This window comes from Phoxinus phoxinus (genome assembly GCF_949152265.1).
Source record: "Phoxinus phoxinus genome assembly, chromosome: 9".
NCBI classification, from domain to species: Eukaryota; Metazoa; Chordata; class Actinopteri; order Cypriniformes; family Leuciscidae; genus Phoxinus; species Phoxinus phoxinus.
The window spans coordinates 38,425,380-38,488,379 of NC_136884.1; the positions used below are offsets into that span (position 1 = coordinate 38,425,380).

Below are 63,000 nucleotides of genomic sequence, written 5' to 3' on the forward strand. Positions count from 1 at the left end.
TGGTATGAAGACTGTAGAACAGACACGAGCACTAAGGAGAAGCCAGGACATAGAATACCTTGAGGCCCTCAACAGAGACAGGCAAAGGGACCAGGAGAGGGCAAGTTCAAAATGATGCAAAACCATTTGTTTTACTAAGAGATTTACTTTTGGTTTTACTACCTTTTGGTTAAACTTGTCTTTTAGGTGAGGGAGATAATGAAGAGGTTATGTTTGCTGGATTGACACCATTACATCTTAGATTTATAATTGGGCTGTACATTTGTGTTTAACTGTAATACAGTGTATTTTAATCAAACTCTGGCTGTAATACACTTCTTTGTTATTAGGAAGCACAGAGACTGGCTTTGGAGCGTAGAGAGCAAGCTGTGCAGATGATGGAGGAGAGGAGATTGAATGTAAGTAAATTTGATCCTTTAGTGGGATTTATGTGAGCTGGACAAGAGGCAAGGAAAGTTCACTGAACGGTCTTTAGTTTCGCTCAGCATTATTGATTTTTCGATTAATCGTTGTGGTCGATTCAAAATCGATTCTCAAAGGCCACAAAAAGATTTTTTCCATATTTATTTATCTATAATTTATCATTAGTTTTCCTCCACTGTTCATAGGCGTGCAGCCTCCATGTTACCGCTAATGCTGTGAGATTTTATGTTTGTTTTTATTTTAAATATAAAATAACCTGATCCTGTTTGATCAAGGCAGGTGTTCTGACTTGTCCAATTTTCAACATAATTTTTTTATCTTGCATCAAAATCCTGTCTATTCAATTTATGCATTTGAAAAATAAAGTTGGGTTCTGTTTTAATGTACCCAAGTGTACCTAAAATAAAAAGAGCTCAAGTATTCGTGGCTCTTAATTTCTTTTTATTAATTAACCACTTGTAATCTTATGTTAACTGTTCTTTTTTAGTAATATAGGATTTGTATTGAATTCATTGAGTCGAATTGAATCGAATTAAAATTAAAATCTGAATAGATACCCAGCCCTACCACCCACTGACAGCTTTTTGGGACTGCATATAAATCTCATCAGTACTTCTTTGATGATTACCAAAACTGTGTTGTTCTATTTCCATAAGGCCTTAATGGAAAGACGTGGACGTCTGTACCCTGAACCTTTAAATGGCTTCATAATCCAACTCAAATATCACGATGGTTCCATGGAGTCAAGGAGGTTCCTACCTACACAGTCATTGCAGGTCTTTACTACTAAACTCTCAGATCTAAAGATTAACAAGCATGTTATTTCTCAATTTGGGAGAAATGGGAAAGTGTGTCCAAACTTTTGACTGACACTGTACGTGAACCTCTGTATAGGCTAAATTTGTCTATGTTTTTCCTGTTTTTTTTTTTTTTTTTTTTTTAAACAGAATCTTATGGATTACGCTGGCAATGACGATTCAGCCAGTGAAATTTTCTGGTTGAGCATGCCAAGTGTAGGCACAAGGCTATCCAGCTCTATGACTGGAACCCTTGAAGAACATAACTTGACTACACCTTGCACGTTATTTGTTCAGTGGTTGGAAGGAGAGGAGGTGGAAGTAAGTAATTCATTGTGTTGTTAACAATCATATTATGGTTGTGTGCAGTGCTTATAAACAATTATGTATTACTGTAGCTCTACAAAAGTCTTACCTTAAAGCTACACTGTGTAACTTTTTAAGTTCATTCTTAGCAAAAAAACACTTTGTTCTATCAAAAGTATCTGTGCTTATTCATGTGTAATTACTTCCAGCAACTAATAAAGTATTCTTGTAAGCGTAGAATCTGCCATTTATAATACATACGAGTGAGACGCTCGAATGGCGGCGGCCATGTTGCGCCTCCATCTTGAAAATACATTTGCCAAAGAGGGACAAACCTGGAAATGGCTTTCGCGTTTTACACTCAGTGACACTCATGGACGAAGTGGAACTGGAAGCTGTTAATCTTGGACTAATACGCCCACCGTAGGAGTTAAAAGGAAGTCGGAATTGAGAGGAAAAGAAACTAATATTCACTGGATGGCCATATACCTTTTCACCGCTAGATGGAGGAAAATATCACACAGTGTAGCTTTAAAAGATAATAATGGACCTTTATGATTTCGAAGTCACAGCTTACCTCCACTTTATACAAGCTCTGTTATTTGAAGATTACTGAAATAATTCACTGTCTGAAATACAGGAAATCCGTTTGAACGCCCCAAATCCTGAACCCAACATGGTTGAATGGCCCGAGGAGGACCTCATTGAGCAAATAGACTCATCAGTTAACACAAAGTAAGCCACCTACCCTAGTCATTTAATCATCTTCCTTGCAACCGTACAATCTTCTCACAAATGTTATCTGAATAATGTTGATTCACTTCTAAATATTTATAATACTTGCTCCCCTTCAGGCAACATGCCATAGAGCTACTCACAGAGCTCACCAACCAAATTAATTATGAGGATCGATACTCATCAAATATGGTTAATGCATGCAGAGATGACATTTATGGCTCTGCACGACGTGCATTCACTAGACGCCTGTTTGAGCCATTTAAGCCACTGGGAGTCGTGTTTATGGATCTTGGTGATAACCCAGAAGGGGCAGTGGATGAAGGTGGGCCGACACGAGAGTTTTGTCGTCTCCTAATGAATGACCTTAAAAGCAGGAGCCTGTTTGAAGGGCCAGACCATTTTAAATTACTGGCCCTGGACAGCCATGGTAAGCATTTAGTTATGTTCACATTTATTCAAGGGTCCAACCCATGTTGGAAATATGTCAACAATGAAATTTTAACAAAATGTGAATACAAATGTCTATTTGAAACTTTTCTTTTCAGCCATCTCAAGAGGGGAATATAAAATCATGGGTAAAATGATAAGCATATGTCTTATCCATGGTGGTGTAGCACCCCACTTTTTTGCCCCACGACTATTTAGTCTCGTTGTGGGTGAGGCTACAGAAGACGTAGACCTAAATGAAATTGTCGACGAGGGTTTCAGGAGTCAGCTGCAGAAGGCAGGTGTTTTTGTTAATGCTGATGCCAAGTCCTGGATAATTTATTGTTTTTGCTAAAGTACAAGTTGATATGTTACTAAGAACTGTTAATTTTTAGATCCAAGATGCCACAACTATTGAGAAGACCAGGGAGGCTTTAGAGGAGGCTTCAAATAGCCTTTCTCTCCTTGGATCGTTAAATATACAGTGTAGGACTCTTACAGACAGGGAGACAGTCGTCCAATGTGCAGCAAAATTCTACCTCGAGGGACGACTTAAAGCTGCAATGGAACAGTTGAGTAAAGAATTTCTTATTAATGAGCATTGCATCTTTACAGCATTGCTGTCTTGAATGTAGGAGTTTGTAGATGAATAAAGGTGAACTTAAATTGTGAAATTGTGTAATACTTTTAATTTAGTAATACTAAATGAAAACAATTATCTCATTGTTATACACTGTAGGTTTGTCGATGGTCTGGGATGCTTGGGATTGCATGCCACAATGAAGGCAAATTCTAAACATCTTCGGTATCTCTTCCTGACCAAAGAGGACCCCCTAACTGCCAAGGACCTCATTGATCTCTTCAGCCCTCACTTCGCAGAGGAGGGAAGCAACCGCAGGCACAATGAAATTAGAACCTACGCCTGGTTCCGTGATTTCTTGCTAGATGTGGAAGGTATGATGATGTCAATAGTAAGCAAAGCTAATATCTAGTTTCGGGTATTTTTATTTAAGATATTTACATTATTTTCCACAGGTGGAGAAATGCAAGTGGATGAAAGTAAAAACCTTACTCTGCAAGAGGTCTTGTCCTTCTCTTCTGGGCTGGAGGAGTTGCCCCCTCTGGGATTCAAGAACCAGCCAATCCTTGACTTTATACACACAGACCGCAAATTCCCAGAAGCTAACACGTGTGACGTAGTCCTCCGCCTACCGATACATAGGAGCTACGAGGAGTTCTGCAACCACATGTGCAGTGGGATATTACAGGCTACAGAGTTTGGGATGACATAAACCGATTCACATTGTTGTTGTATTTACAGTCTTGACATTCGTTTTTATTAGATAGATCTCTCTCTCTCGCTCTCTCCTCTCTCCTCTCTCTCTCTCCTCTCTATTTCTCTCTCGCTCTCTCTCTCCTCTCTCTCTCTCTCTCTCTCTCTCCTCTATCTCTCTCGCTCCCTCTCTCTTTCTCTCTCGCTCTCTCTCTCCTCTCTCTCTCTCCTCTCTATTTCTCTCTCGCTCTCTCTCTCCTCTCTCTCTTTCTCTCTCGCTCTCTCTCCCTCTCTCTCTCTCCTCTATCTCTCTCGCTCCCTCTCTCTCCTCTCTCTTTCTCTCTCGCTCTCTCTCTCGCTCTCTCTCCCTCTCTCTCTCTCCTCTATCTCTCTCGCTCCCTCTCTCTCCTCTCTCTTTCTCTCTCGCTCTCTCTCTCTCTCTCTCCTCTATCTCTCTCGCTCCCTCTCTCTCCTCTCTCTTTCTCTCTCGCTCTCTCTCTCCTCTCTCTTTCTCTCTCTCTCTCTCCTCTCTCTCTCCTCTATCTATCTCTCTCACTCCCTCTCTCTCCTCTCTCTTTCTCTCTCTCTCTCTCTCCTCTCTCTCTCTCTCGCTCTCTCTCTCTCCTCTCCCTCTTTCTCTCTCTCCCTCTTTCTCTCTCCCTCCCTCTCTCGCTCTCTCTCTTTACCCTACTGAACAGGGTCTTACTTAGGTGTTCCACAGCAAAGCCCTCCTGCTCTTGTTCTATATTATATACAGTTGTTTTTCACTTCTATGCTGCAAGACTGAGCTCCACAGAGAAGGTTTGTTTCTGTTCCTCTGCCTACTAATGCAAACAAGACAAAAATGTTTGATGAGTCACAAAATAAAACAACTAAATTGTGTTAAACAAAGCATCCCTTATGTACAGTTTATAATTGATGTGTGTGTGTGTGTGTGTGTGTGTGTGTGTGTGTGTGTGTGATATTTGAGATCGAAAAACTCTACTTTTGAAAAACTAGAGTTTTGCTGCATCTAATGGGGAAAATGCGTCCAAACTAATTCTTACTGAAAGCTTGTTTTTGGAGATATCAACCTCAAATTTGGAACTTATTTAGTTTTATGGTTTTGATTTTCAGTTTTTTTTTTACTTCAACATATTTCATAAAATATATGATTTATATACAATATTGTTCATAAATAATTGTCATAAACTTAAACCTATATTGCTTTTTTTATTTCACTTGCCAATCGTCTTCTTTAAAATAAGACCAAAATTAAGTCTGCACTCCCATGCTTCAAATTTTTTGAGTGTCTGTCTGCACATGGACATTTTTGTTCACTATGGACCTATGTGTCCCTTATATGTATGTGTATATATATATATATATGTATGTATGTGTGTGTGTGTGTGTGTCACAGGTCGAGGTGGGCCAAGCCAGACTGCACCCACCCCTAGACCAGGATCACCCCGAGGAGCGTGTCAAAGGAGGAGGCAGGAGACAGGAATAAAAAGAATGACAGGCTTTATTAAATATAAAAACAATTTGAAAATCCTAATCTAAAATTCCTCTTCCTTCCTCTTCCCAGGAATCCAAGGCAAGTGGGGGGTCAGGCTCACTTCCTTCTGGCGCTGGTGCCAACTCGCAGTGGTAGGTACTGAACAGGTGGGTATCGCAGGTGAGTAAATGAGTCAGGCTTATTTCCTTCTGGCGCTGGTGCCGACTCACAGTGGTAGATACTGAACAGGTGGGTATCACAGGTGAGTAAACGAGTCGGGCTTACTTCCTTCTGGCGCTGGTGCCAACTCACAGTGGTAGGTACTGCACGGGTGGGTATCGCAGGTAAGTAAATGAGTCAGGCTTACTTCCTTCTGGCGCTGGTGCCAACTCACTGAACAGGTGAGTATCACAGGTGAGTAGGTGGATCAGGGCTCACAGGAGTTGTAAAAGGCGGGCACTTCGCACCATACAGGTGGGTTTCAGGGCTACAGCAGACTCAAGTCGCAAGCGGAGCGGGGCTTTGGCTGGCCCAGACAGAATCAACGCTTCAAATAGAGGTGAATAGCTCTCACATGGGTGGCAGGAGACAGAGTCAATAGCTGAACAGGGCTTTCACTGGGACAGACAGCATTCAAACTTCAAGCAGAGGTAAACAGTTCTCACGTGTGTTGCAGGGGACAAAGTCACAAGCTGAGCGGGCGTTCACTGGAACAGACGGAGTCAACACTTCGAATAGAGGTGAACAGCTCTCACGTTGGTGGCAGGAGACAGAGTCATAAGCTGAGCAGGGCTTTCACTGGGACAGACAGCACACAGACTTCAAGCAGAGGTAAACAGTTCTCACGTGTGTTGCAGGGGACAAAGTCACAAGCTGAGCGGGCGTTCACTGGAACAGACGGAGTCAACACTTCGAATAGAGGTGAACAGCTCTCACGTTGGTGGCAGGAGACAGAGTCATAAGCTGAGCAGGGCTTTCACTGGGGCAGACAGCACACAAACTTCAAGCAGAGGTAAACAGTTCTCACGTGTGTGGCAGGGGACAAAGTCACAAGCTGAGCGACATTCGCTGGAACAGACGGAATCAACACTTCAAATAGAGGTGAACAGCTCTCACAGGGGTGGCAGGAGACGCAGTCATAAGCTGAGCCGGGCTCTCACTGGGACAGGCAGCATAAACTTCAAACAGAGGAAAACAGTTCTCACGTGTAGTGGGCGCACGGGGGGCTTTTCCTTCTGACATCCAACAGGTGACTGCAATCGATCTTGCTAGACTCTTATGATGGACGGTAGACCAGCATAACACATGGGGAGTGCACGGCGATAAAAGGTAAATCTTCCACACACACACGACAGTCCAATTCCAAACATGCAACGTGATGGGAAACGTCAATTTCAGCACTACAAATCCACTCTTCAAGTGCAAAGTAAGGCCAACACTCACCCAGAGGTCTCGATCTGAAGAGCCGATGATAGTCAGAGTTGGGACAGATGCAGTGAATAATTTCCTCACCACTACAAGCGGCTTCACTTCGCTGGTTTCAATGGCCGAGGGGGAGGCTAGAGATCGACAAGGAATCAGTATATTTCACTCAGTGCGATGTATACAACGTGATCCAAGCACTTCAAACCAGTATCCAATTTAGTGTAGAAAACATGCGTTTATGAGATTCAATTTGTCAATCACTCATCTCACTCTTTCCCAGTCCAGACGACGAATTCCACTCTTCACAACTGCCCTCGGATCCCACAAGCGACAATCCTCTTCTTTCACGATGATCCTTCAGCTGCAATACTCTACAAACTTTTCCCCACGGGAGAGAACCACACCAGATCGACGGGGGAAGACAAAGAAACAACAAGCCCACACGGAGAGAGAACACTCCAGATCAACGGAGAAGAAACAACAACGCCCAGCCTTCTCTTTCCCTTGTGTTTTATCCTCTCAAAATGCTGGCGTGGCCTCAATCAGGCACTCAAAGTGAAGTCCCCGCACCTGTTGCCAATCTGCCGTTTTGTTGTCATGACGACAGACACACACACAAGCCCGGGGACAGTGTTACACTAAAAGTGTCCCGGCGGGAACACTTTTCTGATGGGATTAGTTCCGGGGATTATTTGTCACCCCGTGACATACCCCCCTGCCAAACCGTTCTAGTCCCGAGAACGGTCTCCAGACACCCAGTCTCCGTACCTGGCTGGAGGCTGACCCCGATTCTCTCGCTGAGAACGTCGTGGTGGGGAGATGGGTGCTTCAGGTCGTGGTGGGGAGATGGGTGGTTCAGGTCGTGGTCCTAGGCCTAGGCCCCTCGGGATCACTGCCCATCCTACCAGCGGGGGCGTCCAAGTCGTCTCGGCCGGTGGGTTCTCTACCACTGGCTCTGGGTAATTCGGGCAAGGGCGGATCAGGTTACGGTGTAACACCCGTTCGGGGCCCGTCTTCCCTTCGGGCCGTAAGGCATACACAGGTTGGTCCGGATGGGGTTGTCGCTGAACGACGTATGGCTGGGCCTCCCATCGGTTGCTCAATTTTCCCTTCCCTTGTCGACGATTATCCCGTAGCAGCACCCTCTCCCCGGGCAGTAGCGGGGCTTCTCGGGCCGTCCTATCATACAGTCTCTTGTTCTTTAACGCCGCCTGATTAATCCGGCCAGCGACCTGTTCGTATGCGGACTGGAGGCGTCGATGGTGGTTCGCTACCCAGTCGGACAGACTACTTCCCTCTTCTCCCCCAGTAGTTCCCATAAGCATATCCATGGGGAGCCTCACATGTCGGCCGAACATCAGGTAGGTAGGGGCATAACCGGTGGTACTGTGTATACTATTATTGTACGCCTGCATCACTGCTGGGAGCCGATCAGCCCAGTGGCCCTGCTGCTCTTCCTCCAAGGTTCCCAACAAGCCCAGCAAGGTTTGATTGAATCGTTCACACCCCCCGTTCCCTTGAGGATGATAAGGGGTCGTATGGGTCTTCTTACATCCGTACAGTTGGCATAATTCATGAATCACCTTTGACTCGAAGTTGGCCCCTTGGTCCGAATGGAGGATTTCAGGGCATCCGAATGGCTGGATCACGTACTTCCAGAGGGCGTTAGCAGTGGTCAGGGCAGTTTGGTCCATAGTGGGGATGGCCCAAGCATGTTTGGTGAACAGATCGGTGACAACGAGAATATTCTGGATCTGGTCCACCGGCCGTCCCAGGGTGAGGAAGTCCATTGCCACCATATGCAGAGGTGCCCTGGCCTGAATCGGGACCAGCGGTGCCCGTTTCTCCCTCCTAGACTTGAACAAGGTGCAACGTGGGCATCTCTGAAGGTAAGTCCTGGTGGTACCCTCCATCCCAGGCCAGTAGAAATGTCGTCTCAACAAAGCCAATGTCCTCTCCTGCCCTTGATGTCCCATCCTAGCATGGTACGCCTCCAGTAACGCCTGCCTACGACCTTCGGGGACCACGATCTGACAAACCTCCTCTCCTCGGCCGGGGTCCTGGAGCGTCCTACAGAGCACCCCATCCCTCAAGTAGAGCCTTTCCCTCTGTCCCAGCAGGCCTCGTACACTTCGGGTCTGAGTTCGACGTTCCGCCCCCTCAGGCCAGATCTTCTGCTCCAACCAGGTCCGTACCCGCAGCACATCTCCATCTTCGCCCTGCCACAGTCTCCAGCGTTGTGGGTCCCACCCCCAACATGGAGGAGGGTCCTCAGGTGTCTGCCCTGGTGCCTCTACAACTCCCACCATTAATCCCTTGTCGGACCCCAGTTCTGGGGTCGGTATATGGCCTGCTGATCCTTCACCTGGTAACCTGGATAACACGTCAGCGTTGGTGTGCTCTCTTCCTGGCCGGTACTGGATCTGGTAATCGAAGTTGGCCAGTTGCGCCACCCAGCGTTGCTCCACTGCCCCTAGTTTGGCCGTTTGTAGGTGCACCAGCGGGTTATTGTCCGTGACAACTCGTACCTTGGCTCCCCACAAGTAATCTTTAAATTTTTCACCCAGCGCCCACTTCATGGCCAGTAGCTCGAGTTTAAAGGAGCTGTAGTTCGAGTCATTCTTCTCTGCGGGGTGTAAGCTTCGGCTTGCATAGGCGATGACTTTCTCCTCTCCTTGTTGTTTCTGCGCCAACACGGCTCCCAACCCCAGTTGACTAGCATCGGTGTACAGGATGAATGGTTGAGTAAAGTCGGCATAGGCCAGTATCGGGGCCTGCAAGAGTTCCTGCTTGAGCTGCTGGAAAGCGGCTTCGCAGGCGGGGTCCCATTGAATGGAAGGGGACCCTCGACCCCGTGCTCGACCCGTGCCTCCCAACAGCTGGTTAATGGGTTTGGCAATTTTGGAGAAGCCCTTAATGAATCGCCTATAGTAGCCCACGAAGCCCAGGAATGACCGAACTTGGCGCACTGTCTGGGGAGCTGTCCACTCTTGCACCGCCCTCACTTTTTCTGGGTCGACGGAGATCCCCGCCGCACTGACCACGTGCCCCAGAAACTTAACCTCCTTTCGGAAGAGCTGACACTTGTCCGGCTGTAACTTCAGCCCATAGCGCTCTAGGGAGCTGAAGACTTGCCCAAGATGTTCCAGATGGGACTTGAAATCGGGAGAGTAAGTGATGATGTCATCCAGATAGACGAGGGTGGTATCCATCACTTGGCTGCCCAAACAACGCTGCATCAGCCGCTGGAATGTGGCTGGAGCGTTGCAGAGGCCGAACGGCATACGGTCCCACTCATAGAGACCGAAAGGGGTGGTAAAGGCCGTCTTCTCCCGGTCACGCTCGTCCATTTGTACCTGCCAATAACCGCTGGCCAAATCGAGGGTGGAGTACCAGGCAGCTTGAGTGAGGCTCGTAAGCGAATCTTCAACCCGCGGCAACGGGAAAGCATCCTTCTTGGTTACCTGGTTCAACCGGCGGTAATCTACACAAAACCTCCAGGAACCCGTCTTCTTACGGACCAACACTATTGGTGCGGCCCAAGGGCTGCTGCTCTCACGGATAATCCCTCTGTCAAGCATTCCTCGCAACAGGGTACGGACCTCCGTGTACAAGGTCGGGGGTACAGGTCGGTAGCGCTCTCGGCTCGGTGCAGCGTCCCCAGTGGGAATCTGGTGTTTTACCACATCCGTGCGGCCATAGTCCTCTTCGTGAGTAGAGAACAGGTGTTGCCATCCCCTCAAGAATTCTTGCAGTTGTCCCACTTGTTCTTCCTCCAGCCCGTCACCCCGTAAAGACTCTCCCTTCAAGTGAGCAGGCAATCCTCCTTCTATCTCCTCCACTCCTGGACCGGCCTGCGCTAAAGCCACTTCGACCACTGTAGGACTCACCCGCTTAAAGTTGACTTCGCCCTGCTCACGAACCTGCTGCGGTCTTACTGAGGTCACTCGGGCCAAACATTGGTGATGATACAGGTGGACAAGGAAGGGGTTCGTGTTCCTCACCCTTACTGAGACTCGGCCTCCCTGAACAGTTGCCAGTCCTCGAGCTATCTCCACCTTGGGACCCTCTTCGTGGGGCTCCACCATCACCCACTCTTGCGGATGGAAACGTCGAGGGGGCAGCCTGGCCCAGACTACAGCCTCACTTCGAGCTGGGATGGACAGGGCGTAGCGACAGGCCACTCTCCCCGTGCTTTCCCGGTCATGCTGTTGTTCGGCCAGACATATCCGGCGGCAATCGGCCCTGATACGGTCCCACTCCTGTCCGGCTGGGGTTACAGCTGCTCGTGCCGGTCTACTTCGGAATAGCTCTTCCCAGCAATCCGAGATGACATTCATCCCAATCAGGGCACGATGGGACCCTAGACACGGGTCTCGGACAACTACCACCCCCTTCTGAGGCACTACAACTCCATGGATCTTCAAATCGGTCACAAGGTATCCTACGTACGGTATGTCCAGTCCATTTGCCCCACGCAGCGTCAACCAGGGGGCATCCACATGCGATCTACCGTTGGTGCCAAACAGCTCATGGGCCAAACTCTCAGAGAATAAGGTCACTTGGGAGCCTGTATCCAAGAGACAATGTATCTCCTGACCATTAACTTGGGCCACCACCACCGGGCAGCGGCCTATCAGGCGACTCTGGGGGGATGTGGAAGAAGAGGGGTCTAATACGGGGGTCCCGACCACTTGACCCACAGTGGCCGGAGACTCTAAAAACCCCCTTGTGATGCCCGTCGGGCAGAGCATTGGCGGAAGTAATGCCCCGGCTCTCCACAGCCATTACAAATGGGCCGCCCATGTTCGTCCCACTGGAATCGGGAGCCCACTGGCCGGGGAGGACGGCGTTCGGAAGGGCGATTCCCGTCGGAGTAAGCCCATTCCCGAGAGTGAAAAGGTGGCTGCAGGCGCTCCCGACGAAGCTCTTCCATGACAGACTTGGACAACTCGGACATTTGTTCCTGAACATCTCGCCTCAGTTCTTCCCGGAGGGCCTGCTTCCAGTCGGGTGCCGCAATGGCCAAGGGGGATTTGACAACATTGGTAGCCAAACAGCTGGGGGTTTCCACATGCTCCACCTGGTCGCGCTCAAGAGCCAGGGCTTCTTGCCTCAGCTCTTCGAAAGTCATGTCTGGCCCTCTCCGAAGCTGCACCCGCAGGCTCTGTCGTACGGGACCCTCTCGCAGCCCCAACAGGAATTGATCTCGCAACAACACCTCTCCTTCCCCCAAGCCATGGTCCGGTCTTCCCGTGAGCCTGGAAAACTGCTCCCGCAGTTGCAAGGCGAATGCCCGAACGGATTGTCGGGGACCCTGGCGAGAATTGAAAAACTTCGTCCTCAGAGCCGCTACCGGAGTGGTATCTCCATACTGCCCCGTAAGAAACTCAAAGATAGCCTGGACCGTCGCACGGTTGGCTTCTGGTGCGGCCTGAACTTCTCTTCTCGCCTCCCCCTCCAGAGAGTTCAAAACGAACTGGACCTTCTGCAGAGCGCTCAGACCTTGAAGCCCCGCCAGGTATTCCACCTGGGTCTTCCACAGGGACAGACTTACTTCGGACCCCGGGCCTCCGTACCTCGAGGCCCATGGGGCACCCATGAAAATCGGCATGACAGGTTGCCGAGCTCCAGGCTCTTCTTCCTCCGCCATCTCAACCTCTGATCGCTCAACTCAAGGTGAATCCTGCCGACTACGCCAAAATATGTCACAGGTCGAGGTGGGCCAAGCCAGACTGCACCCACCCCTAGACCAGGATCACCCCGAGGAGCGTGTCAAAGGAGGAGGCAGGAGACAGGAATAAAAAGAATGACAGGCTTTATTAAATATAAAAACAATTTGAAAATCCTAATCTAAAATTCCTCTTCCTTCCTCTTCCCAGGAATCCAAGGCAAGTGGGGGGTCAGGCTCACTTCCTTCTGGCGCTGGTGCCAACTCGCAGTGGTAGGTACTGAACAGGTGGGTATCGCAGGTGAGTAAATGAGTCAGGCTTATTTCCTTCTGGCGCTGGTGCCGACTCACAGTGGTAGATACTGAACAGGTGGGTATCACAGGTGAGTAAACGAGTCGGGCTTACTTCCTTCTGGCGCTGGTGCCAACTCACAGTGGTAGGTACTGCACGGGTGGGTATCGCAGGTAAGTAAATGAGTCAGGCTTACTTCCTTCTGGCGCTGGTGCCAACTCACTGAACAGGTGAGTATCACAGGTGAGTAGGTGGATCAGGGCTCACAGGAGTTGTAAAAGGCGGGCACTTCGCACCATACAGGTGGGTTTCAGGGCTACAGCAGACTCAAGTCGCAAGCGGAGCGGGGCTTTGGCTGGCCCAGACAGAATCAACGCTTCAAATAGAGGTGAATAGCTCTCACATGGGTGGCAGGAGACAGAGTCAATAGCTGAACAGGGCTTTCACTGGGACAGACAGCATTCAAACTTCAAGCAGAGGTAAACAGTTCTCACGTGTGTTGCAGGGGACAAAGTCACAAGCTGAGCGGGCGTTCACTGGAACAGACGGAGTCAACACTTCGAATAGAGGTGAACAGCTCTCACGTTGGTGGCAGGAGACAGAGTCATAAGCTGAGCAGGGCTTTCACTGGGACAGACAGCACACAGACTTCAAGCAGAGGTAAACAGTTCTCACGTGTGTTGCAGGGGACAAAGTCACAAGCTGAGCGGGCGTTCACTGGAACAGACGGAGTCAACACTTCGAATAGAGGTGAACAGCTCTCACGTTGGTGGCAGGAGACAGAGTCATAAGCTGAGCAGGGCTTTCACTGGGGCAGACAGCACACAAACTTCAAGCAGAGGTAAACAGTTCTCACGTGTGTGGCAGGGGACAAAGTCACAAGCTGAGCGACATTCGCTGGAACAGACGGAATCAACACTTCAAATAGAGGTGAACAGCTCTCACAGGGGTGGCAGGAGACGCAGTCATAAGCTGAGCCGGGCTCTCACTGGGACAGGCAGCATAAACTTCAAACAGAGGAAAACAGTTCTCACGTGTAGTGGGCGCACGGGGGGCTTTTCCTTCTGACATCCAACAGGTGACTGCAATCGATCTTGCTAGACTCTTATGATGGACGGTAGACCAGCATAACACATGGGGAGTGCACGGCGATAAAAGGTAAATCTTCCACACACACACGACAGTCCAATTCCAAACATGCAACGTGATGGGAAACGTCAATTTCAGCACTACAAATCCACTCTTCAAGTGCAAAGTAAGGCCAACACTCACCCAGAGGTCTCGATCTGAAGAGCCGATGATAGTCAGAGTTGGGACAGATGCAGTGAATAATTTCCTCACCACTACAAGCGGCTTCACTTCGCTGGTTTCAATGGCCGAGGGGGAGGCTAGAGATCGACAAGGAATCAGTATATTTCACTCAGTGCGATGTATACAACGTGATCCAAGCACTTCAAACCAGTATCCAATTTAGTGTAGAAAACATGCGTTTATGAGATTCAATTTGTCAATCACTCATCTCACTCTTTCCCAGTCCAGACGACGAATTCCACTCTTCACAACTGCCCTCGGATCCCACAAGCGACAATCCTCTTCTTTCACGATGATCCTTCAGCTGCAATACTCTACAAACTTTTCCCCACGGGAGAGAACCACACCAGATCGACGGGGGAAGACAAAGAAACAACAAGCCCACACGGAGAGAGAACACTCCAGATCAACGGAGAAGAAACAACAACGCCCAGCCTTCTCTTTCCCTTGTGTTTTATCCTCTCAAAATGCTGGCGTGGCCTCAATCAGGCACTCAAAGTGAAGTCCCCGCACCTGTTGCCAATCTGCCGTTTTGTTGTCATGACGACAGACACACACACAAGCCCGGGGACAGTGTTACACTAAAAGTGTCCCGGCGGGAACACTTTTCTGATGGGATTAGTTCCGGGGATTATTTGTCACCCCGTGACATGTGTGTACAATTTAGGATGGGTAGCCTAATTAGTTTGCTTCTGTTCATCTTAACTCAGAACTTCAAAATGAAGTTTTGTTGTTTCAGATTTCGTGAAACTCTACTTGTATATTTGGCCTTATACCTAAAGCATAATTGCACTGATTACTGGCAACGTTGTCCATTTGTATTGTATCAATTCTACAGCAAACCAGAAATTATAAAATAATAAAACAATTAGACAAAGTGGATAACATGTTATAATCTTACAGTGGATACAAATTATCAATACTTTTCACACAATTCAAAGAATAAATATCTGAATTTATGATTTATAAAAATGTCTTTAACCTCTATTTTTAAGACTGCCCCTCCCCGACACCCGTGGGACACTTGCCATTCTACATTAGAACATGACTATAACACGCGCTTTTACTCTTTCCGTACATTTTTGGGTTTTAGAGGTTTAATTGAAAGCAAATATTAACATTACTGCCCTAACTATTAGGATATCTACTTCATACATATTTGGAATAGTATGGAAATATAAGGTTCAGATCACTAAAAACCATACATGGAAGTCGAAGATCTCATCGGTGGAGTCTGGATGTCATCTAGTGGAAAAGATTGGTACTGCACACAAATATTTTTTCCTAAAGCTCATTTATTGAGACATCAGCCTACAATCTGGCCCAGAACTTGTTCTGATATTTAGCATGGGTTTTCTTGAAGTTTTAGGGTTGAAAATGTTTTGTAAAAAAAAAAATATATATATATAGTTATATATATATATAAACAACATTATGTATTGTATACATTTAAAATGTTCATAAACTTAAACTACTTTAACAACTTTGTTTTACTTTACTAATCTGAGAAGTGTACCCTTTTAGTACCCTGTTAGTTTGCAGTGTGCATTAAGTAAATGTTAACAACAACTTTTGATTTTAATAAATATTAGTAAAGGTTGAAATTAAATTGGAAATTAACATGTATAAGTGCAGTTCATTATTACAGTTTTTACCAACTGCTTACACACAAAATCTTTTCATGTCACACGATTTTTGAAACCTCTCACTCAAAATGCAAACCTACACACCAAATCTCCAAAACCATAAGCTATTTCTCAGCCTTTGACTCAGTTTTCAATTGCATAAAACACTTTTTTCAAAACACTACACACAATTCTCGACCTAAAACACAAAAATCTAATGGGAAGTGACTTGCTTTCCTTTTCCAAACACAACCAATCAAAATGCTACACTTATTCACCAGGTCACACAGACACACTCCTCACATGTGCAAACACTACAGTAATTGCTGATCACACAATCACTGCTTTACTGTAGTATACAGTAGGCCTATGAATACAGTAGGTCACAGGTCAGATTACCTGTTTTGAACAATGGATTCCTGGGACCCCCCCAGGACCACACACACACAACAATTGTGTTCTTTACTGTATTCTAGAATATTTTTTTGGTTTACATATGTTTATGGTTTTGTTGTATGCTACTGTAAACAACAGTAATGTTAAATATTTTCTGTTTCTACATAGCATTGGTGTTTCCAGTGTAGATAATTCATAAGGTTTACAGTGTACTTGTTCTCCTCTCAGCAGATTACTGTCACTGTAGAACATTACATTGAAATGTAGATATAAGCCTATGAAAGACTAAAGAGCTTTAGATTTAGAACAACAGTGTTTGCATGATATATCCAAAAATGTACTATTATGAAAGAAGTGTTTGCCATTTGATGCAAATGCTTCATTCTGACTTGTGTTTATGGCATTTTGAATGCAGTGTTACATTTTGAAGGAGATGTGAGGCAATTTGCATTTTGTGTGTGTAGTTTTGGGAATTGTGTGTAGAGTTTTGAAAAAAGGAGACATAGTTTTGAAAACGTGTGTAAGCAGTTGGAAAAAACTGTAATTCATGTGAACTAATGTACTTAAATAATGTATGAAACCTTTTTGTAAAATGTTACCCAAGTTACAATTGGAAAATAAAAAAAACAATTTTTTCTCGCTTTCTTTTTTTTTTTTAAACTTGAATGATAACTATTGTATTATAATAACTCACCAATTATAATCCCCTCCTCTGTAAAATTTGCCATAGACAATTCCATGCTGTTTTGCTTGGGTTTAATGATAATATAAGAGACCTAAACCACATATTAGGGACAAAGGCATGAGCGAAGAAAAACAAGGCAATTTTATTTTGATCTAAATGTTGATAAAACTGCAATTTAAATATATTATTTCTATAAGTTCTACAAAAAAGGACAAAATAGATCGGCTGAATAACCTGATCTATGGCATGTTAAATGGTGGTAGCCTAGTCTATGAACAGTAGCTAAACCCCCCTAAGCCCACAGAAATGGTTAGACCCAAGCCTTCAGCAGCCAGTATGTCACGCGTCCTTTTCGCCTGGTTGGAAACTACACACACGTTTTGTACCGCCTGTTTGGGTTAACTGTTTACACGTCAAAAGCGTGCGTTTTGTCCTAGTCAATACACACGTTTTCAACGCCCATTTTTGTTACGATAGACGCGCGTCAAAAGCGTGCGTTTTCGGTGACTCCAAAGCGCACGTCAAAAGCGTGCGTCTTGACAGCCAAACGCGCGTTCCTGACGCGCGCTTTGATGCGAAAAACGCACGCTTCTGACGCGCGTTTTTTGTGTGCACAAAGCGCACGTAAAGAACGCGCGCTTTTATGGCAAAAACACGCGCTTTTGACGCGCGTTTGGCTGTCGAACGCACGCTTCTGACGCGCGTTTTTTGTGTGCACAAAGCGCACGTCAAGAACGCGCGCTTTTATGGCAAAAACGCGCGCTTTTGACGCGCGTTTGGCTGTCGAACGCACGCTTTTGACGTGTCAATGTGCAATCGGACGCCTGGCCAGGCGTTTGTGAACACTTTGGCTTGCCATACGTGTGTGTCAAGAGGTGAGCGCGCGTGTGTGTCAAGAGGTGAGCGCGCGTGTGTGTCAAGAGGTGAGCGCGCGTGTGTGTCAAGAGGTGAGCGCGCGTGTGTGTCAAGAGGTGAGCGCGCGTGTGTGTCAAGAGGTAAGCGCGCGTGTGTCAAGAGGTGAGCGCGCGTGTGTGTCAAGAGGTGAGCGCGCGTGCAGTAGCGTGTGTAAATAAGGTCCAATCGGTTACCTGATTTGTGAGTAGCCGCAGTCGATACTAGTTTGAGGTTAAGCTGACCTGTGGAGGAGTGCGTGTTGTGTTCTGGGGCAGGTTGAGGTTGAGAAAGGTGACCTGTGGAGGAGTGTGTGTTGTGTTCTGGGGCAGGTTGAGGTTGAGAAAGGTGACCTGTGGAGGAGTGCGTGTTGTGTTCTGGGGCAGGTTGAGGTTGAGAAAGGTGACCTGTGGAGGAGTGCGTGTTGTGTTCTGGGGCAGGTTGAGGTTGAGAAAGGTGACCTGTGGAGGAGTGCGTGTTGTGTTCTGGGGCAGGTTGAGGTTGAGAAAGGTGACCTGTGGAGGAGTGCGTGTTGTGTTCTGGGGCAGGTTGAGGTTGAGAAAGGTGACCTGTGGAGGAGTGCGTGTTGTGTTCTGGGGCAGGTTGAGGTTGAGAAAGGTGACCTGTGGAGGAGTGCGTGTTGTGTTCTGGGGCAGGTTGAGGTTGAGAAAGGTGACCTGTGGAGGAGTGCGTGTTGTGTTCTGGGGCAGGTTGAGGTTGAGAAAGGTGACCTGTGGAGGAGTGCGTGTTGTGTTCTGGGGCAGGTTGAGGCTGAGAAAGGTGACCTGTGGAGGAGTGTGTGTTGTGTTCTGGGGCAGGTTGAGGTTGAGAAAGGTGACCTGTGGAGGAGTGTGTTGTGTTCTGGGGCAGGTTGAGGTTGAGAAAGGTGACCTGTGGAGGAGTGCGTGTTGTGTTCTGGGGCAGGTTGAGGTTGAGAAAGGTGACCTGTGGAGGAGTGCGTGTTGTGTTCTGGGGCAGGTTGAGGTTGAGAAAGCTGACCTGTGGAGGAGTGCGTGTTGTGTTCTGGGGCAGGTTGAGGTTGAGAAAGGTGACCTGTGGAGGAGTGCGTGTTGTGTTCTGGGGCAGGTTGAGGTTGAGAAAGGTGACCTGTGGAGGAGTGCGTGTTGTGTTCTGGGGCAGGTTGAGGTTGAGAAAGGTGACCTGTGGAGGAGTGCGTGTTGTGTTCTGGGGCAGGTTGAGGTTGAGAAAGGTGACCTGTGGAGGAGTGCGTGTTGTGTTCTGGGGCAGGTTGAGGTTGAGAAAGGTGACCTGTGGAGGAGTGCGTGTTGTGTTCTGGGGCAGGTTGAGGTTGAGAAAGTTGACCTGTGGAGGAGTGTGTGTTGTGTTCTGGGGCAGGTTGAGGTTGAGAAAGCTGACCTGTGGAGGAGTGCGTGTTGTGTTCTGGGGCAGGTTGAGGTTGAGAAAGGTGACCTGTGGAGGAGTGTGTGTTGTGTTCTGGGGCAGGTTGAGGTTGAGAAAGGTGACCTGTGGAGGAGTGCGTGTTGTGTTCTGGGGCAGGTTGAGGTTGAGAAAGGTGACCTGTGGAGGAGTGCGTGTTGTGTTCTGGGGCAGGTTGAGGTTGAGAAAGCTGACCTGTGGAGGAGTGTGTGTTGTGTTCTGGGGCAGGTTGAGGTTGAGAAAGGTGACCTGTGGAGGAGTGCGTGTTGTGTTCTGGGGCAGGTTGAGGTTGAGAAAGGTGACCTGTGGAGGAGTGCGTGTTGTGTTCTGGGGCAGGTTGAGGTTGAGAAAGGTGACCTGTGGAGGAGTGCGTGTTGTGTTCTGGGGCAGGTTGAGGTTGAGAAAGGTGACCTGTGGAGGAGTGCGTGTTGTGTTCTGGGGCAGGTTGAGGCTGAGAAAGGTGACCTGTGGAGGAGTGTGTGTTGTGTTCTGGGGCAGGTTGAGGTTGAGAAAGGTGACCTGTGGAGGAGTGCGTGTTGTGTTCTGGGGCAGGTTGAGGCTGAGAAAGGTGACATGTGGAGGAGTGCGTGTTGTGTTCTGGGGCAGGTTGAGGTTGAGAAAGGTGACCTGTGGAGGAGTGCGTGTTGTGTTCTGGGGCAGGTTGAGGTTGAGAAAGGTGACCTGTGGAGGAGTGCGTGTTGTGTTCTGGGGCAGGTTGAGGTTGAGAAAGCTGACCTGTTGAGGAGTGCGTGTTGTGTTCTGGGGCAGGTTGAGGTTGAGAAAGGTGACCTGTGGAGGAGTGCGTGTTGTGTTCTGGGGCAGGTTGAGGTTGAGAAAGGTGACCTGTGGAGGAGTGCGTGTTGTGTTCTGGGGCAGGTTGAGGCTGAGAAAGGTGACCTGTGGAGGAGTGCGTGTTGTGTTCTGGGGCAGGTTGAGGCTGAGAAAGGTGACCTGTGGAGGAGTGCTTGTTGTGTTCTGGGGCAGGTTGAAGCTGAGAGTGAGGAGGAAGTGATCTGAGGTGTGCAGTGGAGTGACAAGAGTATGGTCAGTGGAGCAGTAGCGTGTGTAAATAAGGTCCAGTTTGTTACCCGATTTGTGAGTAGCCGGAGTCGATACTCATTTGAAATGAAAGTGTAGAAAAAAATACACAAAATATGTGTAACACTCTAATTTACACAGTTTGTGTCAATATTTACTAAAAATGTGTTGAAAAAGAAAAACCTATTTTACACATATCCATGTATAGTTTAAAATTAACACAACTTGGGAATTTACTCAAAGCATTTAACACAATATGAGTAGACTGATGTGCTTACTGCTTACACACTTCATGTGTTATTTTTGTAACGCAACCGTTATTTAAATTAGCTTGTTGAACTGAACCAATAAGGTCTAGTGACTTTGAATGAACAGAATCTAGTTCCAGTCAGTAAAAGGTCAAATTCTGACAATATCAAACAGAAAACAAAAATAGACTACAGGAATATACTGTGAATTAACAGCACTCAGAGGCTGTTTCCCAATCACACCCTATATCCTCATTCACTTTTCCCTACATTAGGTCACTAATATAGTCCACTTGACAGAGTGAATGAAGAGAAGTGAGTGAATTGAGACACTGATGAACACCTGATAAGCAGAATCACTGAAGGACAGAGAAACAAGAACAGAAAAAAGAAACATAACTAAAATTTACTTCCAGCAACACCTGAGTATGAAAACAGTTTACAAACATAGTGGTTATGTAGTGGTGAACTACAGCATATATCTTTGCATTCCCATTTTCCTCCAATTTTTAAAAAATATTTTAATACAAATAACACAATTAATAGTGTTATAAATATAAAATGTAGAAAATTGTAAACATTTTGGTAGATTTGCAATGCGAATAACCATGGAAATGTGTCATTACAGTCTGTAAATATCTCTTAACAACACAAGAATGCAATCACTACCCCTAAGACTAGTGTAGTTTCTGGTAAGAATCTATTCTATATTAACAATGCATTAAATCACATTACACATTAATAAACAACAATAAATAAATAAAATAAAAACAAATTAAGTGATAACTCGCATGCATCTGCTCTGTTAATGAAGCCATGTCTTAAGTCAAGTGATTGTCTTCTTCTTCTTTGTTTTTAACGGTGGTTGACAACCAGCTTTTGGGTCGTGCCTTTGCCGCTCTTGATTGACAATCACAGGCGTCCAATCACAAGTGACTTCCGGGAAAAGGGATGTAACCAATGACATTTGAGGTTATTAAAACAGTAAGCCCCGCCCCTCGACTGCCAAAAATAAAAGTGTTCGAGCGAGCAAAATCAGCAGGCGAGAGCAGATCGAGCGCGAGAGCGTGGGGAATGATCGTGCGCGCGCGCGATTGCTTGTATTGCGTGCAGAGGAGATGTCTGCGCGCACGCGAGGGCTTGAATTGCGTGCAGAGGAGATGTCTACGCGCGCGCAGGGCTTGAATGAGCTCGCGAGTTCCCGTTTCCTCGCGTGTAGATCTGTTATTCGCTCGCGAAAGTCATTTACCGCGCGCGCCAGCATCAGCTGTGCGCTCGTTTATTATTGTCATTGATTTGCCGCCATACTGATATATCTTAAAATATGTCAGTGGCATTGTTTGTCTCAAGATGCAGACCAGTAGGCTAATGTTTATTTGTTCTAAGGCACGTATATTACAGCTAGCCTACTTAAATGACCTAACTGAACTAAGGCCTAATTGTAGAAAATCCTGCTGTGATCTGATTGGCTGATTGAGTCTTAATAAGATCACCTGTGGTCCCTCACTAATCATGCTTCAGTCTCCACTTGTTGCACCAAAGAAGCTGTCGTTCAGACATGATCTGTGTGGAATTGTTGTGTTGTTGACCATGTAAGTTCCCTTTTGATTGCTTGTTTGGTTTAAAGCATTATGTGTTTGATATATGTTGAATTCTAGTTATGTTTCTCTTTGACATTATATTCATTTGTTTGCTGAAGCTGATTTCAGATGTATGATTTAAGATTTGCAATTGTGTTTGTATTTTCCTAAATGGTTTTGTTTATGGGTTTTAGAAACCAACAATTACCATCACTGCCATGAGAAATGTCTACTCCTACATGTCAAATAAACTGGGACAAGTAACTGATGACTGAATGAGTTTTAATGGACCCACCATTCCAGTAGCAACAGCCAAATCAGCCTAGAATTCCTGCTAAATTTCTACATGGTCCTTCGAGCCGGAGAGGCTGCTGGAATGGAGACTGAGGATGACAGTGTGAAACCTAAACGTTCATCAAGGATTGTAAAACCTCCAAGATGGCACCAAGATTATATGATGACTCATTTAAATCCTTCAATCCATCCAACTGGACAATTGTCACACCAGCCAGAAGACTTGAGCCATTTGGTTGCATCACAAGGAGTTTCCATCACCGCAACTCAAAATGAGGTGAAGTCTTTGTCTGAGGAGATTAAACAAATGAAAGGAATGTTGTTGGATGTGGGAAACATGATGAAGGATATGCAAAGGAAAAAAAGTTCTTCATTTTCTACTAGCTCTGAATGCAGTTCTGTTCAAGCATCCCCTGTTCATGTCCCAATACAAGCAAACCAGCAAGATGAGATGAACGCCAGAGACTCTATTGTGGAGGAGTTAAGTGAATGTATGCGAAAACATCAAACCAAGCAAGACAATGTGCTTTCTACACCACCAAGGGTTCAGGGACAAAATACTTTGCCCCCATCTCAGCATGTGCCGCCTACCTCTTCAATGCCTATTTCCTCAGCAGCTACCACTAGAGGGCCATCAGAGAGACAACAGCAGCAGCTTTCTGATCCATGTCCACCTATTAGGCTCTCAGTTCCTCTCCCAGATAACCTCAGGTCACAACCTTTAATGTATCCCAATGTAATGGGTGAAGGCTTAACTCAGCAACAACGTAATGGTCTTTCATCTTCAGTCAGTCATCATCAAATGAATCCCAGTTTTTATCCCAGTGATCAACAAGTAGGAAGGGATCAAAGCCTTTTGCCATCTGATCAAATGCAGGGAAATGCATTTTGTATGCCCGGTCTTCCATGGATGCCTCCAAGTTGGCCAACCTTCTTTCCAAATGGAGGATTGTTAAGGCCTCCATATCTACCAGATTATCCTTATCCAGTATTATATCCATCTCATATCCAAGACCATCCGCTTAATTGTGTTCCTCCAAGAGTTGCAACGTTGCCTCCTAGAGATTTATCAGCTGGATTTACTTATGCTTCTCTTGGTCACTCACATCAAACTTCTTTAGAACAGCAGGCCACTAGAACAGCTGTGCAGCAGCAAGATAATCCTTCCATCATGTCTCATCGGAATCCTTTGACCCCCCGAGTTATGACCACTGCATCAGCACCTCAAGGGCAGCAAAGAGATGTGAATCAAATAACTGCACTTTCTCCAATTGGAATGCATATACCTGACCAGCATATGCCTATTCATTCAGCAGTGAATGTTCCCTACACAAGTATGCCAGCTCTACATCCTTCCAGGTCAGCCCGTATTGAAAGACTTTCATTTCCATATTTGAAGAGTGAGGACCCCCAAGAGTTTGCCATGCTGAATATGGCTTTAAAGAATTTGTTACCCTCAGAGGAAACTGAGCAATACAAGTATCATATTCTTCTGGATCATTTGAAGTTGGAGGCCGCTCGACTTCTGGCCTTGGCTTATGCCCATCATTCCCAGCCTTATACTTCTGCCTTAAAAGCTCTTCAGAAGAGATATGGTCAACCCCACCAGTTGGTGCTGCGAGAGATTGCTACAATTAAGAACTTACCCGTTGTACGCTCCGGAGATTCTGTTGGATTCGGCGACTTTGCTGTACGAGTTCAAGCTCTTGTGGGAATGCTTCAATCCTGGGATCATGAAGAAGGAGCAAAAGAATTATCTTGTGCATCACATGTCCATCAGTTACTCAGTAAACTTCCAGCACATCAGGTTGCTAGTTTTGCAAGATATGTCAAAACCACCCGACCAGACCAGTCCTATAACTTGGTGAATTTTTCAGTTTGGTTGGAAGAGGAATCAGATTGTCAGAATCTAGCTACCCAAGTGTTTGAACAATCTAAAAGTATGAAGAAGTACCAGGTAAGAGAAGCAAGGCCTACCAAGTCTCAATATCACACAGCTACTTTCCTTCATGGTGTGAGTCAAGAAGTTAATCCCACTCAAAGAAGGAACGCTGAAACTGCAAACCACGAAATTCAGCGACACGGCAAGAAGGAGGGCTTTAAACCATCATGTGCAAACTGTGGCAGTAATGATCATCATCTCAGTCATTGTCCTGAATTTCAGAGCTTGGATACGGTAGCCAAACGGAAATGGATTGTTGACAATAATCGTTGTTGGAGATGTGGCTGGGCCCATAGATCTTCTAAGTGTGACTTAAGAGGAAAATGTCCATTGTGTCAAGATCGTCACTTAGGAGTACTGCATGAAGTAAATGTTCGCAAACCAGATTCTAGGATATGTTATTTGAGCCGATCAAGTGGTCTTAACTCTGTTCTTCTGAAAATTGTGAAGGTAGTTCTGAGCCACAAAGGAAAGACTCTGGAGACGTATGCCATCCTAGATGACGGTTCCGAGAGAACCATGCTCATGTCTTCTGCAGCAGAGAGTTTAGGTCTTCATGGGGCGGCAGAATCATTGGTTCTTCGAACCATTCGGCAAGACACCGAGAAAATTGAAGGTGCAACAGTTTCATTCTCCATATCTCCAGCTTCTCATAAGCAGAGTAAATACCAGATACAAGGTGCCTTTACTGCTCAAATGATTGACTTACCTGAACAGACTTATCCTGTGCAAATCCTGCAGAGACGCTACCAACATCTAAGAGGCCTCCCTCTGGAGGAGTTCCAGAAAGTTAAACCTTTGTTGCTAGTGGGAGCTGATCATCCTCACCTTCTTAGCTCCAAAGAGCGAGTACGTTTCGGTCCTCCTGGAAGTCCAGCTGCTTTGCATACTCGACTGGGATGGGCATTACAGGGACCTACTTCTTTGGGTGAGAAGACTAGTTCCACGACTCAGTGTTTCTTCCAGGCCTCCCTCTCCATGGATCAGTTGCATAAAGATGTGGAGAAGTTATGGCAAGTTGATGTAATTCCTTTCTCTCAGACTCCAAAGCATGCTCTGCGTTCTAAACAAGATAAGGATGCTCTCGAGTGTCTAGACCAGAAAACAAAGCTTGAAGAAATGAATGGAGTCAAAAGATATGTGACTCCTTTACTTCGAGTCAAGAATGCACCAGTCCTTAAAGTATCTCCAGAGGCAGTAATGCCGGCTTTACGTCGAATGGAGAGACAGCTAGCTAAGGATCCAGATCAAGCAGCTATTTATGAGCAAGAGATTCAGAAACTCATTGAAGCTGGATGTGTTAAGAAACTGAAGTTGAATGAGATTGATCTCAGTGATGAATCCTGGTATATTCCTCACCATCTTGTGGAACATAATGGCAAGCATCGTGTGGTATTTAATTGTTCCTATCAGTATCAAGGTGAGAGTTTGAATGCCTATTTGTTACCTGGACCAGTCCTAGGCCCTTCCTTGATTGGAGTTTTACTTCGGTTTAGAGAACATCAAGTTGCGATAAGTGGAGACATTAGATCAATGTTCCATCAAGTTCGTCTCTTGTCTTCTGATTCTCCTTTACTACGCTTCCTGTGGCGAAATATGAGAAGAAATGAATCAGTCGATGTCTACGAATGGCAGGTTTTGCCTTTTGGTGCTACATGTAGCCCTTGTTGTGCCATATATGCTCTCCAGAAGTGTGTTCAGAGCCTTCCTGTTGAATGTCAAGATGTGCAATCTTCTGTCTTGCATTCATTTTATGTGGATAATTGCCTACAAAGTTTTCCAACTACTAAAGCGGCTAAAGAGATGCTTATGAAATTACGTTCGTCTTTGGCTGAAGGAGGTTTTGAGATTCGACAGTGGGCCAGTAACCATGTCTCTGTAACTGACCACTTACCAGCAGAAGCTCGTTCAGTAGACACTGACCTGTGGTTAAGTCATGACTGCACAGATCCATGCGAAGGAACTCTTGGACTTAGTTGGCATTGCTTGCAGGATACTTTGAGCTATAAGCATCGTCCAGTGGAGTATACTGTCCTAACTTTGCGGGTTGTATATCGGGTACTTGCTCGTCAGTATGACCCTCTGGGTTTTATTATTCCATTCACAACACGTGCTAAAGTTCTTCTGCAACAGTTATGGATGAAACCTACCAGAGGATGGGATAATCCAGATATCCCAGAGGGGATCAAGGCAGCTTGGATGGCATGGGAAGAGGAATTGCCAGATTTGGTCAAGCTCCAAATACCTCGATGGTATGGTCCAAGAAAGACCTGGGAAGATCCAGTCATCAGAGAGCTTCACATATTCTGCGACGCATCCGAAAAGGCCTATGGTTCAGTTGCCTATTTACGTCTGATGAATGGAAATGGTGAGATTTCTATATCTCTGGTCATGGCTCGGTCAAGGGTAGCACCGAAGAAGACCATTTCTATTCCTCGTTTGGAACTGTGTGCTGCTCTGACCGGGGCTCAGCTGGCGAACCTGTTGCAAAGGGAGCTCACCTTAGCTGTTGAAAAGGTGACACTTTGGTCTGATTCCACAACTGTGTTGACCTGGATCCAGTCCGAATCCTGCCGGTACAAGATCTTCGTGGCAAACCGCATTACGGAGATTCTTGAGTATACTAGACCGGATCAGTGGAGATATGTTGACACTGTAAATAATCCAGCAGATGACATCACTCGAGGCAAGAGACTTGCTCAATTGTCTGCCACTAGTTCTTGGTTTCAAGGACCTACCTTTCTACATTTGCCCCATCAGCAATGGCCAAAATGCCCAGCCTTAAGGACCGAGGAGGATGGAACAGAGCTGAGAAAACCTTTGTTTTGTGGGCTTAATCAAGCATCGGTAAACTCTCTAAAGTATGATGCGTCTCAATTCAATACCTGGTCAGAGTTGATTGCAGCAACGGTTGAAAACCTCTCTTTGGACTTAGGAGCTGAGACTAAACCTTCTCAAACACAAGCAGAATTATGTCTTCTGCGTCAAGCCCAGATGGAAGATTTCCCTGAGGAATATAAACTGCTTAAAGATGGTCATGGAGCTCCTTCACACAGCCGTTTAGTTGGTTTGGCGCCAGAGTATGATCCCGTTACAGAGCTGATAAGAGTGGGTGGACGACTCCGTCAAAGCGAGGATTTGGATCTTGAAGCTATTTATCCGATTGTTTTAGACCCTAAGAATCATGTTACCAAACTTTTGGTTGCTGACTATGACTCCATTCTGTGCCACCCAGGACCACAAAGAGTGTTTGCTCAGCTTCGTCGAAAATACTGGGTTCTGAGAGGGCGACAGTTGATAAAGAAGATCCAGAGATCATGTCTTGAATGTAGGAAGTGGAAAGGTGTGCCTTCAGTTCCAAGAATGGCTGATCTACCAATTTCCAGACTTCGCCTGTATAAGCCTCCCTTTTGGTCGACGGGTATGGATTGTTTTGGGCCTTTAACCATCAAAATAGGTCGCCGACATGAGAAGAGGTGGGGCATTATATTCAAATTCCAGACGACACGATGTCTTCATTTAGAACTACTCTCTGGAATGGATACTGACAGTTTCCTCTTGGCCCTTCGAAGATTTGTAGCCCGTAGAGGTAGGCCCCATGAAATATTATCTGATCAAGGAACTAATTTCAAGGGAGGAGAAAGAGAACTCCGGGAGGCCTTTTCGCAGCTTAGTCCCTCTTTTCAAGAGATACTTGCCCAACAGCAAATTAAATTCTCATTCAATCCGCCATATTCCCCCCATTTCGGAGGTACTTGGGAGAGAGAGATACGGTCTGTTAAGACGGCATTACGAGTAGTCTTGGGAATACAAGTAGTCTCAGAGGAAGTTTTGTATACGGTGCTCGTTGAAATTGAGGAGTTGTTAAACTCAAAACCTCTCGGCTATGTGTCTTCAAATCTTTCAGACCCTGATCCAATCACCCCAAACATTCTACTGATGGGGCGGCGAGATGCATCTCTTCCACAAGTGATGTATGCAGATTCAGAACTACTTACCCGAAGAAAGTGGAGACACAGCCAAGTTCTTGCGGATCGATTCTGGGTCAGTTTTGTTAGAGATTATCTTCCAAGTCTTCAGACTCGTCAAAAGTGGGAACTTGATGGTAATCCTATTGCTCCTTCTGCCATCGTCATGATTGTGGATCCTCAGCTTCCTCGGGGACACTGGCCTATAGGGACTGTCAGTAAGATTTTGCCAAGTCCTGATGGAAGAGTGAGAGTTGCTGAGATTTTCAGCAAAGGGAAATATTTAGTCCGTCCAGTCAGCCGTCTAATTGTTCTTCCTGAATTGACTGATGCTGATAATTCAACCGCATGAATTTTCTGCAATAGCAAATATGTTAACATATTTGGGGGCGGCTGTAGAAAATCCTGCTGTGATCTGATTGGCTGATTGAGTCTTAATAAGATCACCTGTGGTCCCTCACTAATCATGCTTCAGTCTCCACTTGTTGCACCAAAGAAGCTGTCGTTCAGACATGATCTGTGTGGAATTGTTGTGTTGTTGACCATGTAAGTTCCCTTTTGATTGCTTGTTTGGTTTAAAGCATTATGTGTTTGATATATGTTGAATTCTAGTTATGTTTCTCTTTGACATTATATTCATTTGTTTGCTGAAGCTGATTTCAGATGTATGATTTAAGATTTGCAATTGTGTTTGTATTTTCCTAAATGGTTTTGTTTATGGGTTTTAGAAACCAACAATTACCATCACTGCCATGAGAAATGTCTACTCCTACATGTCAAATAAACTGGGACAAGTAACTGATGACTGAATGAGTTTTAATGGACCCACCATTCCAGTAGCAACAGCCAAATCAGCCTAGAATTCCTGCTAAATTTCTACACTAATCCTGCCTTAATCTAAGCCCTGCTGTGAAACCAGGCCAATCTGTATTGTATTCAGAACAATAGAAATAAAGGTGACTTATTGGATAATTTGATTACTCGGTTTGTCTTCTACATGGAAAAATGAAGAAAACTCATTTATCACATATTTAACCCTTCTCATGAACAAATCTCGAGAAGTTTTTTTTCATATTTGTATTTTTGGACTGCACTTGTGATGCATATTTATCATTTAAAGAAGTTAAAGAAGTTGTTTCCCAGACAGGGTTTAAATTAAGAGTAGGACTTAATCTACCTAATCATGTTTTTAAAAATGGCTTTCTGAAACACAGATTACAGTAAGTACAGAATACTAACAAATAGATTTCCAGGTATTTCTTTTCTTTTATTCCAAATTATTATTATTATTATTGTTATTATTGTTGTTGTTGTTGTTGTTGCTTTTGCTTGCATTAAAATAATGATATATATAATTTAGTATTCAAAGCGGTTATGCAAACCAAAACATATCAAACACATTAATATGATACATATTAATATTAACACATTTTGGAACATACTGTGCTGCTGAGTCGATGTTTCAAAATGATCCAGAAACTCAGATACCTGGTCCATTTTACATTTTTATTCATAAAAAAATTACTGTCAGGACATATCATAAAACAAAGTGCTTAGGAAAAGTATGGTCGGGGTATCGTTCGTTCATTTGTTTTTGCTTTCACATATAAAAACGAGAAAACAGCTCCTTTTTCCGTTTTTTTTTTTTTTTTTAGAAAAACGAAAAAACAAAATTATGACTTGATTTTTGGTTTACCCGTTCTTTCATGGAGATCAGAGAAAACTCTTGATTTTCCGATTTTATTTTATATATTTTATTGGCCACTTATATTTTTAATTTTTGTTTTGCATTGAATAGCTACCATTTAAAGGATTTGCTGTGCACCGCAATGTCATCCTCATAGAAAGCCACGATAAGAGCCACCTTTATTTGCCTTATTATAAAGGGTTTCTATGGGAAGAAAACGCTTAACGTGTAATTAAATGCGTTGCGTTCATATTCTGGGCTCATCTGCTTTTCTGTAGGATAGTTTATTAATAAGGTGTGTACAGCATTTGATCTTTATCACTGATAGCCTATTAAGCCACATTAAGCTTTTTCTTTATTATAAGGGTTTTCTATGGGAGGAAAACGCTTAGCCTAATCTGGAATTAAAAGCAATGTTCGTATTGGGCTAATCTGCTAATCTGTAGGCTACACATGCTTTATTAATATAAGGTGTGTACAGTATTTGATCTTTTAACATGAATGTCCATTGGGGGGCTGCTTCAGCTTTTTGAACGTAGAAGTGTGATAAAGACATGATTGGCTATCATTTTTATGGATAAAGGCATAGCCTATTTTGTACATGACCTACACTTTCTTTTACTGTCTATGGTCCTATAAGGCCAAGAAAATATGTCATTTTAATGACTGTAGGGTAATATAGGCCTGCTAGTCATTAAAAACGATTTAGTTTCATATTCATGTTTTAATAAAATAATATATATTTTAAAATTTAATCTATGTTGATTATATGAAAAGTGAAAAGCATGAATAAGATAAGATGATCCCGAAAATATCGGGAGACGAATGTGGGCAGACATGATTTTGACCACTTCATTAGGCTAAGTTTGCTTTTGTAGAAAGCATTTCTTTAAAGTGAATTTCGTTTTGTATTAATTGTATCTTAATTTAAATCAATGTTTCATCAACCAATTTCCTGGGCTTAATAAATAAGAGGTAAATATAGCAGGTAATATAATCAGGACACGGAGGCGCCGGCGGGAACTGGAGCTCCTCTCTTAAAACTCAGCATAAGCCTCACAGACCTGAGAAATATATCTATAAAAAGCTTGGAATGAGCAAGCTATTTTTATTTATTTTTATCAAAATCTCTCTTTTTTTTCTTCTTTTTTTAACTCTTTAACTAGGCACAATTTCTGGAAAACTGTCAGTGAAGTCCCGATATTAAAAAAAATGTTTAAATTACCTATAATCACCTTGACCAAAGTTGTACTTTTTTTTTTACCGACCTTTTTTTTTTTTTTTTGGCTGTTACAGCAAACCAAAATATTTTTAAGGATGGCCTGAGCAAGAGTATATCGTGAAGATATAAAGGGATAGCAAAATCTATTGGCAAGAGAAGGCAAAAGAAACCTATATAGCAGGAATGCACTAAGAAGGGCCTTTCCATTCTGCCTTATGTCTGATAACCGTGTTTACATTTAGGCTATTTCAATAGATTTTTTCAGTCAGTTAAGCCAAATAATTGGGTAATCAAATAGCATGCATATAGACTATTAATTTTAGAGGCTAACAAATACAGTGTGGGTAAACCCTTAATTGGAAAAATAATGAATGCATTTCCTGCCAATCAGATTTAGCACCACCCACAGGGGAAAATCGGAATATCAAGTGTTTTTCTGATTTCCGTGAAAGAACGGGTAAACCAAAAATCAAGTCATAATTTCGTTTTTTTCGTTTTTCTAAAAAAAACGAAAAAACAGGAAAAGGAGCTGTTTTCTCGTTTTTATATGTGAAAGCGAACAATACCCCAAAGTGCTTAGGACTATACATAGCCTACTGAATAATGTAACCTAAAGTTAAATGGAATTTAATTCTTAATTACATACATTTATTAGATAGCCTATTCATTAAACATCCACTGGTATTGTAAGAGAGAACATTTGTCCACATGTAATGATTTCAAGTTGCATTAGTCAGCCATCTTTCTTATAAATGTAATGCCTTTTGGACATACCATAATATCACAAGATTGAAGCCAGCTGCATAGTCTGGAAATGTTCTTTGGCAGTTTGCTAAAAACATTCTAAGAGCCATGGTTATGGTTTCAGCTGTTAACTTTTGTACCTGAGAAAGAACGTAGGACAACTTAAAAGGGTATGACAAATCATGACACAAGTCTGACATCACACACAACGTACCAATGCATTATCCCTCGTGAACTCTGATGTTTGCATACACGTGTGCATACCAGTATACCATTACGACATCCTTCATGAATAAACTTGACGTCTGATGTTTGTATACGTATATACCAACCAGAGACATAGGCTACGTTCACACTTAGCGTCTTTTTTGACAAAAAAAAGTTAACAACGGCGTTTTTTTAGCAAAAAAAAAAAACCACTGCGCGTTCGGTTACAAATAGCAGCCGAGCGCGTCTTTTGTTGCTATAACAACAGCTGCAACAGTAGTGTGCCCACACAGCCTCTTTGTGATGTATGTTATGATAGAGCTGTGTACTCATATCAAACAGCTCCTTGTGCTCCGAAACAAGGACGATTAGTTTTTCTACCGGCACCGTGTCCATTTTTCTTGTTGTTATGGAAACGACAGGTCTCGCTACTCGCTTCCCAGATAGCACACACACGTCGGGCAGACATCTGTGTGACGTCGTCGTTATCATCTGGAAGACGTAATTCTAAGGGCGTTTGCTCATCTGGAATACGTCGCATAGACGTCATTTTCAGATGTTCAAATGACATCCATTGGACATATTAGAGACGTTAACAATTAGAATATTATGTCTGTTAGACATCTGATTTATGTAGCATAGATGTCGTTTTTAATTAGACATTTTAGACGTTCCCTCACATTTATTGATAAAAACTACAGCTGAATTATATGTAGGCTATGTCCCCATCCACATGATATAACTAAACCCAAGTATTTTACACTCGGAATGAAAGCACACAACAGTTATCTGTGATTTGAATGTTTTTATTAGTGTATGAAAATAACCTTTCATTTCTTCTTATTATTTAAAAATTCTCGAACAAACGATGTATAAAAAAAGAGAACACAATGGGTCTCATTCATGAAACACGAGCAGAACGAATTCTTGTGTAAATCGTGTGTAAAGTGGTTCTGGCATAAATTTTCGGATTCATTAAAATGTTCGTATTTTCCAAATGTTAGTTGGTACGAAAGAAATCTACACCTGCTCCCAACCACGTGTAAATAGTGCGTTTAACTTCCGAACGTTTTGCTTATTAATAAGGCTGCATTTTAATTCACCTTAATCGGGTACATTACACAGCATTTTGAAAAAATATTATATATAGTAATTACATATGGTTTTTCTTTTTACTTTTATTATGAGAGCCAGTAATAGCATCTGCAAACGGTACACTTTAATCAAATAATTAATTGCTTTCAATAGGGCTGGGCTATATTTTTTCGAAGTGAACTAATTCGTTTTTTTTTTGCAGTCAAGCTTCGTGTCGAACCATTTTCTTTTCACTTCTGGGACTGTTCGATTAACAGATGAAACTCCATTAACTGCATCTGTAATATCTGCCAAGCTTCCTTTTTTTAATACCTATAATACGCCACTAGGCTACGCTTGAAAATAAAATGTGGCGTTTTGAATGAACTTCTGATTATAAAACTTCAATTTCTGCATCTGAGAAATTGTTCTTTTTCATTCGCTTTTGAGAAGACATGTTGAAATCCTTCGTTTGGTGTCATAATTTGATGCCCATATATAGTTGTCAGTCGGATTTAATGGGCGGGAATTATGGTAATTGAGAATGAGTGTGCACGTGCGTCCCATTTACGACTGATTGGAATTCATTAACACACACACACGTTTCACTATCACATCTGACGTTTACGAAGTATTTGTGAATCAGGAGTAGAGTTTTCGGGAAGGTCTCTTTACGCGCAAATCACTCACATATTTACTCGTATATCTACGAATGTTTCATGAATGAGACCCAATGGGTTTAAGAGGGCATTCTCCCGGGAGCCAAGCGGAGATAATCCTTCACGTGCTTTTCAGCCTCTGCTTCTGTTGGCGACGGAAGTACAGGATTCTTCATCGCTGCTCCTATGTGTTCAAAAATGTAAAACAAAATAAATTTAACAAATAAAACTTTTTTTTTTACTTACTACAGTTAATCAGCAAAATAGATTTTATTGTGTATTGTGGAATAGGCTATCAAATTGTCTTAACTGCGTCTGCATGCTTCAAGTGATTCTCAATTGTAGCGGGCATGGGGTGCAATATATGATTTAATATGAATGGCGTGCATCAAAATCTTTTGTTTATTTGTGATAATCTTAGCACTTTATTATTATTGTCTAACCTGTATTATGACTGATATTTATAAATCACCTCTCTGGTTCCAGAGATGGCTCTTATCATTCAGCACTGCGCGAAAATGATAATTTCCAGGTTCTAATTTGGCCCTAGAAAACCAGTAAAATCGATTTTTTCCATATTAATTTGTGAATATTTAAAATGTTTAATAAAGGGGCAAAAAGTCATAAACAAAAAATCTGAAAATACGTCAATATTTATTTATTTTTTGCGCAGCAGTCGGTGTGTTGGCACAGTTCTAATTCAAATTTGGGCGTTCAGCGTTTTAAAAATACAACAGCCGTTCATTTTTCGTGTTTCAATTACGGGTTAAAAAAGGAAAAACGAATGGACGCAAAAGTAGCCTATATTCGGACCCTGCACAAACCCTTGGATATGCATCAATAAAACCCTGTATTCAGGGATGTAGTGGAGGCTAAACGCAGGTAAACGCCGTTTGCGCACCTCCCAAAATTCTGAAATGGCGTTTACCCACCTCCAAAGTGGGTTTATCCACCTCTAAATTGCGTTTATCCACCTCTAAATAGCCTATAGTTCCTAAGCCATTTTAAATGTAATTTTAGGTTCATATTGTTCATTATTAGTTTCATAGGTTGTTAAATCTAAGACAAAGTCTTTCATATTGCGCTGCATTAGGCGCGTTTCCATTACCCTTCAAATTGCGCAAATTGAGAATTGAAAATACGCACAATGGAAACACGTAAATTTCGCAAAAACTCTCGTTTATCGCAAAAAAGTTTTTATGCTCACATGAGGAGCTTTTTCAGGCAATTCGGAAAAAGAAATATTTCGCAAAACTGCAATGGAAACAGGTTGACGTAGCTGATGCGGTGTGTTCGGACAGAATACGAGACAGTTCTGAGATTATCACAAATAAACACAAGATTTTGACGCATATCCAAGGGTTTGTGGAGCGGAGTGTGGAACGCGCACTGCATGGCACGGAGCCGCGGACGCGAACACTTTTCCTATCCCATCATCAGTGAAACAATACTCTATCATTTCTGGTCATACAGAAAATAATAATACATTAGGCTATTCGTAACTACTTTTATTTGTGTAAACTCACAATAGCAAGAAAACGTTGTGCTTTTGTAAAATAATATAAAACAATCAGGCGCGCATGATCTTCGTGAACTGGAGCGCGAGAACTGAAACAAAATAGCCTAGCTTGAAATAAAACGAACAAATTCAAATCGAAAGCTAATACATTCTGTTTAATTAATCCGTATGAAAGGTGCATTTCTCTCTAAAGGCGCATGACGTCACGCCCAGTCTAAAATTCCGGCCCGAATCCCTCTTATTTATTTTACTTTACAGGATTATAGAGACGATCAGTGATCAGAGAAGGGCTCATTCAGCCCATCAGGCAATTGTTTAAGGATGTATCGGTTAGAAAACGGGTATTTTTAACATGAAAAGTTGCTTAATGCACCTTTAAGACAGTATGTTTGTCATAAAATAATTTATGAATTTTTTATTTTTATACCTAACCTTTTACAGTTTTGGAAATGGTTGTGTTTTATATATATATATATATATATATATATATATATATATATATATATATATATATAGTAAATGTATTTTTTTTAATTCTGCATTATTTAATTAAGTAGAAACTTTAAACTTGGCTATGCTATTGTCTTTCATATAATAAGTTTCAGACTCTTTTAGTGTGACTGCCCAAATTAGTCAGGGTCGAATATTATTTTATTGTCAAATAGAAATTAGAGAGAGGTGCGAAAGATCACAACCACCAATTGGGTTGAGACGTTCAATGTCCTGTAATAATAATACATTAGAAAAATATAGAATTTGTTTTGTGAAGAACAAAATATCGTACTCGCGTCTACTCCAAATATGGGGATTCAGGAAATCGACTCTTTTGGACTACTGCGCATGTGCTTCCAAAGATCCTCATCACACGTGGAAGACACCTGTCCCAGCGGGAAAACTAGGTGCGTAGCTAATTTGATTAATTGTCATAAGTATGTATGATCAGTCAAATATATTTTTGATTTGATATCAAATACATTTAATAGATAAAGTTCTAACTTAATTAAGGTTGCGACGAATATGTGTTTCTGTGGTTTAATCATGTAAAGTTTAGCGTTTGCGGTTTGTTGAAGTGGATTAGGTCTAACGTTATTCCTTTAAGTTCTAAGTTACAAACTGTTCTTTAAATTTAAAAGAGTAATAACTGACGACAGACTTGCTGTAAAATATTACGAATAAATGACTATAAACGTGCACACATGCACTATTATTCAACGGTTCTTTCCCTTGTCACCAGTTTTACCTCATAAATGCCCGAATGTCGAAAAAATGTAAAACGAGTCTGTAAAACAACATTTAACACCGTTTAAACAGCATATGGCTGCTATGTATATATATGTGTGTGTGTGTGTATGTATATATATATATATATTTGTAAGACATTTTGGATGTACCTATTAAGAGTGATCCAATATTTGTTTTCATTAACCCTCGCTTTTGTCCCCTTCCGCACCAGTTCAATTGTTTGGCTACAGGACCAAAGACCTTGGAACAGATTCTCCATACTGTTTTTTTCATTGTGTGTCCTCCACTGATGGATAATCTGTTCACCTTAAAAATAAAAGGTAATATCAAAACATTACAAACAAAACACAAATAATATACTGGACACAATTTTCTTCATTACAATTGTTAAACCTAAAAATGTCAATGATTCTCACCATCTTTTGCATCATCCCTCTTTCAGATAATTGTCTTTCCAGATTGTCTAGGTCTTCCATGGATGTAAGAGGAAAGACATCATCCTCACTGTCCACCACCAGCATTGGAACATTGGAACGGCCTGCAAGGGACTGGACCACTGAAGTCAGGTGATTCATCTTCATGTCCAGTTCATGCAGTGTCTCCAGAATCACCCTCTCAACAGCTGCAATACAGTAGGGTTATCTGGGAGAGTATCTTTATTAAACTTAAACATTTAGAACTTCAATTTAACGTACGTGTACATTGATCAGAGATGCAACTCCATCGCCGCACACCAGGAGCACCTGCAAGCACAAAATCTCTTAACAGGGTTCCTACACATTTACATATTCCAATGCCAGTGCGAAGGTTCTGTTACCTTGAATGTTAAGTGAGTGCTCTTGGGCATCTTGGGGCTCGTCTGTCTGGGACAAGCTCACTGGAGCAACTGGAGCTGAGAAAGGTGAAGTTGGTAAGTTGCATTTGCTAACATGACAGTGCATGAAACTGGTACACGAGGGCTCTTAAGTAATACCTCAATAATGATTTAAATTGACAGTTTTAATATATATATATATATATTTACTCTGCATTCTTCCCTGATGTGTAGATGGTCTTGGGTGTTGATAGGGTCTCGGGACAGAGAATGTGTTCTCTAAGTAATTATACAGAAAAAAATGTTTGTATTACTTTGTGTTAGGCTGTGACTCGTTTGCAATTCATGTGTTTTGATTTCCTCCATACCAATTTATGCTCTTTTACCTTGAATGGCAGGTGGGTGTTCATGCCAAGCATCCCGTTGGTGGTCTGCGTGAGAGAAGCTCTATCTTAGATTAACTTACTTGACATTACAAAAGGTACTCGTTCTACTGCTATGTGTGAGACAAGACTCATAACTTACGTGGTGTTCTTCCTTGCGTGGAATCTGAAGGTCTCAGGACAGAAAATGCATTCTCTAATGGATTGTACAGAAAATGTTGAATTAGCATGAGGTTGTCTTTTGTGTGCAGTGATTTGTAGGGATGGGCTATATATTATTGTTTTATGATATACCGGTAAAAATTCTCTTCAAGATAGGAAATAATTAGTCTTCCCGCGATAACAACGATAAAGCCTTTGATGCATTTCTGTTTAAGACCCATTCGCAGCTCACATGCAGCGCGAAAACAACCGATCATCTCTTCCTTCTAGTTCCTTTATAGCATCAAATAAACATGAATGAACTTGAGGAGTGTTGTCTTAACCCCAGAAAGGCGTCAGTACACTCCGTTTTTCAAGTTCAAATCCTTCAACGTTAATCTACTAACACTTCTGACTGCTCTGTCGGACAAAAAAGGGTGGATTATGATTGGTCAGAGCGCCTTTCAATCAAACTCCCTACGAAGGGTCAATTGTAAACAATATGCTTTGTTGTATTAATGCTTTTTTTTTACCTTGAATGTTAGGTGAGTGATCACCCCAAGCATCTTGGGGCTCGTCTGTCTGGGACAAGCTCACTGGAGCAACTGGAGCTGAGAAAGGTGAAGTTGGTAAGTTGCATTTGCTAACATGACAGTGCATGAAACTGGTACACGAGGGCTCTTAAGTAATACCTCAATAATGATTTAAATTGACAGTTTTAATATATATATATATATATATATATTTACTCTGCATTCTTTCCTGATGTGTAGATGGTCTTGGGTGTTGATAGGGTCTCGGGACAGAGAATGTGTTCTCTAAGTAATTATACAGAAAAAAATTTTTGTATTACTTTGTGTTAGGCTGTGACTCGTTTGCAATTCATGTGTTTTGATTTCCTCCATACTAATTTATGCTCTTTTACCTTGAATGGCAGGTGGGTGTTCATGCCAAGCATCCCGTGGGTGTTCATGCCAAGGCTCGTTTGCCTGGGAGAAGCTCACTGGTACATCTGGAGCTGAGAATGGTGTAATTGGTAAATTTTGTATGTAATAAAAATATTTACATGACAAAAATAACAGTTTTAAAAAGGTAAACTCACAATTGCTGAAGGATTTTCCTGCTCTATTTGATGTGAGCAGGGGTCTTACAACAGGACCTGGGGGGGAAAATAGCACTAAGCAGTTACATACACCTACTTCTAGCAACCATTTAACTGGTTTCATTGTATTTTTACCTTTTGTCTTGATGTTTGCAGAAGGGGCTTTTGGTGCTGGCGGGGCAGGCGGGGCTTTTGGTGCAGGCGGGGCTTTTGGTGCTGGCAGAACTTTTTCTTTATTACATTTTTTTTTTTTTTTTGTGGGGTATCATGAGGCTCATCATCTGATGTATAGATTTTCTTTCTAAGAGAAAAATCATGGTATTAGATTATTTTACAAAGCAGGATTAGATAAGTAATAACACTGCCCGTTTGTCAACTAAAGAAAAAATTTACACCCCCAAAAAATTATTACAATATAATTTCCTTCCCCAAATGTTGCTCCAAGCCATTACAATATTACATTTAAGTGTATCTATTCTTACAGTAAAATATGCTTTGACAACTTACTTGTGAATTCTTTTTCCAGGCATTTCCGTTTCTGAGATGTCAGAAGTGTAGCATGCCTTTTTCCATTTTTTTAAAATGTTGTCAAAAGATGCTGAAAGAAACGAAGTACGTGAATTTAATTCATGCAAGCATTAAGCCATGGGATGTCATGTATTAGTGATTTTACCATTTTTTTTTTGTGTGATAATGTTCATTTACAGTGTAGTTTAATCTGCTTACCTGATTCGTGCAGAATTCTGACCTGATGTTTGCTCCACCCTTTGTCTGGCTGTGGTGCCTCCATCATCCTGACGCTCTTCAGCAATCTGTCCAAGTCTTTGAATGGAGGCCACCAGGAGTGGCCATCTGAGTACCAGGACTTTGCTATAGGTCCAGTTGTCCCTTCTCCCACAAACTCCACTATCAGGTACATGTTTCTTTTTCTTTTTCTTTTTTTACTGCAACAACCTAGAGCCCCATGATGTTTGAAGACGTTTCTTAAATTTCAGTTCATTTTCAATTCAAAATTTTTTAATGATTCAAATGTACAAAACAAACACGTGTAAAAAAAAAAAAAATTGTAATTATCGTGTGTGTAAAAGAGGCACTGCAACAAAACAACGGTCATAAGGAACTAAGAAACCTTTCCCCTCAATGTTCTCAAACTTGCAGAAATTGGTTGTTCTTGAGAGGTCATCAACGATGAATACCAAGTGCTGAAGATGGAAGGGGATAGTCAAAAAAAAGTTCATGCTTATTGAAAGTACCGTAGGCTACATAAATTTCATCCCTCACTGAAATTATATTTTGCAGCTTTGCAACTTTACCCCCAATGTAAACAAAACTGTTAGCCTGGTCCAGTTTCAGAGTGTAAAAGCATGTTTTTAATTCTTTGTACTGTGAAGCTCCCTGAAAAGATTCGGGTAGAGGGCCAGCTGTCCTATGTAGTTTTCTGAGCATCTTTGGGTTGTTTTTCTTTTTTTCTTTGCTGCAGCTTTGCATCTCGGAGAACCTTCTTACAATTTGACTTAACGGACATGTAGGTTTCCGCAGGAGTCTCTTCAGCTTGTGCAGGTAATCCTCGAACTTGAAAGCGCTGAAGTTGTCGAGTACGCCATGACATTTTGCATCTTCTGCAAGATGTACAAGAGAGTGGACGTTGTAGGACAGAAATTTGGGGCCATATAGCTGTCCAAAGTGTGTGACAAAAAGTCGCAGGATATCATTGGCATATTCAATGTGATCTCCAATTAGGCTGTTATTGCTCAGGATGAAAATTCCCACAAAAAACAACAGGAAGTTTTTGTACACCTCTGTGCCAAGGAGATCTTTCAGCATAACAGGGCCTGTGTACAATAAAAACTGTCTGAACTCGGTCGCCTTCCATCGATCTATTTCCCTGAGTGCCCTTGATTTGCGTGCAAATTCCATGGGAACATTTTTCTGGGCACCAATCAACCTTTCTGTCAGCACAGTGACTTGGAATCCTGACAGCCTGCAAGTAAGAGGACCCAGCCGAAGCCACAAGTGGAGGAGCCGTCTCATGACTCCAAGGCACACAAGGTGCATATAATCTAGGGGGAATCCAGAGACCATGTCCAGGGAGGTTTCTTCCAGAGGTGAGGTGCCATGGTGGTGATCTGAATCTGTTTTATTTCGGAAACTCTCATTATTTCTAAGAGGCATGTCATTTCTAGGGAAGGTCATCCTGTTCTCCATGTAGACGCCATCTTGAATGCACTTTTCGCACCCATGGTAGCCTGTGTGTCCTTTCACCTTTTTAAGAAAAGCCCGTGCAGGTGCGTCACAAACCATTGAGGTAAGCTGTAATGTTAAATTGACTCCCTCAAATTCAAAACCATTGCCTAATTCTTTTAGTTCACATATGAAGTCTTTGAGATACTCATCCAGTGAGCTAGGTTTACTAGCACCACAAAATAAACCTATTGTCACAGGTTCCTCCTGCACCAGGTTTAGCACAGTTCCAAGAATAGGCCAGAGTTGAGTCGTTGAGCTCTTGTAGAGAGGCAAACATCAATGTTCACCAGGAGCTCCAAATTGCTCATGTTCCTCAAAATGTCGATGTTCTTATAGAGTACCCCTGAAAGGGATTGCAGTAGGCCAAAGTGATAATACTGGCCCCCAGCCTTGCTCTGTATTTCAGTTCTGCTGGAACGCACTGTTCCTAACAGTGTCCTGGCATCTTTTGGCAGATTCAAATCATGCTCACAGAGGATTTGGAGTAATGAATTTAGTGCCGCATGTGTAATTTTATGTTCTGTGGCCCAGGTGGCCAAGTCATCATCCAGGGAACTTGGATGCAGTTCAGACTCTGTGTCTGTGTCAGATTCACTGCTATAAAGAGCACTTGCCATGGTGACGTATTCAGGCTCATCAATATGGGAAAGACAATCCATAAATTCATCATCGTCGTCATCCACGGTGTTGCTTTTGTCACTGTGCATGCTACCATACTCCTCCCTCCATGATGGTGATGATACTGCTTGCATTGACTGTAGTTGTTTGTCAACTTTAGCTTTGGCTTTTCTTCGCAATGTCCAGTAAGATTGTTTTTTGCAAGCCATGGTGCTAAGACATTGACATAAAAAGTGCATTGTAATAACCTGTCTAAGCCAAATGCAGTGGTTCTCAACTCAGAACCACTGGCTTAATGCATTAAAGTCAATGAGTGTACATACCTTGTTAACTGTTAACTGTGGCTACTGTCGTTGAGTGAGTGTGGTTGACTTTAGTGAACTTTCTGTGTTGGGGAAACAATCATTAACTGTTAGTTTTGTCATTTTATGTATTAAGTATTGAACCTAAATGTGTGCCTAAGTATAGTATACAAATGCTTATTAAACGTGTGTGGTCATTTATTTTTAGATAATGTTTATTAATCTGTTTAATTAGTTACTTTGTGACTAAAATTTAAGTGTCAATCTCTCTGGTTAGAAGTAGAGAAACTACAGGAATCAAGCCCTCAAAGAACCGTTGATGAATGTTGGTTGAGGTTTAAGAAAACTGAACTCTGAAGAATGTTCAGCCAAAATGTCAATATATACATCTATTTATGTCCACAAATGAGTTTAAATAAAGGCTTTTTAAACTTATATTCCCTTTGAGTGCCTCAGAATTACTGTTTATTTGATATACATCTATTTGATCAAAATACAGTAAAATCAAAATTGTATTTTTACAATTTAAAATAATTTGATGTAAACATTATTTATTTCAGGGATGATGGTGACAATCCCTTGATAATAAGAAATGTTACTTGGGCATCAAATCATATTAGAATGATTTCCAAAGAATCATGGAACAGAAGACTGGAGTAATGATGCTGAAAATTCAGCTTTGCGTCCCAGGAATTAATAACATTTTAAAGTAGTTATTTTAATTTGTTATACAATTTTGCCGTTTTACTGCATTTTCTTATTAAATAAATTGAGTCATTAGTTAGTATGGAGTATAAATAAGACAGATTTTTTTGTTATAGCAAGATAATTTCTTCTTGCTGTCTAAATGCATTTATGTATTTTATATTCTTCAATCGAATCTTCAGATGAGAGTATATCGCTTAGTCTCTCGCGAGAAGTGAATTCCGATTATCTGTTTCAGGGCATGCGATTGGCTGTTCGCTGCTGTCACGCTTTCATGTGCGCGCGCGCCTCCGCCCCGCGGGTCAGGACAGGAGAGGAGTCCGAGTCGATGGACGTTTGTGAGTGTGTCATCGTCATGAAGGTAACTTAATCGTGTTTAACACGACTTGTTGATCATGCATATTAACAAATAGTATGTTTTGCATAATGACCATCATGTTTAGTGCTTGTGTAACTTATTTCGTGCACGTTTGTGTTATCCGGGCCGCTCTCCCCCTCGTGCACACATCGTCCCTACTTTGGGCCAATGGCGCCTTTCCACCGCATGGTACGGCTCACTTAACAGTTAATTCGGAGGAGTGAAAGCTATTTCGGACAGCCGTTGAGTGTGCAAAATGGGAGTGATTTTACACTCTATAGCGTCCACTAATGTTTCGAAAACTAGTGTTAAGTAACGTTAGAACAGCGCTTCACATTTGTACGTTAACTTTTCTCATCTTCTAACCAGGGGCGTCCAATCTTGCTCCTGTTGAGCCTTTGTCCTAAAGAAATCGGCTTCAACCCCATTAAACACCTGAACCATCTAATAAAGCTTTTATTAGGTGTGTTGAGGCAAGTTGGAGCTAAACTATAGGAAAAAGCGGCCTCCCAGGACCGAGTTTGGACGCCCCGGTCTAAACCAATCAGAGCAGCTTTTTTTCCCGCTCCGTGTTGTCGTCACTCACAGCTGTTTTGTGAGGAAAGGAAAATACGCACCCTAATCTTTTCCGGTATTTTTTGTTTGTATTTGTGGTTTATTGTGTATGTGTGTTATATTAATGTATAATAATTCTTTATAATAAACTTCAAGATGTCAAAAGGCTGCTTAATTCATACTTACCAACAACTTGACGAACTGACGACAAACAAACTTAAAGCCGGCTAATAATGAATTAATAAAACAACACTAGTAAAAACACATAACGAATGATATGATACAAAATATATACAGTTAATTGCTAATTACAGGATGTTAATGTGGGATAATTGATCAAAATGTCGAGGGTACAGTAGGCTGAGGAAATAATAACGGTCATCTGATGCAAATTATAACGTCATCGTGTATATATAGTATAAGGTCACGTGACATTCATTCATTTTATTTTGTTTTTTCTGAGCTAGATACGGGGAATCCAATGTCCTCATGATCAGAGTGTTTATTCATTTTGCTACATTTTAATAGAGAATTAAAATAAATTTTTATTTTTGTCCTTGCTTGTATGACAATTCACCATGACATCACAACAGTAACAGACGTTCTTCCGGGTGGCAAAAGCCGAAGCGTTCCTATGGCAACGCAAGTAAATTGATTGGAAGGGGCACCCACCTTCAGCAGTGAAAAAAAAGAGTAATTAAATATTATGCGTTTTTTATCACAATAACTCCATTTAATGATACAAGTAAAACATATTATAAATATGTAATATAGTAGGCCTACACATAATTAGCAAAATACTCAGATAGCTCTTTTTTCTAGCCAAAATAACGTGATATATTATTGTCATTAAATGGCTTTCCTGAGGTAAATGTTATGTGACATAATTGTTCTCCAGCTGTTATATTGACCTCTTTGCGTGGTTGAAAAACACTGATTGGTCAATATTATGCAAGGAATAATTGACGACAGGCCGTTGAATTATTATAAAAATAATGCACACCCGAGGTGGTAATGCGGTCACGACGCGAAGCGGAGTTACACCTCGGGTGTGCATTATTTTTATAATAATTCAACGGTCTGGAGTCAATTATTCCGCTTATACTACAGTTACCACACCTCGAAATATTGTTCAGATGATGAATTTCAAGACGTTTGTAAAGTTTTTGTCATTAAAACGCTCTTGTATGTAGGACTAATTCCTTGCGCATCTAAACCCATGCTCCGTTGCTAATTCCAAAACGTCATTTTAGAGTTAGTAGCGGAGGTTTGAGCCGCTGATAGCAGAGTAATGCTGGACACACACGTAACGACTAGAAACATTCTCTGACTGTGAATGCAGCAGATTTTAAACATCGCTGTGAACCGACTGAACGCGCTGAAAACGCGTGCATGATAGTCATGACTCATAAGTATCAAATTATATTCATAACCGGCCTTAGAGAGAAGCATGTGCGTCAATATTATTATTTATTTATTTATTCAATTCGTTTTAATTAATTCGTTCATTCTTTTTTTCTATTAGTGACAGTAGACTAGAAGACTAATAAATGAAACACAAAGCCCTTTTAACAAGTATAGGCCTATCAATTTTATTTATTTGTTATATTATCTTCAATAATTACGAAAACCCGTGCAACAGGACTATCAATTTATTTAAATATTCAGTTTAATTTTTTATTGATTATATAGGACATTGAAAATTGCAGATCAAGCGCAGGGGCTGCAGTTTCTCTTGTTATGAATTGTATCGTATTGTCCGTTATTACGGTGAACTACGCGAAGTGATATGGAACTGTAATGAGGTCAAGACCTGCCGGAACTACTTTAGCTGTGCGGTTCCCTGAATATAATTGCACACCTCAGAACGTTCGTCAACCAATCAGATTCAAGCATTCAACGGCCCTGTAGTATAAGTATGAGTAATATACATTTCGGTAAGTTGAGCGAGAAAATGGATGTTAGAGCGTGTGAAAAGTGACAATGCGTGAGAGTTGGCAGCCCTCTTTTATTTCAGGCAGTGACTGGCAATGAGTCTGATCTTCAAAAGAGACAAATTTACTAATATTAGTCTCGAATTTCCCCGGCTGAAGAAAAAAAATGCTCTGCTATGATTTTGTATGTGTCGTTATCTTTTAGTTTTGAGTGACGTAATATCCCTTTCAATGTTTATAAAAATATATTTATGAGTTGGTTCTTTAACTCTTGCTTTTGCTTTATATTTTTAGGTCACGGCAACCACAGGTAAATCCATGCATGGCTCTTCACTACACATTAATAATTAAAAGTTTTTCTATCCACCTTTTTCCTGGGTAGTCTACTGTGTTAAGAATCATGGGTGACGCTTCCAGTTTTGGGAACTGCCATTCAAAAAAGACAGAAATCATCCTTTTTGAGAAAGTAGATAAAAAAATGCTGTAAAGAAAGGGTTTGTAGTTAGTTACGTTCCACCGCTGTTAAAATATTATGAAAAAATTAAGTTCCTAAATTTAATTTATGGAAGCAATAAGCCATGGAAGGTCATGTACTAGTGACTTGACCTTTTGTTTTAATACTGATTATTTACAGTGTATTTTGTTCTGCTTACCTGACTCGCGCAGAACTCCTGTCCTGATTGGCTGTGGTGCCTCCATCAGCGACTGGTCTTTGTATGGAACGTGAGAGGCCATCATTTTGCTATAGATCTTGTCTCTTCTCCCACAAACTCCACTATCAGGTACTTAATTTTTTTGCTGCAGTAACGTTGATGTATTTAATATATAGATTTTCACAATTAACAATGTATCTTGCCATTCAAAACGTTTCCAGAAGGATTAACTAGTGCTGTAGCTATCGATTATTTTAGTAATGAAGCATTCTACTCTGATTATTCCATCGATTAATCAAGTAATCAGATACAAATTGTGGTAATAAAAATAGATCCATCATCCAAGTGAACGACAGCCTTTAAAATGACTTAAAAAACATAGGTAACACTACATGAAATATGGTTCATTAGTTAACTACCTTAGTACAATACTTCTACAGCATTTATTAATCTTAGTTGATATTAATTTCAACGTACTAATACATTGTTACCAAATAGGCCTAAAACCTTTGTACTGTGTACTAACAAACAAAAAATGAAACTAACATTAACAAAGATTAATATATAGTTACAAATAGGGGTGGGCGATATGGCAAAAATATCATATCACGATTTTTTTCAGGAATATCACGATTCTTTTTCATGTTGGTTTTACTATTTTGCAAGTGACTGAGCATTACAGCCAAACCTAATGTCCCTATTTTAAAAACAGCCTTAGGTAACAAAATATAAAATAAAAAAGAATGGCAGATATTAAGGCCAAAGTGGCGAAGATAAAAATCTTTGTCATTATTTTCTTTATTAAATATTAAGAACAAAGATACACATACACAACTTAATATACAAATTAAATAAACAGTGCTTTATTTTTTAAGTTACAGTAGGTGCATTTAACAGCATTGAAGAAAGTAATTAAATGAACACGTATGCAAATAAAACAACATAGACTTCACTGTATAAATTATACATTGATTCTTATTATCATTTACTCTCTCAAGTTGTTTTAAACCGATTAAGTTTCTTTCTTCTGTTGAAAATAAGTTATTTGGAAGAATGTGGGTAACCAGACAGTTGATGTACTCCAGTGACTTCTATAGTATATTTATTTCCTATGGAAGTCAATGGGGACCAGCAACTGTCTGGTTAGCCACATTCTTTATATCCGGGTTCCGGGAGAAAAGTCAGTAAATTCGAGTAGAATCACAGGCTTAATAATAGATAATACTAATCCCGTGCGAATAGGGCTTATGTAAACCTTGTGTGTATTTGCCAGTTTTAGCGCAATAAGACTCGGAAAGATAACTTAGTCCAGTAACCAGGCGCTGTTAGACAGGCTTTTAGTGCCTGTAAACTTCGGGTGTACGCGCTCAGTAACAGGGTTTTCGCGGGGTCCTAAAAAGTAAAAAATTCTGAACTTTACATTTAATGCCTTAAAACGTCTTAAAAACAGCCAGATTTTTATCCGAGGTCTTAAATTTTATTTAGTCAGGTCTAAAAAATAATTTACCCTCGTTCATTTCCAGAAACGCTGGCCCCAGAAAGTTATTACAAAGTAGCAAAAAAGTATCGAATCGTAGCCCACAAAAGTGGAGCTCAGTGGAAAGTTTGTAGTTCAGTCGGATGTCAATGGCAAAGAAAGTAAAACGAGGCATGTAGCTTATTATTAACGATAACTGACCGTAGAGAGAGAGAGCACTTCTGTTGAATGCTCTTGATTGCTGATCGTTCACTCAGCGCGTGTTATTTGGATTAGGGATGTTAACCGATGACCGTTTGACCGATGGTTGACCGTATCAACGTTAACCGATCAAAGTTTTCGACAGTCGGTTAAAAAAAAAAAAATTTGATCTCTAAATTAGTCTATTATAGACAGTGGACTAAACACTACTACAGTTAGCATCTCATTCCAATATCTTTTTGTGTGAAGTGAACAAATCCCTCTCACTCAATCTTTCATAACTCGCCCGTTTGTACTTAATAAACCAATAAAAACATTCGGCGCGAGGTCACAGCGTTTGGGTTTGCGCGCTCACAAGGTTTGCAGAAAGTAAAGGCTACAGGCTAACACACTCGAGGTTAGCGCCAGGGCAGACGACAGGAGGAAGCGTGCAGAAAATAGTAGTGTGTGGGACCATTTCACCAAACAGAATGACACAGATGTAACGTAAGTTGCAACTTGTGTGATACAGCGCTTAAATATGAAAATACATTACGATTTCAGTAATGATACTGAACGGTACCAATACTAATTTCCCGAAGTATCGATACTAGCAGAGCGGTCACTTTCACTTCTCACCAAAGGCGCGTTGACAAACACCACACGTGACGCACTCGTCTCATTCGCTCTGGTTAAATAGCAAAAGTGAATGGAATGGAAACATGGCGAGGGCGGCGCCCCCGCGACCGGCTTTGGTTGATTGATAAAGAACACCGCGAGCGGGCATGTCGGAGAATAGTGCGGACACTGTTGTGGAAATTATCAATATTCAAAAACCTGGATGAAGGAGACAAAGTCGATTCTCAAGAGATTAAACAAAGTATTTTATTTCATGCATGAAATAAGACGTTCAACATACAGACAGCGTCTGATATGAGAAGGTCTATGGCATTCTCACGCAGAGAGCATCTGACATGAGAAGGCGAAGGCTAGTCCCTTTCGCCAAGGTTATATACCCTAACACACCCTGTGTAAAAATCCTTTGTTACCTTAAATGGAGATGTCTTAGCTCATTATCTCATGTCCAACCCAAATTCTAACTGGTCTGAGCAATGTCATGTCTGCAAAAGTTTCCTGTTGTTTGCTGCTGCTCTTCTTCACACATCTCGTCTATCTTTAGTTCGATCAAAGCTGCGCACATATTTTCACACTTATAGTCTTTTGCCTTCACATGACCCAGTTGAACATTTTGTTCCTTCAAGCTTGTTAACTTATGCATTTCTGGTTACATATTTTATTATTGTGCTTTAGCTTATATGATTATATTCCTTTAAATGCTTATGAGTAAATGAAAGTTCAACGTTAATACAAGTTGTACCCATACAAAAGCAAAAGAAACACATCTAAATGTAAAATTTCCATAACAATCCCCCATATGTTCATTCAAAGAACATACACACAATTTTACATTTACTCTTCCATAATCATAGTAATTCACAACAGGTAAATTTTTCCATGGTTACTTAATTTCCTAGTCAAACTCATGTTCGCTCTTGTTCTCATAATCCTCATCATCATCAGCCACTAACACCTTAACTTCGTCCTCTGGTGCTCTACTTATCACTGTTGTGTATTCCCCTGGACTCATTCTCATACCCATCATTGTTACAGTCACTGCCTTAGCCGTGATTCTAGAAATACAATTCATTAAACATGGAATCATCAAAAGAAAAATCAAAATGAAAATCAAACATCCGATTGGCATAATGGTACTTATTAACAATTTCGTCCACCCCTGCAGGCCCAAGAACCAATTATCTAGTGAAAATTACATTTCATCTGGAGTGGCTATGGCCATTTTCATGTGTTCTATTATGTCTGATACATTTTGATAGACGTCAGTCAAATTAAAACAGGAAGAGGTTCCTAACATTTTGCATATTTTCAAATAAACCTCCTACATCTAAAAGTCCTGGATAACTGCACCCCATCCATTTCTTAGGAAGGGTGTGCACATACTGTTCAAGCTGTTGTCTCTCCGAGGTCATCGTCGTCACCTGGACATGTGATATTTGTACCATTAGATGTTATACATTTGTTATTATTCATGATTATCGTGGTTTTACAGTGTGCTGTACCAGCCATTATTGCCCCTTGTTGGGTCCCTAATTTACATAGACATACGTCGCCTAATTGTGGTTTCACTGCCCATACATTGTCAAAGTCTCTAGTGCTGTGTTCTGATGGGTTCTGACTTTTGACTTTCTTTGGAGATAATTTGATTTCTATAGAATTTTCACATTCAGTAATTTCTACATTGCACATGGAATTAACCCTATTAATTCTCCTAAATTTTCAGTGATTTCTTCTAATTCCCAAAACTCTGGCATCACTCTAATATTCTAATTTAATCACCCTGAAGTGAGACATACCCCGCCTTGGTCAATAGACCCTCTCTGATAGCATCCTGATTACCCCCGTACACATATTGCCCTTGACATGGATCCTTACAAAAATACATGGTCTTACCCCATTTTCCCTTTGTCATTTTCACCTCTATATGCTATCATCTCATGCTAGGCTTACAGCCAGACTAATTAAGAGGATAAGATTTAGTGACCTATTGCCACACATTACAACCTTGTCAGGCGAGAAAATGTTCTTGTTTGGACGATATCAGTCCCGTTTCTCGATGTATTTTCGGTCTCAGGGCAGGTCTAGTTGATATGATCAGACAGGTTATTCCAATGCCCACGCCGTTAAAGTTCCACAAAGTCCTTGATACAGTTCTGACCACTCCTGAAATTGCACAATCGTCTCTTACTATTGATTCGTCTGCTCTCCAGTGACGGTGGTTTTCAAATTGGTAACCTACGGGATGACACGTCTCTGGTTAGTCTGATCTCTGTTTGGCACTCGTTAGCTTTGAGTGGGATTCTTCTTCCGTTGCAGCTAGCCGCATGAGCTGATGCTTCTCGACTTTCACCGCATTTTGAGTTGTCAGCAAAACCTGGAATGGTCCCTGTCACCTTTTCGCCTTCCAATGCTTTCGTCTCAGATCCTTTATCAACACGAACTCTCCTCGGAAGCTGTGCAGGGCCGTCTCAGCTGGCTCTGGAACTGCTGCCTGGACCTGTTTTGAGATATTACAGAACACCTTATCCAGCTCAACACAACATTGCAACATGTCATTTTCACACAGACTTGTGTCAGGCAATGTTCGAGGATTTCCTGCGTCCCAGCCCCTCTTTCTCATTCTCATGTAAGTTAGCTCCTCCCGCTTCCGGATGTACCCAGGAATGCTTCAACTGCTGAAATTGCACTGTTTACAAAATGTGAACCATTGTCACTTAATAATTTTTCAGGATTTGAAATTCCCATGGTGGGATAATTTCTTGTAGGAATAGTTTTGCCATTCCTTTTGAATCTGCCTTTGTTGTTGGCATGGCTTCTACCCATTCTGAAAACATGTCGACTGCCACTACGCAGTATTTCTTTTTGTCAGATTTTGATAATTCAATATAATCGAGCATTACATTTGAGAATGGTCTCTGCGGCCTGGGATGCCCCCCTGTCTCATTGCCTGACCCCTCCCCACATTGTTAATACCACAAATCAAAACATCTGCTGCAAAAATCTGCTGCCACTGTGGAAAAAAACTTTGGTAAATCAGTTATTTTGCATAATAGTAAACATCTCCATTTGTTTCTGGGGCCCCATTGTCCATTTTTATATTCACGGCCTGCCTTCTTCCATTTCTCTTTATCATAGGCAGAAGCGTTGTTGTTTCATCGCTTCTGTCACCTAGTTCCTCATTCAGCTGTATTGCTATGGTTATCTGAACAGGAAGTCGAGCTACAGCCTTCGCTGCTAAACTCTGACACCCTGTTTTCCTTAGAAACGTCATCACTACCCGAAGTATGAGCCTGGCACTTACAAACTGCCACTTCCTTTTTAGTGGATACTGCATTTTATTTTTGCACTCTATAGTCGGATTTGGTCTTTATTTTAATCGGCTCACAATCTGCAATCAGACCTACATAATTTTTTATCAGTAGCCCATAAACATTTTGGAAACTCTCTCCAACCCGTCTGTTATGACAGGGAGTTGTGTTAAACTCAGTCTGTTTAGTTTCACTTCCTCATCCAACACTGTGACTGCTCTCAAACTTCTGTGTTTTCATGACATGGCTATTTTTGGTACCTGGCTATGAAGGGACCCGCGTCACGCCATTCAGCCTTCACTGGTTTGGCCAGCGATATGAGGCTTGTGCATTTTCCATGTCATAAAACACTGTCTGTTTGTCAGTCAATTTCACATTCAAAACACACCATTGGTCAGTCCAATACACATAGTCAGTCGTCACAATTTCTATGTCAACATTATCAATGTCAACATTAAATCATCGCTGCGCATATTCATCATCATGATCAGTGCTTACATGAGAAGTGCAATGTAAATCTGAGTCTCTCATAGATTCAGAAGATGGCAACACTCTGTCATGAGCCGCTTTGTGGTCAGACATGTGTCAGAAATTTGCCATTCATATACAAACAGAGAAAAATCCTCTGTGCTTTCAGTTTCATGCGTCATTCTCATGTCAGCTGATAAGCCCTGATCACCACAGTAAACAAAAACACCCTACTTACAAAGTAAATCCCTTCGCATTAAATTCACTGGGCATAACTTAGTAATTTAAAAAACAATGCACATTATTATTTTATTTTTCCCCTTCAATTAGACACTCAAGTGTTTTCGAATATTGTTCTATGACCACATGACCAGTTGCACTTCTGGAAGAAGTCGTCTTCCCAGATAGTGGAACTGGTTTTTCAAACTATGTCGCTTTAATTACCAAATTGGAAGCTCCCGTGTCAAGCAGAAATAGTAAAGATACGTCATTAACAGTCATTTCTATCAAGGGTAAAGAAAAATTAGCCTTATAGAAAAACCCTAGCAAGCAAGTCTTCATTGCATAGAGCAGAAATCAGAAAATAAAAGTAAATTATACTCATCTGCTGGAGAGACAGGAACCCCGTCGCTCACCCCCTCCTCCTCCTTTCAATCCGCCTGATTCCTGCCTTTGCCGTGTGGGCAATCATTATACCAATGTCCTTTAAGTCCACATTTGAAACATTTGTCTGGATCATAGGGCTCTTTGCGTTGTTGTTGAAATGGTTGACAGTTTCGTCCTTTTCCACGACCACGTCCTCTGCCTCTTCCTCTGCCATTGCCTCTCTGGTTCTGTTGGTGATGGGTGGAGTCGTTGTTGCCCATATACACACCTTGCATTGTCACCAGGGCCAACATGAGGTCTTTGTCTTGCTTGGCTGCGTTGATTTTCCGCTGCGCTTTCATGATGTCTTGCGTGTTGTCTCATTTCTACTGTGGAGGCAAATTGCCATCCGACACAGCTCTTTTGAATTGCTTTTGAAATGTCACTGTCCAATCCATCCAAGAACAAGGTCTTTACTTTCATTTTCTGGAGGGCTGCAGAGCGGTGGTGGTTGTTCGTGTGGTGCGTTAGGAACTGCGTGATCCCGTCCTTCTGCGGCTGCTGGAATCTGGTTAGGATTGCGAGGAGGTGGAAGATGAGCCGGATGAGTCCTGTCCTCCTCTCTTATTCTCACAAAACAAAAACAAACAAAAAAACAATGCCATTATAGGGAGAAGAAGAAACAATGTCAGACGTCATTTTTCAAAGATACGTCATTTTTAAGATTGCATAATGCGTTTCTCTATGTGTCTTGTCTTTCCTCTTGACAACGTGAGTAGACCAATTTTGCTTTTGTTTTTGTCAAATGTGACACGCTTAAACCCCCATTGAACCCATATTGCTCTTTTAAATACGGCACATATTCATGATACCAAATTCCTATTGCTTTGTCCATTATTTTTTATGAACCCTTCGAGAAATCAACCTGTTCTCCATCCTTCTTTTTTGAATTTCCGTTACCCATTTTTACTTAAACAATTTTGTTTGTTCAATTTCCCTATAATTTTGTTAATTTATATTTGCTAATCAATTTTATTTTATTTTTATTTTTAGTTTACGTATTAAATTTTATTACTTTATATTTACCTATCGATTTTCCTCGCGCAGCCACCCACGCTCTCTTCTACGTATTAAATTTCCCTCGCGCGGTCACCCACGCCCCCGCCAACATCCGTCGATTCAGGTCTTTCAAACTTGCCTAAATTCGTCAATGTAGGTCTTTCCCAGACAACCTATGTCTGGTGTTTTGGGAATTTACTAGGCTTATCCCAAAACGTGACTCTTTTAGGCGAAACTTTAATACGCAAATAATTTTCTTATTTACTACGTAAATAATTTTCTTCTCACCGTCTTGTGAGTCTCACTGTCTGTGAGTTCTTGGAATTGCGTCCACCTAGGTCGTCGTGAGGAGTTGAACAATTCTCTTTCCTCAAGCTTGAGGATTTTGAGCCGTAGAGTGTTCTCTCGGGATGGCCAGTCAACTGTTCCCCTCACGACGATCATCGGTTTTGCAATCCCATCCTCGTCGCCATTTGTTGTGGAAATTATCAATATTCAAAAACCTGGATGAAGGAGACAAAGTCGATTCTCAAGAGATTAAACAAAGTATTTTATTTCATGCATGAAATAAGACGTTCAACATACAGACAGCGTCTGATATGAGAAGGTCTATGGCATTCTCACGCAGAGAGCATCTGACATGAGAAGGCGAAGGCTAGTCCCTTTCGCCCAGGTTATATACCCTAACACACCCTGTGTAAAAATCCTTTGTTACCTTAAATGGAGATGTCTTAGCTCATTATCTCATGTCCAACCCAAATTCTAACTGGTCTGAGCAATGTCATGTCTGCAAAAGTTTCCTGTTGTTTGCTGCTGCTCTTCTTCACACATCTCGTCTATCTTTAGTTCGATCAAAGCTGCGCACATATTTTCACACTTATAGTCTTTTGCCTTCACATGACCCAGTTGAACATTTTGTTCCTTCAAGCTTGTTAACTTATGCATTTCTGGTTACATATTTTATTATTGTGCTTTAGCTTATATGATTATATTCCTTTAAATGCTTATGAGTAAATGAAAGTTCAACGTTAATACAAGTTGTACCCATACAAAAGCAAAAGAAACACATCTAAATGTAAAATTTCCATAACAATACGCGCTTCACACTGCGAGCGGGGAGAATAGCGCAGACACACGCTTCACACTGCGAGCGGGGAGAATAGCGCGGACACACACTTCACACTGCGAGCGGGGAGAACACCATGTGTTTGGTATCTATGGATTCAGAAGACCCTAAGCTAACATAATCATGCATGTTATGTGTTTATAAAGGAAGTATGAGTGAAAAATGTACAATAATCGAGAGAATTTCAAAAACGAAAATTAGATTTTTGTCATTTATTACTGAAAATCACACCTCACACAACAATAGTGAACAGTTATTGAACCAAAAAAATATTTGTCAAACCCTTTGCTTGACAGCCACTTGTAATTGTTTAATAAAATGTTTTAAGAACAATGAAATAAGGAACTTTTTTTACAAACAGTCCCAGGCGTGAAAAATCGGTCTGCTCAGAACTAAATGAGAACTGCTTGCTCTGAAGAACAGACACACTCACAACCTGGCAGATTTACTTTCCACTAACTGTTCCAGAGCTTGTTCTGCCGTAAATCTTACTGCTTGCCATCATAAAAGTGCTAAAACAATACAATAATAATGCTATTTAAGTTCTTCTGTCTCTCTCTTATATAGATCTCTGTGCGCTCTGTAATACTCCGCTCCGTTCGCTATCTGTCTCATTCTCCGTCCACATGACGCTGTTTGTTTGTACATATTGAAGGCTACAGAGTCCTCTGATTGGCTAGAATACGTCATGGTAACCTTCCTCTGATTGGGTAAAAAAAAAAAATCCTCCCAGCGGCAATTTTTCCATTGGTGGAGTTTGCCTAACAACATCGATTTCATTGGCCTTTTTATGCAGTGGTATTGCGCAACAGCGAAGTGTGTGTATGATACAAACGGGATATCACTGTTTTCAGCGGAATCTGAGGAAGACGGCAAAAAAGACCGCACCTCTCTATCATTAATAGTTTTGAAGATAATTGCACATTTGTAAAAGTATGCCATTTTGGCCGGTACCGCCCAATTCGTCCCCAGAGGGTTAAAGGGGCCACACCTTATTTACACTCAGTGGACAGCTTAAAGGGGTCATGACATGGGGTTTTTTATTTTATTATGTTCCCTTAGGTGCAATTATAGTATTACTATAGTTTTTTTTACAAAAAACTTTTTAAATGTAGTGATTTATGACCTTTTCCCACCCTGTTTCTCATCATCTGATTCAAACAGTCTGTTTTGGGGGTGTTTCCCCTTTAAGAGTTCAGTGTTAACGCCCACTGTTATGATTGGCTAACGTCAGTGCCTATGCATCAATTATTAACGCCCCCAGCCAGAACACTTGCAGATTCGGCGTATTTAAAAAGTAGTTTAAAGTTTTAAACACATTACTTACAGTTTGCATCGTCGTTGTTGAGCCCAGAATAGTCGGCACGGACTTATCTTTGAGCAACAGTTTTCTGGCAAAGCCAGCATCATTTTGGGATTTGTTCTCAAAACAGTCATCCTTCAAACGTAACGTTATAGAACAAACGCTTAAACTAACATTGCCGTGACTGAGACGTCCGCAAAAAATAAAGTGCATCCATTTTTCCCTGACGACTGGATCTTTCGCAGCGTATTCAAAGATGTTGTTTGTCCACAGCCAGGAACAGCACATCTGCGGCATCGTAATATCCCTGTACACAGACCCACTCGCTGTCCGTCGACTGAACACTTGTGAGGCGCGACAACGATACGAAATGAGCGTAGTTGTCTTGCGCTTAAAGCGCAGTTGTCTTGTGCTGGAGGCGGTCATATGCAAACGCTGGTACGTCACTTCGTACCGTGACGTCACTTCTTACCATGGATCCAGAACGAGCTGTATTTAGAGCTTGATTAAATAAATGATTCGTTTATAATGGGGAGGAAGTCTTAAAGGGTAACTAAACCCCTGGTCAGAGCCTGACTCCACCCACTGGCAATATTTGAAAAATGCTGGAAAAGTGGGCAGAGCCCAACGGACGAACCGAGGGCGGGGCTGAGCGGGTGATTGACAGACCCGCAGTGACGCAGTGATTGACAGCTGCTGTCAGACTCGCTAAGATGGAGAGTGACGCAAGTAGCTTTGCAACAGAGCGGTCATTTAAAGTCGAGGACTTTTCTCACCTGAAGTGGAGGAATTGTCTGTGGACACAGAGCTAAAACCATATCAATTCGAGCCGCGAGCTCAAACTGCGGTGTCGCATCGCACTAACTCCCGCATCGCGATCGGCATCCGACGATGCTAGCGAAGCAGCCGCGCTAGAGAGAATGGGGACAGTATCTGAGTGGATTATTATTACTATTGACCTACGTTAAGCATATTTTGCCGCTATGTGAAAAAAAAATATCCAGCAAAACGCGCCGGCGGTTGAGGAGTCCGTGCAGGAAGAGCAGCGTTTGGCACACAAGTGCATGTAAACACTGGCGCCTAATTTACAAGTCTGGGGGAAAGTTATGCAGTCCAGCAGTGCTGTTGCAACCGGCAAAACTACACCTACGTAACTTACCATCCTAACCACTGTACTAAACACAGATAAAGCTACTGCTAAAAATCTACTATCCTAACTGATGCAATACTATGCTACTAACTAACTATGCTTCTAACAACACTAACAACTATGCTAAATAACTACCTAGGCTACACGAAATAATCTAAATAACTATAAATGCTATGCTAACTAGATGCTAAAATACGCTATCCTGATCGTTTTCAAAACTCGTAATTCCAATTTCCAGCTCCTGACTCGCTCTGGTGTTGACGGAAGCAGATGCTTTTATACCAGCGGCTGCCAGGGGCGTGGTGAGCTCGCAGCGTCAGAGAGTACCCTACGTCAGAGAGTACCCCTGCCTCAGGAGATTCCGTTTAACCTGAAGAGGGCAGCACTCAGACGTTTTTACACCATATATTTGAAAATTAAAACACTTTATACTCAAATGTTAAAAAAAAGTACTCGAATCAATTAACAGCATTTATGAAGCTCCATTCGTACAGATCATTAACTAAAAAAAAGTTGGTTTAGTGTTTAGTTACCCTTTAAGCTATGAAACTTGCAGGACGTTTTAATGGTACAAAGACCTCTTATATACCAAAAGATCAAGGCAAATTTGGTTTCTTTGTCAGCTTTCACAGCCATACTGGTAAATGAGCAAAACAAAATATATTTTTTTATTAAATACTGTGAGATTTAATCTGATTTCAATGCCACAGTTGTGTAGTATCTATTGTTGGCCGTGTTGTTCATGTTTCTACATTTAAAATGGTGTTGACGACCCAATATTGTTTGTGAGAAATACGTATATTTAAACCCACAGTAACTTTTACTTATGAAATGCTCTAACATCTTTTTCTTTTCTCCACCAAAACAGCTTAGGAGATGGTTCATACTAAGATGCAGATCTACCTCTAGTCCACCTTCATTCCCACACCCAGCTGGCCATCAATGTTTAATTAAATATGCAATAAAATATGTAGTCAATAACCAGTGTCTGCCATGCACAATCTGTTCCTTTTTCATTGCAAATGTTTTGGATTGTTCTATTAAAGCTCATTATAATCTTTGAGACCGGTATTAGGGTAGCGGCAACACTTCCTAGAGAAGGGAACTATCGTGTAGGTGTTCTGACAGAACTCGTCCAGCAGGAGCAAGGTGTGGGTCATATTGCTCCAAGATCCTCCAATCAGCACCAAGTCATCAGTGAAAGCCAGAGTAGTTACTAAACCTTATTTGTGACTATATTCAGCAGTTACTAGATTAAATTGTGTCCTTCCTTTTATATATATATATTATTTAAAGATGGTAAAAGTTGAATCAATTCTCTGGAAAGTAAATGGCATTAAATCTGTGAGGTAATATGAATCAAATTAATGTGTGTATTGTTTCCTCCTAGGGCTTCTTCCTCATAAATACAAGTGTTTTCCTTACCATTTCCACTTGCCACCTTTGTCCATACCTGTCAACATTTGGGTGCTAAAATACGGGAGATTTTTTATTTTTTTTATTATTTTTTTTGGGGGGGGGGGGGGGGGGTTTATTGGTTAGAAATACAAAATAATGTGATTACTCACGATAAAAACCTTATGTTTTTTATATTTTTTATAATGCCATAATTTCACATTTAATCTCCAAATTAATGTAGAAACCACAAAGACAGTAGCCTATATATTAAATATTTGTCTAAAAGGTAGGAAATATACAGAAATTTAATAAAGTTATCAAACAGTTTGCCATGGCCGCAGGAAGTAGGGGTGCTGAGGGTGCTGCAGCACCCCCTGACGACAGCTGTTTCACTACATTGGCATTTAAGATGACATTACTTTAAATAACTTTCAACATGTTTTTTAAAGCACCTTCTACATTTATAAAATTACTCTAAAGATTATTTCGATTACTTTGCACTGCATAAATGTTAAATTATACATAGCTAAATCCTTATTAAAGTTACAAATGTTCTTTTGTCTAGAGCAGTGAGTGTTTTTCTCTGTTCCCTTTGTTCTTTGATTAACTTTGCTGACAGAAAGCTTTATTTGGCTACTGTGTCTTTAAGAGCAGCCGCTGCTGACAGAGACGCGGATCTCACACGCGCCTCATTCTCTCACAACTCTTCTTTATGTTCATCATGTATTCATTTAGCGGTTCATGACTTTATTTAACTCATTTAAGAGTGCTCAGTCTGCTCTTATGAGGATACTCGACAAAACGGACATTTTTGCAGAATTGCGTGTGTTAGTTCGGTCAACTTCAAGCCGAAAGAGAACTCGATTCTGGCGCTCAATTTGTCTTTGCGTGAATGGTTCAAAAGCATTTGCAAGAATACAAGCGCATCATATAATGTAACGCCAGCCAAAGGATGACAGAAAAAACGGATGCTGTGTTAATTACGTGAAATATTTACCACGGAGTTTTCTTCTCATTTCTACCAGTGACGCTTTATTCAACGTCGATCTGCGCACGTCAACAGCGCTACTGAGTTGTAGGTTGCCAGGTTGAGCTCACAAATGGGTTGAAATGTGAATGATGTGTTGATTGCGCGAGTAGAATGGGTTTCATACAAGATCTGGCAACTGGGCAACCTTGGAATAATATATTGATGTGATTATTCATATAACGACGTTTGGGAATACAAATTACGGGAGTTTCACGGGAGAAAGGACAAAACGGGAGGGGGGCGGGAGATGGGTGTGAAATACGGGAGACTCCCGGTGAAAACGGGAGTGTTGACAGGTATGCCTTTGTCTTGCTCATTGAGAGTTTTATTTATATATTCTGATTTGTATCCAGTAAGAGGATAAAGTTGCACTTAAATCATTGAAAGCTTAATTAAAATAAATCCATGTTGTATTTATGCTTAGCTTTATTTTTTTCAGTACAGAATAATAAAATAAAAATGTCCCTCGTAAATATGAATGTAGTAAAACAAAATGGATCAATGAAACTGCATTTACAATGCAAAATCTCTTAAAGGTAAAACTACTGTTTTTTTCCCCACATGTACTGGTAAGGGAAAAACGCAACAATGGTTTTAATGCTTGTCAAATTGTACGCTAATAAACTACTAACAATGAGCCATCAATGTATTTGATATAAAAAAAAAATCCGTGTTTACATGCGAGTGGCACAATGCGAAGCCACGTATAATAGACCGCCGGCCGCTGCTGATCTGCTCGATCCTACATGCAGTTTCAAATGTTGAAGACTCATCGTATAGACATCCTATAGAGGTAAGGAAGACGGCTCAGTAACTATTAAAAACGGTCGTTCGAACGCGATGTTTACCAGATGCTACGATCTTTTACAGACGTCTCCGCGATGTACGTGTGCTATCTGGGTTGTCATTGGTCAGCTGTCAAAAAGGCGCTTGACGTAGGGCGTTCTTTTCAGAAAAGTTAAACTTTTTTCAACTTTAAAAGACGCTCTGAGCTGCAGAAAAAGACGCCGGCGGTGGCGTTTAAAAAAGCGCTCAGGACTTTTTTGAAAAAACGGTTTACTCCATAGGGTTCTAATGTAGAACAGACGCTGGCAGTTTGAAAAAAGACGCTAAGTGTGAACATAGCCTTACGTACCATCGCGTCACATATGCAAATATAGTCTCAAATACAGCAATTTTATTGGGTTCTGTGATTGTTGCCGCGTTAACGCGGACAAATAGTGCGTGTTGACGCGGTCAAAATTCACGCGTTTCGTTTAAAGACTTTAGGCCCCGTCCGCCTTCCATACTGTTTTCGTTCCCGTAGGATATCAGACTCTGTCAAATACTCCACAGTCCACACGATGTGCATTTTGCCATATTATTGTGTGTGTGTGTGTGTGTGTGTGTGTGTGTGTGTGTGTGTGTGTGTGTGTAAGAGAACTGAATTCGCTTCAGCTGTGTGTCCGTCAGCGCGAGCCCCGCATTGAGTCCTTGTTCGCGGATTATTGTGATTAACGTCAATACCTTTAAAGAACCGGCCGCATGGACACCAGTCCTTCACTGCAGACTCGACCGAGGAATGGCCAAGCTCTACTGGTGCTGTCCCACTGCAGTGATGGTCAAATACTCCTCAAACTGATGATGTTTCCATTCGCGTTCACTGTGAGAGATACACACACAAAACAAACAATGTATAACACAAAAACAACATCACAATTACTAAATGCTAGACATTAAACTCGTTTACCTTATAACCCTCAAGTTGGATACACAAAAATACAATGGGAAAGAAACACCGGCATGAATTGCAACGGCTGCGTCCTTCACAAAAGCGTGCGTACAGGAGCGCTTAATACTTGTGTTGGTGCACGTCAAGGCCATATCAAAATAAAAGTCCTTCAAAATAAAGTGTTTGATGAAACAGGTTACAGCAACACCTGTGTCAAAAAAGGTAAATGACTTTCAAAATAAATAATTTCTGTCTATAATATGTGTAGGCTAAATGTCACCAATTGCTTATTTGTGGACACGTAATATTCCACAATATTATGATTTGACTGCACTGATACTATTGGATGAGAACTGAACTGAGTTGGATTATTACAACATCACCATTCTGCAGAACTGCTAACTAATTTAACAATTGATCTTCTTTACAACTCCACTGAATCGTCACTGAACTGATCTCATCTGAATGATTTATAAATAAAGGTGACTTGACTAACCTATGCTTGCAGTTTAAGTGTTTGTTTTATTATACCACAAACAAGTAAACAAGTCTCTTTATAGAAATGGTATATATAGTATATACAAATAAAATTGTCTATTCCTTTTAAATGGACAGCAATATATTTAATCATGTCTGGCTACCTGAAAAACAAAACTTGAAAAAAGTGTGTTATTTGGGTCTGCAAAAGTTAAACATTTAATAATCTAAGCATTTCACATATTCTATGTACACTAATTATATTAAACAATACTGTCAGTACACCATAGTTGTACAAATGAACTAGATCAATGCCTTTATTTCCATTCAAAGTGATCCGATCAACACAGAAACATCAGAAAAACATCAGGCTTGAAAGATTCCTTATCCTGTGGCTCCCTCTAGTGGGCAACCTTAAAATCACAGCCTTTATCTTTCATTTCAAATGGCTGAAAGTTTAGAGTTTGCTGTTAGCAATTCATTAGAGAGCCAATTCAAGTTTGGTGCTTGGACCCCTATCAACAAAATATCAATTTCCAGGGCTCCAGGACACTGTCTACACTGCAAAAGAAAGGAAAAAATGCTTTTCTTTATCAGTATTTTTGTGTTGATTCCAGTCCAAATATCAAAACATTCTTAGATCAAGATGCATTTGCCAGATAAGATATTATATCTTGTTTTTTTTTGTTGAAAAACGGAAACAAGATTATTTTTCTCACCCCACT

The 63,000-nt window shown here is 41.7% G+C and overlaps 1 long non-coding RNA gene across 1 annotated transcript; it reads left to right on the plus strand.

The window, feature by feature from the left end:
• Nucleotides 1–43,103: 43,103 nt before the first annotated feature.
• Nucleotides 43,104–58,714, plus strand: LOC307004469. Its single transcript, XR_013799035.1, has 4 exons — nt 43,104–43,228; nt 46,009–46,024; nt 46,381–46,496; nt 58,528–58,714. It is a non-coding gene; the product is annotated as an uncharacterized lncRNA (long non-coding RNA).
• The last annotated feature ends 4,286 nt before the right edge of the window (nt 58,715–63,000 follow it).